The sequence below is a fragment of the Humulus lupulus genome, chromosome X (assembly GCF_963169125.1).
Source record: "Humulus lupulus chromosome X, drHumLupu1.1, whole genome shotgun sequence".
NCBI lineage: Eukaryota > Viridiplantae > Streptophyta > Magnoliopsida > Rosales > Cannabaceae > Humulus > Humulus lupulus.
Genome location: NC_084802.1, coordinates 187,897,502 through 187,969,590, shown reverse-complemented (window position 1 = coordinate 187,969,590; position 72,089 = coordinate 187,897,502). Strand labels below are relative to the sequence as shown.

The following is a 72,089-nucleotide window of genomic DNA, read 5'->3' as shown; positions in this document are numbered from 1 at the left end:
ACTTCCAAGTTTTGGGGGAAGTTACAGAAGGTGATGAGTATACTATTGAAGTTTAGTAAACTTATTATCCTCAGATTGATGATAAATCAGAGGGAGTTGTTCAGTTATTAAAATAGCACCTTTTGAGATGTTGTATGGTAGGAAATGTATATCTCTCATTCACTGGGATGAGATGAGTGAGATGTTATATTTGGATCCTGTGGTAGTTCAAGGGATCATTGAGGCTATTGAAAATATTAAAGCTCGGATGCTCGCTTCTCAGAGTAAATAGGAAAGTTATGTTGATCTGAAATGCAGGAACATGGAGTTCCAAGTGGAAGGTTATATCTTCCTTAGAGTATCACCATGGAAAGGGGTGAGGAGATAAGGGCAGGTTGTGCCCTAGATTAGTAGAACCGTTGGAAATCCTAGATAGAATCGGCCAGGTTGCCGATGGATTGGCCTTATCTTCAGCACTGTCAGCCGTATACAACGTATTTCATATTTTCATGACGAGGAAACATGTGTTGGATGAGACCCATGTGTTGAGTTATGAGGATCTGGAATTGGAGGTTGAATTATCCTGTGAGGAACAGCCAGTCCAAATATGAGACATAAAGAATAGAGTTATGAGGAACAACAACTATACCTATGGTTAAGATATTATACAGAAATAGTAAGGTCGAGGGAGCGACCTGAGAACTGGAATCAGATATGCGGGATTGATGTACCGGGCTATTCAGATAAAATTTTGAGGACGAAATTTCTGTAAGGAGGGGATAGTTGTAACGTCACAAATTTCCTAATAAGGTGTAACGACCCAACCATTCTAGACCTTAGACCATTAATAACTACTATACTAATCATACGAAAACGTACATATGAAAAACAACATACTTTATTTAAAACTATAAAGCCAATGTTGAATACATAAAAATGTAGTTAGAATATGGGATCCCATTGTTTCAAAAATAAAAACATAACATAACTTTAAATAAATGGGTTATAAAATTAAGTGCGGAAAAAAAATACATAGAAAATATGATTTAAAGACTTAAAGACTTCATCCTCAAATTGAACACTCAGTCCATCGATTCCATCCTGCCTCAATACACATCCCTAAGCTGCCAAGAACCTTTCCCCCACCATAGCTAATTTCCTGCACATATAAACATAAAGGAATGAACCTAATGCCCAGCAAGGAAAAATCTACAACATAAATCATACACATAAAATTATATCATAATATATGCTATATCATAAACATACACTATATCATAAACATATGTCATACTACTACAATGACCATTATACTACTTGGGGCTTGTTAACTAATCAAGTCATATGCCCATTAGATTTGTGGGGCTTGCTAGCTAAGCAAGTCATATGCCCATAAATTTATTGGGGCTTGTTAGCTATACAAGTCATATGCCCAAGTCTATCAACATACATAATATAACATTTCATAACACAACATAACATAAGATAACATATAACACATCATATAACATATAAAATCCTATCCTATTTTCCTTACCAATATACCGAGATATAAGAATAGTATCGAGACTTTGGAACACTCCTAAAAACCATAATAGAAAGGTGAGTATACTAAAGAAAAAGGGATGAAAAGAATGAACAAACTATACCATCGAAAGGATACTTACCAATAATCTTACGTTCAAGATCTTAGATTCCTAACCAAGAATAGAGAATACGAGTTAGGATTTTGAGTAAAAAAAACTATAAGAATAACACAGAAAGGAACTAGAAGAAGGAATACCTTGAATGCTTCTATAACCGAACTACACCTTTAACCGAAATATACTATGAACCTTACTTCCTGAGTGTTTATTAAGCTTATAAGGATAAAGCTTATAACCCCAACCCAAGTGTTTATCACTCTAAAATAACCTAGCAACTTCCAGACTCTGAACTTAGCTTGATGAATGAATAAATGGTTGGGTACTAGGTCCCATTTATAGAGTTCAAGAATGAAAAGATCTTCATTTAACTTTAATAAAATAATGGCTTTTTAATTGAAAAATCTTTGAATAATCGTTCAGCAGAGGCTAAAGACTCGGTCAGAAAAATGCTGGACTTATCAAGAGGTTAAAGATTAAAATGAGCTCGGTTTCAAAAACGTTCAAAAATCTTGCACTACAGCCGATATATCGCCCCTAGTAGGCGATATATCGCCTGGGTTAATATGGTTGAGGCTCGTCGAGGTGGCCGTGCGAAGTTACGTGTTTTTCGTATCCCCGTATGGCGATATATCGCCTCCTAATGCTGCGATATATCGGCATACGCTGAAATATTATACACGTAATTGCACATTGTCAGCCCAATTTGAATTGAGTAAACAGCCTTGACTATGTCCTCTCACGATTTCAAAGCTGCTGGCAGACCCTAGGATATTCAAATATTACTCTTATTAAATTTATTCCTCAAAATAATTAATTATTCATTAAAAATACACATGACAAGTGTCATTCCTTTATTGGGTTTATCTAAACCTTGTATTATAATAAGTATTACCTTCATAATCAGTCATATTAATTAATATTCTTAAACTATAGGTTAAACTTATAAAATCTACAAGTGTTACTACGAGTGTCCAACTAAATGCCGGTTTGAACCAAAATCCACAGTCATAAAAATACTGCAACTATTACTATTGCTACTACTATCTAACTACCTAAGTAAAGTTCTTGTACTCTACAGCAGAGTTCAAGACGGTGCCGTTGGGGACCCTGCTGAGGAAGTTAACGAGCTGCTGAAGAAATCCTTGGAAATCCACTAGGGGCATGTGAAAAGGGTGTCCTCTTCCCAAGGCAACTTCATGGCTACCCTGGGCACCATATCTTTGGAGTACATCACTAGCACTGGGCTTTAGGATGTCGTCGGGGTAAGTACTTGATCTGTCTGGTGTTTTGTTAAAACATGTTTCTAAAATTGAATCTAAGAGAAACAAAGAATAGAATACTTACAGTATACGCAGTGGAATGAAAGAGTCATTCCTTCAGTTTCTCTAACTCTTGTACCCTCTATGTCGCAGAGTATTATCAAGAAACTGAACCGATCTTCTATTTTCTTCACAATCTTCCAATGTATCCTTAGAACCACCTAGACTAGTGTGGAAAATTCTCAACACATGAGATAGATATAGAGAGAAGAAGAGAAAATAACAAAGAGACTTAGACAAGGACTTGTGTTTAGAGAGAATCTAAAACTATCAGAAAACCAGTGATTAAACTTATGTTTTGACTTCTCTCTAAGCACTCCTTTTATAGACTCAATTAGGCCATTTAATTTAATTAAAAAATCAATAAAATAATAGCCATTTTGAAGCCCTAGGTCGAAATTATCATGGGCTTTAGGCCCATGAAATTTCCCATTTGATTATAAGCCCATTGGACTTAAAATCAAGGCATGTATTATTTTCTATTGATTTAATTAATTAAATAATTATTTAAATCTTTTATCAAATTAATTATTTATAATTTGAACCTTGATTTAAACTTATTTATTAATTTAGATACCAATTTATCTTAATTAATAAATCTGTCATAATTTCTCTTTTCTTCTCAAAATTGCATAACTCTGTGAAACTATCCAAAATTGACCTGGTCAACTTTGACAATTCTAATTGATAATTAAATCAATTAATTGAGACTATCTAGATGATTTTATCCAAGGTACAATGGGGACCATGGGCCTATGGAATCAAGCTCCAATAAGTTATCATAAATCTAACAAATAAATTTACTAACTTATTAATTTCTCGTGACTCCACTATAGACTCGGAATTGCACTCTTGAATTCATAGAACGCTCTATAACAAATATAGATACGCTATTAATTATCTATTGTTACAACTATAATTGTCACTCAATCCTCTATAGACGGTCTACAATGAGATAAGACTAAAATACCATTTTACCCCTCATTGTATTTTATCCTTAAAACATTTAGTTCCTTGTAAATGATATTTCAGTAAACTAATTTAATTATTGAAATGAGATCTCTATCATTTAACACCTTGAACCAAACTAAAAGGAAACCATCATTTCACTTCTTCATCAGAAACTATAGATGTTCATATCTATGATTAACACTCCCACTCAATTATACTACTGAGTTCCCAAGATGTAAGTATGGGCTAGTCCGTAGGGTAAGTTGGTAACGAACAAGTCAAATAACTCAAATAATACTATCAGTTAGAATACTAACTACTCAAAATTGAGATTGAATTGACCTATGGTCAACTATATGATATGACTAGAATAGATAATAATGGTATGTTTACTTACCTTATCAACTGTCAATATCGATCATGTCCGATGTAACAAATACATCCGATCTTATCTACTTTGCTAATGTTCTGGAAAGAACATAACACTATAATGTGTAAGTAGATCATATCGTAGATTGGCAAGTCAGTGTAAATCATGTGCATTGACTAATCTTAGGACTAACTTATTTTGAACATATAATCATATTTATATTCCACTATGATTACATCACTATAAATAAGATTAGCTATATGCTCGGGATTTAATATAAGTTTATATTAAACAAATAATCATGAAAATAAAACATGTGAGCAAAGTGATTAACCAAGTCAAAAAATGATTTCTATTGTTTTATTGATAATAAAATGAGATTACAAAGAATTTGGGTTTTAATTAGGGCATAAAATCCTAACAAACTCCCACTTGCACTAATTGAAACTAATGCCTTAACTCTACTAATCCCATATCCTTGATATGCTTATGAAATGTAGATTCTGGTAGTGTCTGTGTAAACGGATCCGCAAGATTGTCTTCAGTTGCAATCTTCATAACCTTCACATCTCCCCTGGCCACATTTTCTCGAATAATGTGATACTTCCTTTCTATATGCTTACTTCTCATGTGACTTCGAGGTTCTTTCGAGTTGGCTATCGCTCCTGTATTGTCACATAACAACACAAGCGGTTTATCCATTTCTGGAATAACACCAAGATCTGAATAGAACTTCTTTAGCTAGACTATTTCCTTAGCTGCTTCTGACGCGGCTATGTACTCAGCCTCCATGGTGGAATCTGAGATTGCAGACTACTTTACGCTTCTCCAAATCACAACTCCACCCCCAAGAGTAAACACCATTCCAGAAGTAGACTTCCTGTCATCGACATCAGTCTGAAAATCTGAATCGGTGTAGCCTACAGGGTTCAGAACACCACCCTTGTAGACTAACATAGTCCGTCTCAAATACTTCAGGATATGCTTAACTGCTATCCAATGTTCCAGTCTTGGGTTTGACTAATACCTGCTCACTACTCCCACTGCATAGCAGATATCTGGTCTAGTACACAACATGGCATACATCAGACTTCCAACTGCAGATGCGTAAGGAAATTTTCTCATTGCATCTTCCTCTTAAGGAGTCTGGGGAGATTGCTTCTTTGAAAGATGAATTCCATGGCGGGACGGTAGACGCCCTTTCTTGGAATTTGTCATTGAGAAATGTTTAAGCACTTTATTTATGTAAGCTGCTTGAGATAGAGCTAAGAATCTGTTCTTTCTATCCCTGATGATCTGGATACCTAGAACATAACTTGCTTCACTCAAATCCTTCATCTGGAATTGAGTGCTCAGCCAATTCTTCACATCTGATAATTTCTTAGCATTCTTTCCAATGAGTAAGATATCATCTACATAAAGAACCAAGAATACCACTATTTGATTTGCCTTTAGTTGGTAAACACAGGGATCATCAATATTTTGTTCAAAGATATAGGTTTTGATTATTTCATCAAACCTAAGATTCCAGGAACGAGAAGCTTGCTTAAGTCCATAGATGGACCTATTCAACTTGCAAATTTTTCCTTCTTGTTCAGATACTTTAAATCCTTCTAGTTGATCCATATAAATGACGTCGTCAAGCTTTCCATTAACAAAAGCTATCTTGACGTCCATTTTCCAGATCTCATAGTCGAGAGCCGCTGCTATGGATAAGAGGATGCGAAAGGATTTGAGCATGGCTACCGGACTAAAAGTTTCCTCATAGTCCACGCCTTCTCTTTGGGTATAACCCTTTTCCACTAATCGAGCTTTATAAGTCTCGATATCTCCATCAACACCTCGTTTCTTCTTATAGATCCACTTGCACCCAATGGCCCTAAAGTCACTAGGTGCTTCCACAAGATCCCAAACGGAATTTGAGTACATGGACTCCATTTCCTATTTCATGGCTTCGAGCCATAGTTCCTTTTCAGGGCTAGCCATTTCCTGTTTGAAAGGCAAGGGATCATCATCACTAGTGTAACCAACAACCACATGGGTTTCACCATCCAAACCATAGCGAACTGGGCTCCTAGAAACCCTCCCACTACGACAAGGCTCCGTGGCTGCTTGCTCAGGAACAATGGTACTTTCTTCATTTAAATCGACTTGTGCCAGTTGGACGTGAAGAGTGGGAATTTCATCATCAACTCGCGTTGATGACGATGGAACATTGGTTGGATTCAATTCTTTAACCATCTCCTCTAAAACTACTTTGCTCCGAGGTTTAAAGTTCTGGACATGGTCATTTTCCAGAAAAGTAGCATTTGTAGAAGTACACACTTTCTTTTCTGAATGACTATAGAAAAGTCCACCCCGAGTACCTTTAGGATAGCTAACAAACATGCAAACTTCAGTTCGCAGTTCTAGCTTTCCTTCCTTTTTCCTCAAGACGTGAGCGGGACACCCCCAGATTCTATTATGGCGTAAACTAGGTTCACGACCATTCCAGCTTTCTAAAGGTATTTTGGGGATTGATTTAGACAGCACGACATTGAGAATGTCGTTCGCGGTTTCAATTGCATGTCCCCAGAACGAAGTTGTTAGAGTTGAGTAACTAAGCATGCATCTAACCATTTCCAATAAAGTTCTGTTTCGGCGTTCCGCTACACCATTTTGTTGCGGAGTACCTGGGGCAGTAAGTTGTGATAAAATCCCAAGTTCAGTTAAATGATCTTGGAACTGCATATCCAAATATTCTCCACCCCTATCAAATCGCAAGATCTTTAACGTTTTATCTAATTGGTTCTGAGCCATTGCTAGGAATTCCTGAAACATTGAAAATGTTTCTGATTTCCTATGCATTAGGTAAAGACATGAGTATCTAGAGTAATCGTCAATGAAAGTGACGAAATACTCAAAACCACCCCTGGCTTGTACATTCAAAGGTCTACAAACATCTGAATGAACAAGTCTAAGTGGTTCTTTGGCCCTATCACCCTTTGCAGATAATGGAGGCTTGGTCAGTTTGCCTTCTAGACAAGATTCACATACAGGTAATTCACCTAAGGCGAGTTCCCTCAAAGGTCTGTCCTTTGTAAGTCTTTGAATCCTATCATAGCCAATGTGACCTAGTCTCAAGTGCCATAAATACGTCATATTATCGTTATTGGTATTTTGACGTTTATTGGTCCTAGGTTTAGCTACTTTGAATAAATCATTATTCAGAGCGAGGAGTTCGTTAGGTCGCAGAATATAAAGCTTGTTTTCCAAACATGCAATACACAATTGTGATCCATTGAAGGAAATAGATATATTAAAACTTGTGAAAGTCATAACAAATCATTCTAATTGCAACATGGAAACTGAAATTAAATTTCTACTAAAATCCGGAATAAAAAATACATCTTTTAAAATTAAAACTTTATTTCCGAACTTCAGACGAGCTTTTCCTCTAGCTTGGACAGCAACGAACGCTCCATTCCCAACTCTAAGCTTTAAGCCGCCTTCGTTCACTTCCTCCCACGATTCAAGAAGCTGTAAAGAGTTACAAACATGGTTAGTAGATCTAGAATCAATAATCCAAACATAGTTATCATTCTCTAAAACACATGTTTCCAAGATAAATGAACTATAATCATTACCTTTGTTTTTATCTGCTAGAAACTTGGGGCAATCTCGTTTCCAATGCCCCTTCTCTTTGCAGTGAAAGCACTTATCTTTACTTTTCTTGTTTTTCTTGTTCTTCCAATTAGGCGTCTGTGCGCTTGGTTGTGCACTCGTCATTGCAGCCTTTACAGGCTTGGGGTTGTTTATTTGTCCACCTTTCCTCTTGTTTCCAGCTTTCGAATACGATGTTGGATGAGCTTCAACCTTAGCTAGATCAGCACCAACATCAGTAGTCTTATTTTCACCTACTTTACTAGGTCCACCCATGATAGGTTCAATAATTCGAAGCTCGTTCATGAGATGCGTCAGACCATAGATGAGTTGATCACGAACGTCCAAACACAATGCCATTCAAGCATTTATGGTGTCTTCACGTATGTGCGGAGATGGTGCTATCCAAACATTTACGGTATCATCACGAGCATTGACGGTGCCATCACAAACGTGCGGACACAAAGCTCGTTCAGGTGATTCCTCAATCATGACGAACTCAGAGTTGTCACCAATCAACTCTATGTTTATATTCTGCTTCCAATTAAGGAAGTTTTCTCCAGTGAGTTTCTCCATCGAAAGTTGAGAAAGGATGGGAGCAGACATTACTTAACTTAAAACTACAAATTACCAATAAAATAGAAATCAATCACATTTGCTCAATAAAACTTCTATTCACACAAATTTCAAGAAATAACACACATATACCAAAAATATGTAAGATATGAGAAAAAATACCAAAAACAAGCATATCTCTATTCCTTTAGGTTTTTAACTAATCTATGGTATCCTTGTCCCAGTTGGCGAGAGTCAAAAATATCACTAGTTAAATAGAGTTGTAAACCCATTTAATAATGGACACCACTATTAACAACCTACTATTCGATCAAAATAAGAAAACAAAATCTCTTATTTTATGAGCTAGACCCACGGTTTCAATAATTATACATTTCGTCCTAGTAGTCACCGTAGGGGTGAGTCTAGTAGAACTTGACCTATAATTATCTATCTTTCGAAATCTAACCTTGTCAAGATAACTAATGAACACCTTTCATAGGGGGACGAATCAAAGCGCCTCGAGGCCCCATTAAGCTATTGACTATGTTAAACCAATGGTGGAGATCGAATAAAATTCTTAAAATAAGCTCATTATAAAATTTAAAATAGTATTTTTATTATTTATTTTTAGAAAATTAATGACTATGGTTTTCCAAAAAAAATAAACAGATTAAATTTTTTAAAACCAAAGTCCTATAATTTCTTATTAATTCTAAAGTGTTACATTGCAACGAATTCAATTAATTTAGAATTAATTTGTTGCTAATCAATATTTAGGTTTAACTAATATAATGAACCTATACAATTAAGTCCAACTTAGGTAAATGGGTCTTAACAACTAGGCTTGTATGGAAGAGGGCTGAGTCTAGTATGTCGTTCTCACTACAAAGGCCCCCAATCTTCCATACAAGGTCCAAAAGATAGGAATTTAAACATTCATTTTATAAATTGTTATTAATTGATTAGGCCCACTGTAGTCATGCAAAGCAAATGAGCCTTCACAAGTGGAATCACTCACAAGAGAGGAATTTAAACTTTACATTTTCTAATGGACCCAAATAAAACCTATCATTTTATGAATATTTTATTTGGCAAAATACCATATATTTAACAAACATATGGGCCACTATGTGTATCTAAGCCCAATTGTAAAAATACCACTTATAGTGCAAACAGACATGTTATAATTTGTTATACCCAGATTTCGAGCCATGAAAATTGTGACCTCGAAATCTGGATTCATAATGGATGAACTCGTAAAGTCTGGAATATGATTCGAAATATAAACATCGAGCTGGCGAAGCAGAGACGACTTCGAAGATGGTAGCCTCGAAGTCCTCATGAGCTCGATAGGTAGGCCCCGAGGTGCATCTGTTCTCAGGGATTTCCTCGGATCAGGGCTCCGAGCCTGATGCGCGTACAAGCTCGAAGTCATGTGGCCTCGGGAGATGTTATGGCTCGAAAGTCAATAGGAAACCTGGAGAGAATAGGACCTTGGTGATATAGGATGATAACTTTGGATATCCTAATGAATCACCAACAACAAGACGCGGTCTACATTTATAAATGTAAATCCCCTACAATTAAGGGATATTATTTGATCAGTTATACGCCCCCTGGTCTTCAGGGGACGTTTCCTTTTATACCGGATTACAGGCATTTAATGTCATTTAATTTATTTGCATATAAAGAGTAACTACCCGAAATATGTGGGATAGTACTCTAAAATCTTCTTTATAAATAGAGAGGTCTTGCACCATTGTAAAGGACCGAACTTTTGTGAGCTTGAGGAAAACTCTGGAGAATTCATCCTTGAAGGATTTTCAGAGATATTCTTAAGTCTTAATAAGAAAGACTCGTGGACTAGGCAGATTTAACTGCTGAACCATGTAAAAAATCGTGTGCATTATCATATGTTTATTGGCCATTACTGATTATTGTTTACGTGCTCTTCTTTCGCTGTTGACGAAAAACGGCGTCAACATAATTGAATGGGTCTAATCATGTTACTATAAAGAGCAATTCTATGAATTTATGCAAAAATACCACAATTTATTTCATTTGCAAAAATACCACAATTAATTATCTAGAATTTATCACAAAATTCAAATTAATTAAATTTTTACAAAAAATAAGTCAATTTAAATGAAATTTATCAACAATTAACAATAGTTAAATTAAATTTCATTTATCAACGATCAACTTTGTTTTAGGTTAATTTGTAAAAAAATATTAATTTGATTTAAATAGTATTTATCAACAATTAACCAAAGTTAATTTAAATCTCATTTATTAAAAAAATATTTTATTAATTGGCTGAAAAAAATGATATTTTTCAAAATTTAACCAATTATAAAATTTAAAATCAATATCTTAACTATGTTAAAAAATATATTGTGTTGTTACAACTATTAACTAATATTTTAACCATTTAAAAAAAATAAAATATAAATAGTTATAACAACCCTAAAATATCTCAAAATAGTTAAACAAATTCAAATATCTATAAAAATATCTAACTAACAATATTCAAATTTTAAATATTAAAAACTATGGAATAAAAAGATATTTATATTTTCAAATAAAAATTTAATTAACAAAAATAAAAAATTTAAATGAAAATATCTTAAATATCTGATATCATAATTCTAATATTAAAATATTTAAAATTAATTTGTTAGTCTATTTTTAAATTTGAATTTAAATCTTTGTAGAAAATATCTAATTATTTATATCTCAACTAACAAAAATATCTTATTTAAAAAAAAAAAATTTAAATGATAAAACAAAAAATATATTTTTGGTTTTGATAATAAATAATAAACTTCAAAAATTTTAATTTTCTTTAATTTAAAAAAAAAATGGATGAATAGTACATGCGTACTGTTCACAAGTTACTGTTCATCGCGTGGCATGCGCGCGGGTGCACGCGGGCGTGCGCGTGGTGGCGCGGGTGACGCAGGTGCGCGCGCGAGTGTGGCGCAGGTGCATGTGCAGGATTGGCGCGGGTGCGCGCGGAGGTGTGAGGGTGCACGCGCAGGTGGTGAGGGTGCGCGGGCGGGTGTGCGAGCACGCGCATTGCAGCCAGGCAAAAATGTTCAATTTTGTTTTTTGTTTTGTGCAATTTTTCAAACCAAAACAATTGTCTAATTAATTTTTAACATGTTTTACACAAAATAAAGCATATATAAAATTAATATCATAAAAAAACACAAAAAATTGCTAAAAATCACATAAAATCAATATGCTTCATAAAAACATGAAAACCATACAATTAGTCAAACATATCAAATAATCCAATTTTAAACATGTCCATGCATAAAAATAAAGATTACCAAAGGCTCTGAGGCAAGTTGTTAGGAAAACTTATACATGATCTTTATTTATTTTTATGTATATCTAATATTAAAAAAATTAAAACAAGATAGCCTAAAACATGTTTCTAAAATTGAATCAAAGAGAAACAAATAATAGAATACTTACAGTATACGCAGTGGAATGAAAGAGTCATTCCTTCAATTTCTCTAACTCTTATATCCTCTTTGCCGCAAAGTATTATAAAAAAACTGAACTGATCTTCTATTTTCTTCACAATCTTCCAATGTATCCTTAGAACCACCTAAACTAGTGTGGGCAATTCTCAACACATGAGATAAATATAAAGAGAAGAAGAGAAAATAACAAAGAGGCTTAGAAAATGACTTGTGTTTAGAGATAATCTAAAACTATCAGAAAACCAGTGATTAAACTTATGTTTTGACTTCTCTCTAAGCACTCCTTTTATAGACTCAATTAGGCCATTTAATTTAATTAAAAAATCAATAAAATAATAGCTATTTTGAAGCCCTAGGTCGAAATTATTATGGGCTTTAGGCCCGTAAAATTTCCCATTTGATTATAAGCCCATTGGACTTAAAATCAAGGCATGTATTATTTTCTATTGATTTAATTAATTAAATAATTATTTAAATCTTTTATCAAATTAATTATTTATAATTTGAACCTTGATTTAAACTTATTTATTAATTTAGATACCAATTTATCTTAATTAATAAATCTGCCATAATTTCTTTTTTCTTCTCAAAATTACACAACTCTGTGAAACTATCCAAAATTGACCTGGTCAACTTTGATAATTCTATTTGATAATTAAATCAATTAATTGAGACTATCTAGATGATTTTATACAAGGTACAATGGGGACCATGGGCCTATGGAATCAAGCTCCAATAAGTTATCATAAATCTAACAAATAAATTTACTAACTTATTAATTCCTCGTGACTCCACTATAAACTCGAAATTGCACTCTTGAATTCATAGAACGCTCTATAACAAATATAGATACGCTATTAATTATCCATTGTTACAACTATAATTGTCACTCAATCCTCTATAGACGGTCTACAATGAGATAAGACTAAAATACCGTTTTACCACTCATTGTATTTTATCCTTAAAACACTTAGTTCCTTGTAAATGATATTTCAGTAAACTAATTTAATTACAGAAATGTGAACTCTATCATTTAACACCTTGAACCAAACTAAAAGGAAACCATCATTTCACTTCTTCATCAGAAGCTATAGATGTTCATATCTATGATTAACACTCCCACTCAATTATACTACCGAGTTCCCAAGATGTAAGTATGGGCTAGTCCGTAGGGTAAGCTAGTAATGAACAAGTCAAATAACTCAAATAATACAATCAGTTAGAATACTAACCACTCAGAATTGAGATTGAATTGACCTATGGTCAACTATATGATATGACTAGAATAGATAATAACGGTATGTTTACTTATCTTATCAATTGTCAATATCGGTCTTGTCCGATGTAACAAATACATCTGTTCTTATCTACTTTGCTAATGTTCTGGAAAGAACATAACACTGTAATGTGTTAGTATATCATATCGTAGATTGGAAAGTCAGTGTAAATCCTGTGCACTGACTAATCTTCGGACTAACTTATTTTGAACATATAATCATATTTATATTCTACTGTGATTACGTCACTATAAATAAGATTTGCTATATGCTCGGGATTTAATAGAAGTTTATATTAAACAAATAATCATGAAAATAAAACATGTGAGCAAAGTGATTAACCAAGTCAAAAAATGATTTATATTCTATTATTGATAATAAAATGAGATTACAAAGAATTTGGGTTTTAATTAGGACATAAAACCCCAACAGTAACTTCCATACACATTATGAGAGTTAAAATCACATCTCTATCAGCCATTTCACATATGACTTTATGAAATTCAATCTCAAATCTGTATCATATAATATACACATTATTGGGTAATATTTGGGAGTTACAAAATTGTAACTTGTTGACCCAAGATTTGGCCAACTGACACGGAGTCAAAACGTGATTGATATGAATAAATGTATAGAGAAGAATGTAATGACAAAAGTAAAGAAAACACAGTAATTTATAGTGGTTCGGCCCCAGGATCTGGTAATGACCTACGTCCACTTAGACTGATATTGATATAAGAATCAGAAGAGTGATCAAAGAACCAGGGTTCAATGAGTTTCACTAACCTCTGAAGAACAATACAATATTCCTAGGAAAATAATTATAGTTTTCAATGATTCAAAAGCCAAAAAGTCCCCTCCCCTGAGCTATCTCTTGCTATTTATAGGCTCAAGGGAGATTACAAAAGATTGTTACAGATATTCTCTCCTGAATAATCGGATACCCAGAAGACTGTATGAGATAAATTCGGGGTTCATAAAGATCTTCCCATAAATGTCGCCTTGTACACGGAATCATCGACCAGTCTGGTCGCGGGTAAGATAAGCTTACACTGCTTCTAATGTGCCCTCTAGTCGATACTCTAGCAGACGCTTCCAGGTGTCAGCCACGTGTCCAGGGATTACTTGCCACGTCATTAATGCTAATTTATTGGATAACATAACTGATTTTGTAACTCCAAAATATGTCACATTTGGGCACACACATGTGTCTAATTTTTGTGACTCTCAATAATATATTACAAGGTGTGACAAATCACATTTTGTCACATTATTTAATCTAACATTATATTATATGAAATAATATAACATTCCCCCACTAGATTAAATAATCACTTTTTGTAACACTTATTTAATCAATCAAACATTATATTAAAATATAATATTCCCCCACTTGATTAAATAATCACTCTCTATAGAAACCTTTGCATTGGTACATAAAGTAAAATGTCTTTCAGCTTGAATTTTACCTTAGTGTAATTATCACAAAGTTTGTTGAAATTTTGGTTGTTGAAGCATTGAACCACTATCCCTTGATAACAAACTGGTGATAACACACACACCTTTGCTATGTTCACTTGAGACCTCAATATCTCACTTTTTCACCGTTAATGGCCATGTGCACATTCCATTCATAGACTTTTCTTGAGAATGACTCCCAATTCTCATGAGGGGTGGCACCACCCTTAGGTCTATATAGGTAGAACTCTTATATTATTTTGTTACCCTAAAATACTTGTATTTTCAAGACTGAGTTCTATTAAAAAACCTTTCGGTTTTAACCCTCATTTTGGTAACACTCTAATACTCATATCTTAGATGGGACAAAATTTGAGTACTACTACTATTCACTTGATTGACTTGTTATTACCTATTGAACCTAATACTATTTTGGTTACTAGTATTAAGATAGGTTATCATCAACCGTGAATATCTTTACGGAGTCTAAGTCCCATCCCAGATGTAGAAATGATTCCATTTGAATCATTTTCTCATGTATGCATACTTAGACACTCTCATTATTTTCTTCAAACTTTGTTGCTAGCTATAATTTGATTAAAATAGTTACCTCTTTAAAATAGTGATTTTGACCACAGTCAACACCCCTACTATTTTATACTTCAATATCCAAGATAAACATTTTCCTTGAATATTAATTCTAGGAACCTCTTTGTTTCTAAAATTGTCCTTTATGTTTTAAATTGATCTATTCTTGAATCAAAATATTACAAAACAATAACTTTAGGCACCAAACATGTCTAGATTTGTTCATTTTATACACATATAGCCAATGTGATTTGATAGGATGACCAAATTAATCAATTATTATCAACAAAATTGATTAGCTTTTAGAGAATCACCCCCACATTTCTCACATAGTGATAATCACTTTAAAATAGAAATCTCTTCATTTCTATTAAGTCATTTATCCTCTAAGATAAATCTAGACATATAATTCTCAAAGTTCATCATGAGTCCTCTAAGCCACATTATAAACTCTCAAGATAAAACCTCAATGTTTATCTTGATTTATTTACTTGCTAAAGCAAGGCACACTTTTTTCAAAGCCACTTTTACTTAGTTTCTTTCTTTTATGTATTTCACAAAATAAAAATGTGAACACAAATGTAATGTGAGAATTTCTCAAACAAATAATTGCATTATGAAATAATAGGTCTACACTTTTACCTATTATTTTAACAAGTTCATTTTAAACTTTGTTAATATCTCACACAAATGTCTCATAGCAAAATAAAGAATTATCATAGAATAATACTTTAATTTTATTGATAGCTTTCAAGAGTACAAGCTTTATTACAAAATAACAATTTTCCAACAAGGCACATAAACATGATAATCATGCTAGGATCTCTTCTTCCTTTTCTATAGCATTTTCCTCATTCTCATGTGGGTCCTTTCGGTACCTACATACTCTAGTTTCTAGGCCTATTTTGGAAGGGAAAGAAAGAAGAAATCAGAAGGAACTCTCCTTCTCTCCCACGTGTAACTCTCTCTCTCTCACTCTTTTGAGGCTTGGAAGGTGTTTGGGATTTTTGGAGGAGAAATCTCTGAATTTAAGCTGAGAGTTTGGGAAATCAAAGCTTGGAGCAGAGTATAACCAGTTAAGGGTCGAAACCAATCTTGAGGTAAGGATTTAAGCTTGAATTCTATTTAATTTATTCTCTGTTTTGCTGAAGTTTGAGGGGTTAAAGTTTAGATAATTGAACTTGAGTTATAGTAGGATTTTGGTTGGTTTTTCTGGGCTTATGTGCTGCTTAAAGTATATTAGGATGATTATGGGACTCATTTCCATTGTTGGGGTGCATTTGGGATGATTTTCAGAGGAGTTTTCTTGTGAAAATTGCATGGGAATTCTGGGATTCGGGCTCGCGCCGCGGCCCTGTTCTTCAGCGCCGCGGCCTGCTTGCGTTTTTAGGCTAGTGGCCTTCAAGGGAATTTCCCAGGTGCTGCGGCGCAAGGTTTAGGCGCCGCGGCCCTAGGCTGGCAGATGTGAGGCAATTTTGTCTCTGCCCAGGGGCGCGCTGCGGCGCTTAAGGGAGGCTAAGTTGCGGCCCAAATGTGGATTTTTGGCAAAATGAGGGTTTTTAGCTCGGGAACTTGAACATTAGGGCTAGGGAAGGTTCCTACTACCCGGTTTGGTAGAAACCAAGGTCCCAGAGGTTAGAATTATGACTCGGAACTATCTAATGGATTAGAACATGATGGTTCATTATGGTTCATGTGTTGTGACTAGGATTTCTTCAAGGCTCGGGTTAGAGTACTGTGCTTGTGATCGTGGTGCTTGGGAAGCTCGGGACACAGGTAAGAAAACTGTTGTTCCCACAGAGCTTGTATGCAGGGCAGGGCCTTATATGATTGTGTTGCAGGGCGTAGTCCATTGGTTGAGTTCATTCATGTTTGGTATTTGCTTTATTATGCTATGTATGCATATGTGTGAATGTTCGGCAAGAGTCGGGAATGGTGCAGGCCGGGAACGGCAAGGGGTCAAGAACGGCGTTGAGCACGTGGAGTGCAAGGCCGAGTGCGGCAAGGGGCCGGGAGCAGCGTTTAGCACGGGGAGTGCGAGTTGCCAGGGTGAGACCCTAAAGGATACCTGGGATATCCTTACGGTGTGGACCACGAACCCAGGGCCTGGTAAAGCGCCTGGGACAGCATGGTCGTATGTGTATAACCTATTGATGGCTTGTTTATATGCTAAGTGTTTGTTTTGCATATGTTATCTGCTTGTGAGGGTTTTCTTGCTGGGCTTCGGCTCACGGGTGCTCTGTGGTGCAGGTAAGGGCAAGGGGAAGGTCGTCCAACCATGAGTACGGAGAGCGTGAAGTGACGCGTACATGTTTGGCTTACCTGGCTGCCACGGTCAGGGGTATTTTGGGAGATGATTGTACTAACCTAGATTTTGTCTTTTAGCCGACTTTTATTATATTTTTGAGTTGTAAATATTTCCAAACAATATTTTGGGATCCCAAATCTTAAATGATTTACGTTTTTCAATGAATAGAATTATTTTCAAAGTATAAGACTCTGTTTATGGTTTAATCATACTTTTTCCTTAAAACCTCGATTAGCAAGTTAATTGCACGTCTTAAACTCACTTAGTAACGGCTCTAAGGTAGTAGGGCATTACAAGTGGGCAAGTTTCCAAGGTACTCAAGTACTTTGAGTGATCAATACCCAGCTGATGCGTGTCCACACTCGAGTATGTTTGATGGTACGGTTCCCAATGGAAGTAGTTCAAAAGTTTCCTACTCATAGGATTCGAACTAATACTTTTGAGGGGGCAAACTGTTACACCTAGATTTCAAGATAAGAAATTATGACCTCGAAGGCTGGACTTGTCGAGTGTGAGCTCGAGATATATAAAAACGCATGTTCATGGTCTAGCTGTAAAACCCTCGAAGCAAGACGGCAATCTCGAAGATGTAACCTTGAGATTCTTTCTAAGCTCGAAAGAGCATAGTATCGGGATACATCCGTTAGCGATTGCCTTCAGACCGAGTAGTCCGAGCTTAAAGAGCACAAGCTCGAAATGTTACAGCCTCGATGGTATCTATCTGCTCCGAGTAGGTCTTGGAATAAGACAGCAAGCTTGTAACCTGTCCGTAAACCTTGACTGACGCGATGCTGGTTGCTGACCTCGGAGATTTGATGAGTCATCTGATGTAATGCGTTCTGTACGTTTAAAGATATTTATTGTTGTAACATCCCAACATTAAAGGGATATTAACAAGTCTGTTATCCGTTTCCTAGTCTTCATGAGACGTTTCCTTGTATATAGGAGTTACATCATTTAATTTAATTATTTCAATTAATATGCAGAAGTATCATCCCGAAATATGTGGGAATGAACTCTGAAAACTCTCTATAAATAGAGAGTTCATGAACACTTGTAGAGGGCAGATCTTTTGATATCTTGAGAAAGAACTCTGGGGAATTCATCTCTGAAGGATTTCCAGAAAACTCCAAGTTCTAATAAAATAGACTCGTGGACTAGGCATATTTAACTGCTAAACCACGTAAAACCATTGTTGTTCCACCATACTATTCATCTGCACCATAGCTCATATTGTTTAATTGCTCTACATTTTAAGTTGACGAAAAACGACGTCAACATTTAATTAAATAATTTAATTTAATTTTTTATTAAATAACATTATCTAATTGAATAATTTAATAAACGAGTTAAAAATTAATAATGATTAATTAAATAAATAATAAGTTATTTAAAGAAATTATTTTAATTTGTTTATTAAATATTATTATCTAATATTAACTAGTATTAAATTATTTGAATATAGAAATTAAAATTTTTATTTAATAAAAGTTTTTACAATTAATAATGATTAATTAAAAATTACTACAATCTTATAATAATTTATTTTTTAATTTTTTAATTAATTAAATAATAAAATTTTGATTCAACAATATTTAATTAAATAATTTAATTTAATAAAAGTGTTAAAAATTAATAATGATTAATTAAATAAATAATAAATTATTTTAAGAAATTATTTTAATTTGTTTATTAAATATTATTATCTAATATTAACTAGTATTAAATTATTTGAAAATAGAAATTAAAATTTTTATTTAATAAAAGTTTTTACGATTAATAATGATTAATTAAAAATTACTACATATCTTAAAATAGTTTATTTTTTCTGTTTCGGTATGCTTGTGGTTGATGGTTGTTGACTACAACCATCAATTACAGGGATATCGACACAGAAATGATAAGTTTAAAATATTAATAATAAAATAATGAATGAATTTTTTTTTTAATTTGAATAACATTATCTAATAAAACATCATAAAATAACATAAGATATTATAATATTGCATAAGATTTCAAAAATGATAACAAATTTTTTTTGTTATCCATTCCTATTCACATTACTAAAACTCAGAGACTTTTTTAACACTTTAGATGGCGATTGACAAGACTTGGATAACATTGGGAAATCGTGCTTGTCAAGAATATTGGAATGGTCTACAATATTTTTTGACGAAGGCCTCGGAACATAAGGATTCTGATGGAAGAATTAGGTATCCGTGTGTTAAATGCATAAATAATAGGCTTGAAATTTTACCTGTTGTCGAAGCACATGTATTCGATAGGTGGATTTATCATGGGGAAGCAGAACTAGATGTGGCTGATGAGGTAGTTGATGATGATGAAGTTGACGAGATGATTCTCATAGTGGAGGACTTCCTCTTACCAACAACTAAGCAAGTAGACAATAATTACGGCGCAAGTCTGTATTACGACGAGTTATTTGAGGAGATTGAAGCTGAGTTGTATCCTGGATGTGATTGGATTTCTTCTCTTAACTTCTTAGCTAAGCTATTACATTTGAAAGTTAGAGGGAAGATTCCTAACAACATATTCGATGAATTATTGAAGTTGTTAAAGCTTTCCTTTCCGAAGGAAAATAAAATTCCATCAAAGTACTACGAGGCTAAAAAAAGATTGAAGAAATTAGGGTTGGGATACGTGTCGATTCATGTGTGCTAATATGATTGCTGTTTATTTTACAAAGAGCATGCAAACAAAGAGGAATGTCCAGTTTGCAGAACTAGTCGATGGGTTACTTTTGAAAAAACTAAAGGAAAAAAGGTGCCGCATAAGATGATGCTTTACTTTCTATTGACACCTCGGTTGAAAAGACTATACAGCTCAAGGCTTACAGTGAAGGACACGCTATGGCACCACACTAGGAAATCGAAAGATGATGGGGTGATGCGACACCCGGTGGATGGGACGGCATCGAAGAACTTTGACGTCAATCATCTTGCTTTTGCAAGTGATCCTAGGAATGTTCGTTTAGGCTTAGCTGCTGATGGATTTAATCCATTTGACTACATGAACCTAGCATACAGCATGTGGCCTGTGGTGTTGGCGAACTATAATCTTCCCCCTTGGTTATGTATGAAAGACAATAATTTGATGTTGAACATCCTTATTCCTGGTCCAAAATCACCGAGTAAGGACATAGATGTATTTCTAAGACCATTGGAGGATAAGTTGAAAGAGTTGTGGGCTAACGGAGTTGTTACGAGAGATAGTACGACCAAAACTATGTTGAAGCTGCGCGCAGCCCTTTTATGGACAGTCAATGATTTTCCAGCTCGAAGTAGTTTGTCTGGATGGAGTGGTCAGGGATACAAAGCTTGTCCCACATGTAATGAAGACACGTCTTCCATTCGAGTGATCGGTAAGACATCTTATGTTGGTCACAGAAGATTCTTGCCCAATACACATCGAATGAAAAGGGACACTAAGTTCGACGGCCAAATTGAGAGAAGACGTCCTCCAAGACGATTTACTTGTGAGGAAATATTTGAACAAGTGAACAACCTTCCACCCCAAGTTCCTGGAAAACACTTGTAGTTTGGAGGTGTGAAACGTAGAAAAGTTGCGGAAGACAGAAATTGGAGGAAAAAAAGCATCTTCTACGAGCTTGATTATTGGTGTACAAACATTTTAAAACATAACATTGATGTCATGCATGTCGAAAAAAATGTGTGTGATAGTCTCCTCGGCACAATCTTGGACAATGACAAGTCTAAGGATACCACTAATGCAAGATATGATTTGAAGAAGATGGGAGTAAGGGAATCATTGTGGATTTATGAAGATGAGAATGTAAAGTTGATGTAGTCGCATGCTTCTTACGTGTTAACTCCTGCTCAGAGACAACAATTTTGTCAATTTATTAAAGAAGTGAAATTTCCAGATGGCTTTTGTTCAAATTTGAAGAAAAAAGTAATCGAGAATGAAACAAATATCATTGGGTTGAAATCCCACGACTGGATACATCCACCTCGTCTTGAAGGGTCGATAGTTGAAGGCTATGTTGGTACACAAAATAGTGGAGTGTCTGTTGCGGGAACTGAAGGTTTTAACTATTATGGCACGCTTCAAGAAGTACTGGTGTTATCTTTCACTGGTACATATTCAGTTGCATTGTTTAGGTGCAAATGGTTTAACATTGATCCAAGCAAGAAGAAAACAATCACTGAAAATAATATCACCAGTATAAACGTCAGTAGCGAATGGTACAAATGTAATGCCCCAAATTTCCTAATAAGGTTTAAGACCTTGATTAGGAGGCCGGGAGGGCCATAATTGATTTATTACGGTATTTAATGGTTATATGCATGTTTACGTTAATTATATTATTATATGATGGTGAGTGCATGCATATGGGAGAATTTATTGTTGTGAGGGTATTTTGGTAATTTGGCCACTGTGGGCATAATTGTGTATTTTGGGTGCATGATTGTGATTAATTAATATAGCCACATTATAAGGTGGATTGGTTCGAGCTTTTCGACATGAGACGATCATGAGATGTAAGTGTTCGGTCTAGTCATAACGGGTTTAAGTTCGGGGCTCGGGGTGAGTCTCGGGGTGAAGTTAATGATTAGAGCATTACCGGGAATTAAAGGGTAATGGGTTATGATTTATTGGTATTTGAGAATGTTGAGATTAGCAGGAATCGGAGAGCGTTAATTATAATTAACGGTATAGGTTGGAAATGACGAATTTACCCTTGGGAGGGTTTAGAAGCTTTTAAATTGGCCTAGGGGCATTATGGTCTTTTGACCTTAAGGATTTATATCAGCTCATTTAGTTTGGAAGGCTGTGGAAAAGTGTAAAACAGAGCATCAACCTCATCATTTTCTTCTCTCCCGTACATGTTCCTCCCTTCACTTCCCTTTGAATTTTGAGAGGCCAAATTGAGGAGTTAAGCTAGGAGATCAAAGGTGGGAGCTTAGGAACTTGATTCAGCCATGAAAGGGGATTCAAAAACGTGTTTGAGGTGAGTTTTAGTCATTGAATTTAGGTGGTACTCTGTTTTCTTCTTTAGTTTTTCAGTTTTGATTTCTTGTTGGAAGTTTGGATTTAAAGGGGTTTTGATTGATGGTTAGATTGGGTTTTGATGAGGGGAGGTTATGGGTGATGTTTAAAGGTTTAATTGTGTGTTTGGAGAAGGTTTGGAACTGGTTTGAAGGCTTGGTTCTAGGGGAATATGCAGGGGAGGTCGAGCTGGTGCGTTGCTGATTTTTTTGGCTGATCTGGGTAATGAGCCGCGGCCTGGCTTTTGTGTGCTGCGGCCTAAGGTGGCTTCAGAGGCAGAAATGCCTCTGTCAGGGAGATGAGCCGCGCCATGGCTATGGTGAGCCGCGGCCCATCAGGGCAGATTTGGCCAGAATAGGGTTTTTGACTTGGGGATGCTTGCCATAGGCCTCGGGGTTGATCCTACTACTCGGTTAAGTGTGGATTGATGTCCCGGAGGCTAGATATTGGTTTGGGAACTTATGTTGGTCATTTTTATTAATGGTATCCTATATGTTTGGTTATGACTAGGTGACCGCTAAAGGACTAAAAGCTTATCGTTCTCAAAGGTCGTTTCTTTTATTAATTCTCGTTCGAACCCAAGGTAAGAAAACTACACCCCATGTGTGGCATGCATGGTTATGTTTGATGCATGTTGGATGTTTAAATGTAAACATTGATAGCATAATGAATGCTTGGCAATCTTGCCCATTTGCATATGATTATCATTGAGGCATGCTGGGTGATTAAATGTGATGCATGTGATGCACGAGAAACATGTGATTAGGGCATGCCATGAATGATGAATATGAGATTGGTCAGAGCTTGAGTCTCTGGGTTTGTGCATGATCATGATTATGCTAGCAACTGTTTTGTAAGCATGCTGAATGCCCTATTCTTGGATAACTGGCATATGATACATATTGATAGCATTGCTTACTTGTGCATGGTACTGACTAATTAGTCAGATTTGGCAAAGGTGCTAGTATCAACTGTGAAGTTGTGACTCATTAGTCAGGTTCGGCAGTGGTACTGGGCACTGGTCACGTTGCACTGACTCGTCAGTCAGAATTGGCAAAGGTGTTAGTATCAGCTGTGAAGCTGTGACTTATTAGTCAGGTTCAGCAGTGATACTGGACACTGGTCACATAGCGCTGACTTATTAGTCAGAACGGCCTTAGCGTGGATCACGCAAGCCAACAGAGATTAGATCTAATCGACCATCAGCATTGAATGACTCAAGGAGCATTAATGCCAGACCGACCTCGAGGGTCGATGAATGAAATAAGTGCTTGAAGGCTAGTGGCTTACCTAGCAGCCACTCTCCCACTTGAATCATGTGATGTTCACTCATTTGTTTGAAAACTTTATGCTCAGTGTGATTATAATGATAATCATTTGATAATGTTTATGTATAGTGTTATGTTTTCTTGCTGGGATTCAGCTCACGAGTGCTATGTGGTGCAGGTAAAGGCAAGAGGAAGCTGGACCATCCTTGAGTTGAAGAGCTTAGGTGATGATGTGTACATATGCGGTTGCTCGTCCACCACGGCCGAGGTTTAAAGTGGAACTAGGATTGAACCCTGTTTTGCCGCGTAGAACGGCCTGTTGTAAATATTTTCTGTAATAAACTCTTAAATTATATTTTCGGGATCCCAATGTATATATTAAACGTTCTAGTGAAACGTTACACCCTAACCAATATGTTTAATCCCTAAACCGCTAATCATACTTAGTTACACGTTTTTGGCCAAATGACTCGATTAGCGAGTTCAGCACTATTTACAAGGCACACCGTAACGGTCCCTGGAGTTGGGGCGTTACAACAAAGATGAGACTTTTATACTTGCTAGCCAAGCTAAGCAAGTATTCTATCTCGATGATCTACTTAGAGGCCGACACTGGAAAATTGTTGAGGATGTCAATCATCGTCAAATTTGGGACATCGAGGACGATGAACCTGATGTAGATGTTGATGTTGTACATGATAGAAGCTCATCAAATTTTGTGTTGACCGTGGATCTCGGTCAGTTGGTTATGGAATCTCATGAACCTGCAACATATATTGGCACTATACAAAATTTACCTGCTGATCAATTGGATGATAATTTCATAAATGACGACTTAGGCGAAGAAGAAGTCGATGAAGAAGATGAATTGCTAGTTGATATTTGTGAAGATGATGTTAATCATGTGTCTCCGATTGATGTTAATTTAATTAATGATGAAAGTGATAGTGATTATTCTACATAGTTTTTATATTTTTGTAATAAAGACAATCGTTTAAAATATAATATATGGGACTTGTAATCATTTTGTTCATTTCCATTGGTGATATTTGATACTAACTAATAATTTTTGCTCCTAAGTACAATGTCAGCGGATATAGCCACCTCTCACGGCGGAGGTGGTGGTGGTCTAGATCCGCCAGATCCTAGTAGAGTACCCTCTTCTTGCGAGTCAGGTTAATAATAATTTTCAAATTTTGTTCATAGCTTGAAAGTCAAGTTCAACGAATGTTTAATATATATTAATATTTCAAATTTTGGTTATTGTTGAAAATGTGGATAGTTGAAGTGCCGAGAAGAAAGGGTCGTGGCCTCGCTAATAACATACCACTTGAAATTTGAAGGCGGAATGCCGGGAAACCACTAGATCTTCAGCTTGATCCTAGGACGGACAAAGTGGTTGGCTTGGAGGACCAAGCTTTTGTCCGCGAGATAGGCCCCCAAGTCACCTTGTTGTTGCTAGGACATTACTTGGATTTTGCTGATGTACCTCAACAATTTAAGGAACAAGTCGTACAAAAGATGAAGGTAAAAATTTAGAACAAGTCTTGTGGTATAAATTTTTTATTAAAATCATTTACAAAGTAAACTAACGTGTTATTTTTTAATGTAGCATTTTTATAATGTTGATGGTTGATCGACCCAAAACGGGTATGTTTTAAATATTTATACTCGCAAGCGACGAATCGTATTTATAGAATAGTTTTCGTGTAAGCACGAGATCGAACCCAAAGGAGTTGTCTAAAATAAAAAAGAAAACAATTTTAAATCAAAAGTAACAAATTCTAACCTAGCTCCAAAGATTGATGAATTTAAATATTATGAACATAAAATAAAAGATTGAAAAATAAAGCTATTTAAGAGAATAAAAATAAAGCAATAATGAGTTGACAATAAGTGTTAAAAGAAAAGATTATTAAGATACTAGAATCCACAAAGTGTAAGTTTAATAATATTTATTAGTATATTGATTCCCAAGTTTTAGTGATAGTTAAAATAATTCAAACTATCATTTTCCAAAAATATTTATAATTTTAAGCACAAATTTCTTATAAAAAGATATGATTTTTCTTCACTTTTCAAAATTATAATTTCAAAGCATTTAGTGTAAATCAATCTAATGAAATAACAAATAAATCAATGAATATTATTTATGAGGCAAAACATAATATTTTTGTTCTAAGCATGGATGTGTACAATTTAATGACACATCTTACACAAAGAATATTATGTTTATGCACTAATGAAGAACAAAGTGTAAATATGTTCTAACAATCTAAAATACAAGATATTTAAGATGAAAGAAATATATGTAGAAGAAAAATCCATAAACTTTGTTGTATTACAAGGGAAATCAACATACAACATAAATATTACCTAGTTACAAGTTGCTTCATCATGATCTTAATAATCTTATGAAAAAGATTAGAAGCACATAACTAGAATAGAAATTACAAAATAAATGACATACATACTTTCAAAATGCTCTTGAAAAACCCAAATGGAGGAGAGAATGGTAGAGAGAAAATGGGAGAAAAAAGATGGTAACCCAAAAATTAAGCACCCTAAAATGGTCTTGAAAACCCTTATTTATAGCCAAAATGACATTATTAAAATAATCAATTTAAATTAAGTAAATTGATTAAATTAATAATAAAATGATAAATAGGGGTAAATTGTAGGAGTGATGATGATTTTGGGGTAAAAGTGTGTAGACAAAAGGGTAAAAAGGTGGCATTTTGAGCATAGGGGACAAATGGTACACTTAGGCAAATATAGGCTCAAAAAGTGGCATGCATAGCTGTGTTGGAGCTGGGCTGCTTTGGGTGCTAGGCGGTTAGGAAGCTGTTGGGCCGTACGGATGGGCTAGGCAGGAGGACAGGCCCACGGTGGCTGCTGGCTTGCTGAAGGAATGAAGCTGCTTGCTTCTTGAAGAGGCTGGGTGATGAAGGCTTCAGTGTGGAGGCTGGGCAAGTCTGGTGACAGCTGGCGTGGGAGTGTGTTGGTTGAAGTGATGATGGCTGAATGGTGAAGAGCTTGAGGGAGAGAAGCTGATGGAGGTGGCAGTGGGCCTGGCGGGCCTGGACTGGGCCGAAGGTGGCAGAGGCTCATTTGGGCTTATAAAAAATGCCAACTTCTTTGACATTTGCCACTTTTCTTCTTTATTTTTCTTTCTCCTCAAGAGCAAATAAACTACAACCACTTCCCAATAAAACAAACATAAATTAAATTAAAATCAAATATTTTCAACAATAAATTATACAATAAAAGTTTCATGAAAATATTAATTAAAACTTAATTCACCTAACATTTAAGCTTAACATTACATCTTTTTACTCCTAACTTAACAATATTAATTTTAAATAATTAAACTGCAACATTTTACAATAATATAATTATAAAAACACACAAAAGTATATAAAATCATGATAAGACAAATAAATTCAAAATTACTTAAAAACTTAATAAATTATTTAAAAACTCAAGAATTAAGCAACAATTAGCATATAAAATATGGTAAAATAACTCTAATTTGTAGAGTTATCAGTGGTCATCCAGAACCCGAGAGAGTTATGAAAACTATCTACACAGAGATGCGCAAAAGATATTCTGAGAGAAATAACATCAGACATACTCACTTCAAAAAATATTACTCTAAGCCGGAAGATTTGGAGAGTGTTCTCATTGCTCCACTTGACCATTGCACCAAGGAGAGTTGGAAAGAAGTTGTTCAGTTGTTTTTTAGCCCAAAATTTATTGCGCAATCCAACCAAAACAAGAAAAACAGAAAAGAAATGAAGTATACATCGACGCAAGGCACAAAATCAATGGCAGCTAAGCGTAACCAATTTGTAAGTAAAAATATTAATTTAATTTAACAAAATTTTACATTCTAACTTCCTATCTCTACATTTGTATAGGCGAACCTTGATGAAAATGTTATTGATACTTGGAAAGATAGCCATTTGAGAAAATCGACAAAAGCTTTTGTCAACGACGCAGCTCCATAAACTTTTGTAAGTTTAAACTTTTGTGTTATTATTTTCATTAAACTATGTTACTGTTGTGTTTCTAACACTTTTTATGAACAGGAAAAATGACGGAAGAGCTTGAGAGGGCACGACTTCAAAGCCAATCTCAAGGACCGATGGAGGGATCTGAAACTGGATCAGTACGAGATTATGAGTAAAGTACTTAGGGAGAGGTCTGACTTTCAAAAAGGAGTAGGTTACAGCAAAGGCAAAGGGAAAAAATTAGCTTCCAGCTCCACAAGTCAAAGTCAGTCACATGCCCAACCTGCTCATACGCCTCAGGAAGACATGGCTACTATGGCGGAAATGATAAAGTCAATGCGTGAAGAGATCCGGATGTTGAAATCTCAACAAGGTCCATCTGGTAATCCTCAGCATACCAGTACAGAAACTGAGTCGCAGTTTGAAAGCCTTCTGCAACGATATTTACCATCACAACCTGAAGGTCATATATCTTCTCAAAGTCCACCTCCTTGGTTGATGCCACAACAACAACAACATTTTCATCCACCTCAACAGAATTATCCAAACATGTATGGACGCTCCTCCCAGTCCCCTCCTTTTTATTACCACAACGTCCCTGCAGGATCTCAGACGTCACATCCTAGGCGTCGTGACTTTGGGGATTCATCGCAGCAGCAGCATCCACAGCAGATGTATGGTCAATTTGTGAGTTCGTCGCAGCAGCAGAGGTATGGTCAGTTTGAGAGTTTATTGCATCAGTCTCCCTCGGCGCGACTACATACTCGACAATTTGGATCATCTTCACAGCAACACTCTCCACAAGCACCACAGTTTGCTTGACCACCATTGTCGCGCCGTAATATTGGTAATCAAGATATTGACCTTAATGAATATTTTACACCAGGTTGGCCCGATCAAAACAATAATAATTAGATTACGTTTTTTTTAATTATATTAAGACAATTGAAATTTTATTATGTTTATTTTATAATTAGTTCATATGTAATTAAAACAAGACAATTGATATTTTTATTATGTTAATTTTATGATTAATTATAATGCTATTTTTGTTTGATGAATATTAATTGTGTTATTAATTTTAATTATTGTTAAATATTATTATGTTTAAATAAGTATTATATGTATATTTATTATGAAATAAAATAAAATCAATTATTATATTTTAATATTGGTAATTTATTATCGGTGGATTAATAGAGGCGAAACTCACTGGTATTAAATGAGTCAAACGAGGTTGACTGTGTTATTTTATACCGACGGAGTCCCGCCTCTATTAATCCGTCAGTATTATTATAATTTCGGTGGGTGTGTCAGTCGGCCGGTAATTCCGCTAATACCAACCGATTAATACTGGCGGCGGATTACCAGCGGACTATCGCCGGTAATATACATTACTGGCGGATACACCTATTATTACTGGCGGAATCCTCCACCGGTAATACTACATTTTTTTGTAGTGTGATGGTAACCTCTTAGAGAATGCCACTGAATACAGAAGCATTGTCGGCACCTTGCAATATTGCACATTAACCAGACCAGACGTATCTTTCCTTGTCAATAAGTTGTGTCAATTTCTCCATGCCCCCCCACCAATGTTCACATGCAAGCTGTAAAAAGGGTCCTGCGTTATCTCAAACGCACATGTCATTTAGGACTGATTATTCAGCCTAACAGGGATCATACTCTCCACTGCTATATCGATGTCGATTAGGCGTCTTGCTTGGATGATCGTCGAAGTACTAGTGCCTACTGCATGTTCCTCAGCCATAATATCTTGGTGCTCTTGCAAACAAATAGTGGTTTCCCGCTCTAGTACCGAATCTAGATATCGCACTCTTGTGAATGGTACAGCTGAAGTTTCTTGGCTGGTCTCTTTGTTACACGAGTTGTCTGTTCCCTTGTCTTCTCCTCCGATTTTATACTGTGACAATATCTGCATTCATATCTATACTTTGTTAATTCATTATTTTTTTTCTCTTTTATAGTTTTGATTTTTCAATTAATACTCTAACTTTGTTTTAATGTTTATACCTAATTTGTTGATAGGGTGTATGATAAGAATTAGAGTTTATAATTATAATTATTTAAGAATATTTATATCAATTTACATAAGGTTATATTTGTAAATAACTGATTAATTACCCATTAATTATCAAAAGGGTTAGGAGAGAAAAAAGTGTACGCCTATAGTCATATCCATATTTTAATTATCTAACCTATTTTGATGACAATATTGCTGCAATAGATTCATGTCATATTTTTTTATTAACGATAATAATAACAAAATTTATAAATACAATTAGAATTTATATTAATATATAATTATGTCAAATACATTATATTTAATATAAAAGAAAAATTTAGATGTCTTTCTAATTAATTTAAATCGAATATTTACGTGATGTCACTCATCTAATTAGTCGTTGTGGCGTCGAAATATTAGCAGTCAACATTCAAAGCATATGATCTATATATCGATAATCTATTTGAATGTTGGCGAGGACAACATTGGGTACCGAACACAATGGTCGATAAAGTGCATCTTTGAGCATATTTATTTTTCACTTCATTTTTTCTATTTATTATAATATTGGGGTAAAATTATTGTAATAAGTATATTTATAATATTTACACACTATTAATTAATAAATTATTTGTAACAATTTTTCAATAATAAATTTTAAAAATATTCTAAAAAACCAGCATAACAACTATACATTAAACAAACGCTAAATGTGAAACTAGCAAAAAATCATTTTTAACTACTACAGAATAATAACAATACATAATATTTACACATTAAATAACCAATAACATTATTTTTTTTCTTGTAAATATTTCAACATGAACATCAAAAAATTTATAACCTAATATAATAATATATTTTAACATAACCTATTGAAATTATACTAACATAGTCTTAATATTCACAAATAACAAAATTTTGATTCACATTAGCTAGTACTATTCAACCATGGCCATAACTTGAATATTGTGGCCCTTGTATTGGCTAAACATATCTTGAGGAAAGATTATTAGCTTTTCCGAAAAAGATCATTCATCTTATTTATAACTATACTCATTTGCAATCTTAATTAGTATTTTCTGATAAAAAAAACAAATAACAATTTTTTAAAAAGAATACGAACACACCACTCACACATAGGAGCTCGACAAGGGAGCATAGAGAAACAAACCCTATTACAACAACATACATCATCCAAATAGGATGTTAATGTCATTGCAATTTACACAACGACGCAGCTTAGTTTATTTTTCTTAAAGACTAATATAGATATTGCTATGACAATGTCATCCTAGTAAATTATTTTTTTCAATTTATTATTCATTGAAAATTCATGCACGGAACTTTGACCACCCACTATTTTACACACTATTACAAAATCAAATAAAAAGAAACTTAATTATTAAATTGTTCTTAAAGCGTGGGGAGAAAAAAATTAGAAACTCTATATTGCAACGATATGTCACGGCAAAAATCTTGACTTTTAGTCACAATCTTTTAGTAACATAAAACAAAAATTGCAACTAAATCTATATTTTAGTCACCCCAAATTATTTGTGACGATATATAAATTTTTAAAGTTCATAATTTTTAGAAAGCCACAATTGAATGTTTGGTCATCACAGCTAAATTATATTTTATGACTATAAGTTGTAACTAATTCATATATAGTGACTACTTTGGTGTGTTGTCACTGATAATATCATTTTTAGTCACAATTATAGAAAAATATTTCTAAAAAAAAGTAATACAAATCTTCGTTTTTATTGTAACCAAAAGTCAAGATTTTTATAGTGTGTCGTCGCACTAGAACTAGATTTATTTAGGGAATTCAAAAAGTATTATGTGTCTTCCCAATATTTTTCCTATGGCCTATTGCGATGACTTTTAAATTCATGAAAAAAATAATAATTTTTTTTTGTCTTTATTTTATCTGGGTGTTTTATATATTACAACGATAAAATTGTTATCGCAATAAATTTCACCACAATAAACAACTTTTTTGGGATAGTTTGTCTTTAAAAAACACTATATATATATATAGAGAGAGAGAGAGAGAGAGAGAGAGAGAGTAATACATATACTTAATATATACAAACATAAGCTAGGGTGTATTAAATATGTAATGTACTGATCTCATCAACCATTCATAGTTAAATTGAAAATTATGGGACCAGTCTGATCAGTAAATAAAATTGTGGCCCCCTCTTATGCTTTCGCCATTGGGGAAAGTGGATAGAATAGACGACCATGGTGCATGGTTGGACTGGTGGACCAGTATTGAAATATTACCATATAATTAATTCTATATGGACACATGACCCATAGCCGAATAAGTTGACTGTAGAATTACTTGGAGTTATGGCCTTTCTATTGAATGCATTAGATTAGATGACCAAATAGATGCATATATTTTTAATGGAGACAAAATTAAAAGTAGTAGAAACTATACGTTAACGAAGAAAAGACAATTTTAAGTAAAAATAAATAAATAAATAATTTTGAATTATTCAAGTGTGGATATGATGCCAAATGAAGACTAAAGGATATCTTGACTCTTCACTAATAATTGGTCTTCTTTCTTTCTATTTAATAACAAACCAAGAAAAGCACTACACGTGATGGAGTCATTAATGGCGATTTCAAGTTTCAAAACACAGGCAATTGTATTTTCATGACTACTACTCTACTGCAGTTCTTTCTACGCAATTGTCGATAATCAATCATCCTTTCTCTCTATTTATTTATCGACCATTCGATTATAAATATTTATTAATGTGGTATAGCAAGTAATTAATTAATAAATAAATTTTTTTATATTAATTTTGAATTTTTATATATAATACTTAAATAATATTTTTTTAATTTTTTAATTTAATAAATATGTGACCGTCATGAAATCAGACAATTATTTTAAAAAATAAAAATTTATTTTTAAAAATATTAATTAATAACTATAAATATGGACAATTAACCTGAATCTAATAATTAATATTAAAGTAATTATCCATAAATAATAACAATTAAGAGAGTGTCCCTTTATATATATATAAATTTACCTTATAAAAAGTAAACAAAATGAAATTTATTCCAAATTTGAATTAAACGTACGTAGTATATATAGTATTAGAAATATTATTATTCCTAGCAATTTTTTTAATCTAACCATTACTTAGATCTTCATTCTTAAAAAAAAAATTAGTATTCTTAATTCCTATCCATTCAAATAATTTTTTCATTAAACTAGTGTTTTGTATTTGCGGCGAGAATTCTTTATCTATACTTTTTTGTTTACAATTAAGCTTCTAACACTTAAATTTTAGCTTTAGATTTTCTTTTTCCCTCAAAATAAAATATATCTTTCATTTAAAAAAATATATAATTTTTAATTATTTTTAATTTATAAACATATGAGATTTTATTAAATTTCTTCTCTTAAAATGGAATTTTGGCATAATTCTAATAAAGAGTCGTTCTAATTTATCACAATTTCAATAATTATATTACAATTTTTTTTAAAATTTAAAATGATAGAACCATTAATAAATCTTTTGAATTTACATTAATAAATTACAAAAATTATGTTATATCAATTTGAAAATTTTATGTATTTTTTAAAATCAATATATTTTGTTAATTTATTAGAATTTTATAAATTTGTCTACTTCTTTGAATAGTTATAAATTATATTTTTTTTCAATAAATTTTGAAATTATTTTTATTTTTAAGAAAAATGAATAATATTAAATTTTGAAGTTGGAAACAACACTAAATACAAAATGCAGATTAAGTTAGAAATTTTTGCTACAAATAAACCTTATAAATATATAAACATAAGGATTATTAGCGGTAAAAGTCATTGATATTTTAATATAGTAGCATTTAAGTTCCTAATTTTTTTAAAGCAAAAATCTCTCATCTTTTGATATAATAGGATTTAAGTCCCTAATATTTTTTTAAAGCAAAAATATCTTATGTTAATATATTGGTGTACATATTCCCTAAAGACTCATTCGTTATTTAAAAAAATATATTATAATTGATTTTAAAATTGTAAAAGTCAAATAAAATTGTATTTAATTAATGAAAAATGTAAATTAATTTAAATGATGAATTAAAAAATACATATTACTTTTTTAAGGGAAAAAATATATATTACCTAAAATTACTAAAGTAAAATTTTATTCATTAACATATATTTACATATTTACTAAAATATTTTTTTGCTTATTAATTAAATTAAAATTGTGTTATTGTATTAGTTCTTACTACACCAATCAAAATGATTTTAATTTAAGAACATAAGAACTAATATAATAACACAATTTTGATTTAATTAATAAGTAAAAAAATATTTTAGTAAATATGTGTTAATGAATAAAATTTTATTTTAGTAATTTTAAGTAATATTTTTTTTTCTTTAAAAAATGTAATATATTTTTTTTTAATTCATTATTTAAATTAATTTACATTTTTTATTAATTAAATTAAATTTTATTTTACTTTTATAATTTTAAAATCAATTAAAATAATTTTAAAAAATAATTAATGACTTTTTAGGGAACATATGCACCAATATGTTAACGTAATAGACTTTTGTCTTTAAAAAAATTAAGAACTTAAAATGCTACTATATCAAAAGATTAGAGATTTAAATGCTATTATTATTATATTAAAATATTAGGGTTTTTTGCAGCTAAGAGCAGTCACAATGGCTCCAACAAATCTTCAAATTTTTAAAAAAATGGTAAAAGAAAAAGTGCTATAATGGTTGCTGTATTATATATAAATTGTTTACCTTTGCTATAGACCAAGCTATATTTATAATTTACTGTTCTTACTTTAAACTATTTTTTATTAATTTCTCATCCTTTCTCTCTCTTCAAGCTACATTTCTAGTTTTTTTTTATTTAAATGTCTTTCTTTCTTTAATTATTTTATATTAAGTGAAACTAGCCACAAGTTAAAAGTTACTTATGCTTAATTTATTTAAATTGTAATTATTAATTTCTCTTTTCACAATATCTTTAATTATGGACTGATAGTTAGATAAATATTTGAAATGAATAAAAAAGTTTAATATTTAAATATTGTTAGGAAAATATATTTTATTTATAAATTTAGATTAGTTAAAAACATAGTATAATTATATTTGATATTATATATATAAATATTGTAATTATTAAAAGATATAAAAATATTATTGTAAGATATTGAAGTATTATTGAAAGTGAGAGAAAATATTTAAAATGAATAAAAATATAATATTTAAATGATATAGAGAAAAAAATAGAGAACTGATATATTATATAATATAAAAATTAAATGTAAAATAAAAATAAATAATATTTTTGTGATGTATTTTAAAAAAATAGAGTAAATAACCGATTAAGAGTGCTCTAATATCCTCAACATAATAAATATTAGGGTTGTGTAGAAATTTTTACAACCCGCCCAAATCAACCCGAAAAAACTGCCAAAAAACGCAATCCGAATAAACCGACCAAAATTTAAATCGTCCAATTGTTACATTGGGCGGGTTGAAAATAATTATCAACCCGCCCAATATAACCCAACTCGCCCAATTAAGAATTTATTATTTTTAATATATGCAAATAAATATATAAATTAATTAAGTTTTGTTTTAATTTTTTTACTATAAATTTAAAATATTGTTTTAAGCTTAAAAAGATAAACTTCACATTATTAGTACTAGTATTTAAAAGAAAAAATGTAAAAAAAAAAAAATATCACTTTTGTTTGGGCGGGTTGACCCGACCAACCCGACAAAAAAAAATACAATTTCGGTTTGGGCGGGTTAACCCGACCAACCCGCCCAAATTATTGGACGGGTTAAAAAAAAATTTCTTAATTGGGCGAGTTACGGATCACTTTTGCTAACCTGATAATAACATTGGATAGGTAAAAATGTCTTGTAACCCGACCATCCCGCCCAATGTTCAACCCTAATAAATATTTACACTTTTTCTCACTCAGTATTGAAGGGTAAGTTGGAGATTCTAGGCGGCGTGCAATATGCATGCATGCGTTTCGCAAGTTGGAAGAGATCCAGTTCATTAAGGCCACAAGTTATAGTACCTACAGATGTGGCATATATTATAAATACTGACATAATTAATGAATTATATATGAATATGGATGTTTTTTTTTGACCAAATTACACGAGTATAGTAAAAGAGTCGAATATTCAGTCAAATTAGTTAAGGAGCATGATGAGAATGAGTACAACTTTGAATTATATTCATGGATAAGAGTAAATTCATTGCCACTCATACTGCTATCTCCAGAGGTGGCTTAGATGGAAAGTGCGCATATATAATATTGCGCGCTCACAACCTCCGCCGTACGTCCCCACCAGGAGCCTACCATTAGAGACACTAAAGTGATTTCTTCTATTTAATCAAAAGAAGAAATTGCATTTTGGGTTTCAAAATTTTCATTATTTTGATTTATATATATTTTCTTATAAAAGATTATCTTTTTCTTGAATTGGAAATTATTAGTATTTATTTTATCTGATTTGGTTGCCCAGAAATCGTGTACAGTTTGCAATCATAAATGATATATTGTTTCCTTATTTATTTAAGGAAACTGGGTTGAAAAACTGTCCAGGTTCAATGAATCTGTTTGAACGGATTGCCAGTCTGTTTGAACAGATTCTGACTTTCCTGTTTTGGAAGATTTTCCATTTATTGGCTGTTTGATTTCTGATTTGTTTTCCACGACCTAAAGGGATTCTAAAATGTATATAATCATCCTTAGGACGTTGGATTTTGATCATCTCTCTTGGGTATTATTTTCCAAATATTTTTCAAGTTTTAGAGAGACTTTTTATTATGTGAAGAACTTGAGTCCAGCAAGTTCTTAGTGGTTTATTATAGTGTACTTCTGTATTGTTTTCCTTTGTGTTAATTGTGCAGGTTGAACACACTTGGACATTGGTCATCAAGCTTCGGGAGAAGTCTTGTTCGTGAGTCACTTTTCGGGAGGAAAAGTGCAAGTGTTATGATTTGAAGGGAGTTCAAGATCTTAGCACTTCAGAAATTTGATTAGAAGTTTAGATTACAACAGTTGCGACAAATTCAAGAGGGAGTCTTTATTTGTATAAGTCAATTTGGTTTTGTAATCATTTAGATATTCTTCTAATAAATTTCATTCTTTGGGCGTGGCCTCGTGGACTAGTAGCAATCTGCAAAGATTGCTGATACCACGTAAAAATTCGTGTGTTCTTTACTTTATGTTCGTTTTTATCTTCTGATCACAAACTGTTTAAACATATCTGGTTTCTGTTCAAACAGTCTTGGTATCTGTTTAAACATTTCTGTAACAGTTTAACAATTAATTATTTAATTTAAATAATTAAGTTGGTAATCATAAAAAATGGAATTTCAATTGGTATCAGAGCGGTTCACTAAACTCTTAGTGAGATCTTGTGGTTATTTTCCGTTTGATTTGTTTTGTGTGAAATGTCTTTCTTTGCAGAAGGTAGTTCGATGTCTCGACCTCCATTGCTAAATGACTCAAACTATCCATACTGGAAAGTTAGGATGAGAGCTTTCATAAAAGCTCAAGATGAGAAAGCATGGAGAGCAATTTTGTCTGGATGGTCACCTCCTACTGAAAAAGGTGAAGATGGAAGCACAATTGTAAAATCTGAACTTGTTTGGGACACAGAAGAAGAAAAATTATCCAGCTATAATAATAAAGCTCTTCACGCCATATTTAATGGTGTTGGAGAAAGTTTTATAAAACTTGTTTCCACATGTGTCTCGGCTAAAGATGCTTGGACAATTCTTCAAACTCAGTTTGAAGGAACTGTAGATGTTAAAAGGTCTAGATTTATCATGTTACAAACCAGGTTTGATGACCTTAGAATGTCTGATTCTGAAACATTATCTGAATTTTATGAGAGATTATCTGATATTTCTAATGAGTATTTTCCACTTGGTGAAAAACTTGATGATTCTGTTCTTGTTAGAAAAATCGTTCGAGTTCTTCCTGACAGGTTCAATGTTAAGCTCACTGCTATGGAAGAGGCAAAAAATTTCAGTACTATGAAGGTAGGAGAACTGATGGGGTCACTTCGTACCTTTGAGTTAAATCAAAAAATTCGTCAAAAAGACAAGCCAAGCTCTTCCAAAGAAAAGGAGAAAACCATAGCTTTCAAGAGCACTGAAAAGGAAGTCTCAGATGATGAAGATGGTGATAATGAAATGGCAATGCTTGCAAAGAATTTTCGAAAATATATGAATAAAATAGGAAACAAAAAATTCAATGGAAAGATGTCAAAAGGTAACCCTTCTTCTCTTAAACCTTTTCAAACTAATAAAAAGGGTATTCAGTGCAGGGAATGTGAGGGATTTGGTCACATCCAGTCTGAATGTGCAAATACTTTGAAAAAGAACAAAAAAGGTATGATTGCTACTTGGAGTGATAATGACTCTGAAAGTAGTGAAGATGAGGAAGGTAATGTCGCTCTCACTTCTATTTTACCTGGTTCTAAATCTGAAAATGAAAAAATTGTTTGCTTGAATAATGTTTCAAAAGATGAAGAAAATTCTGATAGTGATGAATCTGAATTGAATGATGAGTCTTTGGGTGAATCTTACAAAAAAAATGTATGGTTCATGGGTGAAAGTGTGTTATGAAAATCGGTCATTGGTAAGCAAAAATAAAGATTTATCCCTTGAAATTAAACAACTTACTGATTTGAATGAAAATTTGGAAAAAGAAATAATTTCAAAAAAATGTTGAAATTAATAAGTTGTCTAAAGATTTGGATACTCTTGAGAAAAATGTTAGAATGCTTAACCCCGGTTCAACTATTTTTGAGAATATACAGAATTCAGGTCAAAGAAGTCATGTGGGACTGGGTGCTTCAAGTTCTCAAAAATCAAAGAAAACTGTCTTTATCTCGGCTGGGATGTTATCGTGTGATGTTCCTGTTGCATCCTCAGTGAAGTCTGTTGTATCCGGTACTCGGTTTGTTCCAACAGAAAGGACACAGTCAGCAGGTAAATCCAATGGTAAATTCGAAAAATTCATTCCAATCTGTCATTTTTGTGGTAGGAAGGGTCATATTCGTCCTAAATGTTTTACTCTTATGAATTTTGCTAAAAATGAATATTTTGAAAAATTCAATTATTTTGATGATTTCAAAAGAGTAAAAAAGGAAAATGTTCAATCAAAGAAAATATGGATCAAAAAGAATAACTGTTTTGCTGGTTTTACTAGTGAATATGATAGATCTGCTTCTTCATATTTTTTGTATTTTGACAGTGGTTGTTCAAGACATATGACAGGTGACAAGTCTATTCTTACAGACATAAAACCTATGCATTGTGGGTCTGTTACTTTTGGCAATGGAATTGAAGGTAATGTTCTTGGTATGGGTACTCTTAACTTTGAAGGGTTGCCTAGAATCAAAAGAGTGTTACTTGTGGAAGGTCTTAAAGCTAATCTTCTAAGCATAAGTCAAATTTGTGATCAAGGTTATACTGTTAACTTTGATAAAGAGAATTGTTTTGTGTTAAACAAGAATGGTGAGAATGTTCTTGAAGGTTATAGATCTAATGACAATTGCTACACTCTTCTGCCATCTATTATGTGTCAATCTATTGTGAGTAATAACACTGATATGTGGCATGCTAAACTTGGTCACATAAATTTCAAAACCTTGAAAAAATTGTCACATGCAGGGAGTGTTCGTGGTTTACCTAAGCTGGGTAAAGAATCTGATGGTAAGTGTAAGAGTTGTCAACTTGGTAAACAATTGAAAATTACACATAAAAGTGTTTCTGACATAAACACTTCGAAAGTTTTAGAATTGCTTCACATGGATCTTATGGGTCCAATTCAAATTGAGAGTTTAAATGGAAAAAGATATATTTTTGTTTGTGTGGATGATTTTTCTAGATATACTTGGGTGGATTTCTTGAAAGAAAAATCTGACACTTTTGATGCCTTTAAAACTCTTTGCTTGAAATTAAAAGTTGAAAAAGATTGCAACATTGGAAAAATTGTTCGTATAAGAAGTGATCATGGTAAAGAATTTGAGAATTCTGTCTATGATGATTTTTGTAAGTCTGCAGCCCCCAAAACTCCTCAACAAAATGGAGTTGTAGAGAGGAAAAACCGCACTCTTCAAGAAATGGCTAGAGTGATGCTAAACAGCAAAAAATTGACTAAACGGTTATGGGCAGAAGCAATTAACACTGCTTGCTATATCATAAATCGTGTTTTTCTTCGTCCAGGTACATCTAAAACATCTTATGAAATTTGGAAAGGTAAGAAACCAAGTGTGGCTTACTTTCATGTTTTTGGATGTGTTTGTTACATTTTGAGAGATAGAGAAAATCTTGGTAAATTTGATGCTAAAAGTGATGAAGGTGTTTTTATTGGATACTCCACTAACAGTAGGGCCTATCGTGTGTATAACATGAGAACCCAAACTGTAATGGAGTCAGCTAACGTTGTTATTGATGATTCCAGGGATTTTTCTGAGTTTTCTACTGAGGAAGAAATTGAAAGGTTTATTGATGAACCTACTGAAAAACACGAAGAAGCTTGTGTCAGTGATACTACTGTTGAAACGTCTGGTCCATCTGTTCCAACAAATCTCGAATCCGATGAAACAGATTCTGGACAGACAGAAAAGAAATTTCCAGATATTATTTTGGATGAATTCCAAAAGGATCCATCAACCAGAGTTAAGTTAAATCATCCAGCAGATTTAATTCTTGGAAATCCAAAAGACAGTATGGTAACACGAAGAAGGTTTAGTAATGTTGTTCAATTTGTTTGTTTCTTATCTTTAATTGAGCCTAAAAATGTGAAAGAAGCTTTAACTGATGAAAATTGGATTAAAGCTATGCAGGAGGAATTGGAACAATTTTTTAGAAACAAAGTGTGGATCCTTGTGCCAAGACCGTTGCATACCAATATTATTGGCACAAAATGGATTTTCAAAAATAAATCTGATGAATTTGGTACAATCGTGCGAAATAAAGCAAGATTAGTGGCACAAGGGTACACACAAGTGGAAGGAATAGACTTTGATGAAACATTTGCACCTTTTGCAAGACTTGAGTCAATTAGATTATTATTGTCTATTGCTTGTTTGATTGGTTTCAGGTTGTTCCAAATGGATGTCAAATCCGCATTTCTCAATGGGATCTTGAATGAAGAGGTATATGTTGAACAACCCAAAGGATTTGAAGATCCTCATGCACCTGATCATGTTTACAAATTGGAGAAAGCTCTTTATGGTTTGAAGCAAGCCCCTCGGGCTTGGTATGAGAGACTTACTCAATTTCTTGTTTCTCATGGATACAAAAGGGGTGGAGTAGATAAAACTTTATTTATCAAAAATATTAAATCTAACATAATTATTGCTCAGATTTATGTTGATGATATTGTGTTTGGTTCAACTTCTGACAATGAGGTGCAGGTATTTGTGAAACAAATGAAAGAGGAATTTGAAATGAGCATGGTGGGAGAATTGACTTATTTCTTAAGGTTACAAGTCAAGCAGTTAGATGAAGGCACATTTGTTTCTCAAAGCAAATATGCTAAGAACCTGGTCAAAAAGTTTGGACTTGAAAGTTCAAAGATTGCCAAAACACCAATGGGAACAACTGTAAAGCTATCCAAAGATGAAAATGGTGTCAAAGTGGATCCTACACTGTATAGGAGCATGATTGGTAGTCTTCTTTATCTCATTGCTAGTCGACCTGATTTGAGTTATAGTGTTGGTGTGTGTGCCAGGTACCAAGGAAATCCCATGGAGTCTCATGTTGCAGCTGTCAAAAGAATCATTCGATATGTTCATGAGACTGCTGATTATGGTATTTGGTATTCAAAAGAAACTAACCCTAATCTAGTGTGTTTTAGTGATGCTGATTAGGCAGGTAACACTGATGACATAAAAAGCACTAGTGAAGGATGTTTCTTCTTGGGAAATAATCTTGATTCTTGGCACAGCAAGAAACAGAATTCTATTTCTCTCTCAACAGCTGAGGCTGAATACATTGCAGCAGGAAGTTGTTGTGCACAACTTTTGTGGATGAAGCAAATGATGATGGATTATGGGTTTGATCTTGACATTTTAACTATTTTTTGTGATAATACAAGTGCAATCAATATTTCAAAAAATCCTGTGCAACATTCTCGTACTAAACATATTGATATTCGTCATCATTTCATAAGAGAATTAGTTGAAAATAAAGTTCTTGTCTTGGAATATATTGAAACACATAAACAAATTGCAGATATTTTCACTAAAGCTCTTGATTCGGTTCGCTTTGATTTCCTCCGAAAATCTGTAGGGGTTTGTTCTCTTTAAATTCTCTCGTTATGTTGTCCGCTTGATCTAATGTGTGTTATTTTTGGTTAAGAAAATTGTCAATCAATTTGAAAATTTTGTTATGTGTCAAGCTGGATAATCTGTCTTGTGTATATGAATCTTTGGTTGTATATTCTTGAGAGAAAATTAATCAATTCCTCCTAGGCATATTCGAGTAAATTAATCAATGTTTAATGTTTGAGCTTCCTTTTGTGTAGCATTGTTTCAAGCTCCTGTGCAAGAATAGAGCTACCTGCATCAGTGTGTGAAAGCCGTCTTTTGAGTAAGTTGGAACTTTGTAATTCGAAGTTATGAAGAGGATACGCTACCATAGAAAAGGGCTACCACTGGTGTAGTGTGACAGCGTCTTCATGGGTTACAATTATTTTAATTTTGAAAAAGACTTATTTGTCATTGGGCAATGTTCCCTTGCATACACTGTCACACACTTATGCTTGAAACAATGTAATAAAAATTGTACACAGTTTATAAAAAAAAAAAAATGTGTGTAAGACTCATACATGTTGATTGATTCACTTAAGAATATGTGCTTGTGACTGAATTGTGCTTTATTTCTCTCGAATATTCTTTCTAATTTTTCATTTTCACAAGTGTTCTTATCTTTGGTTTACACTAACACTTATTTTCATTTGCTTGATTTTATTCTTATCAGGTTGACTCTCTTTGATCAAAGCATTTTTTTTTTGGGTTGAGTTTTTTTATTTTTGTGCATATATATATAAAATTAAAAAAAAATGATAATCAAGGAAATTCATGGTGGACCGAATCATTGTGGTGATTATGAGAAATTATGCATTTAATTGTGTGATTTAATATATTCTTTGTCTCCAAGGAATTTATTTTTGTCTTCTTTCTCATTTTTGGAATATCATGATTTGTATCTTTATTGTCTTGTACTTTATTTAGGATATTTTTTTGTTAAAAAAAAGAGAAAAAGTCAATAAGGAGATCGTGTGGGTTTTTTTTTTGTTACCTTTTTTGGTTTGGGATTTTATGAATAAACTGAAATTTAAAAAAAAAAAAAAAAAGGGTAAGTTGTATGAAGATCGTGTGTCTTCAAGTTTGTTTCCTTTTCTTGTTTAAATTAGAACATTTTTTTAATAAAAAAGGGAAACCTCTTTTTGCCGTGGGTATTCATTTTGGGTAAGTAATATATTTAAAAAGGCATGCCATTACCCTATTTCCTCTCACCCACGATTTCATTCAGTTATTTCTTCTCCTTCTCATTTTTTTTCTCTCATTCTCTTGTAAGTGCTTTCTGTTTTTCAGAGAAAAAATGGTGAGAACTCGTGGTGCCTCCTCCAAGAAGATCCCTGTTTCTCAATCCCGAAAGGTGCCATCTCCTTCGCCTCCTCCGTCTGTATCAACGGCGCCTCTTTCTGTTCCAACAGCTCCCACATCTGTTGGAAAGTCCTGCAAATCCAAGGCTCGCAAGAAGGTGTTTTCGCTCTCTCATGAACATCCTATGGTGTTTCCAGATATCTCTGCTGACATTGTTGCACCACCATCTGAAGTGGTGGTGCCCTCTTGAGCCAAGGACCATTCTCCTCTTCCGTTTGATTCGTGTTTGGAGGCTAGGGCAAAATCAAAATCTGTTTCCTCCTCTTCCAAAGCTGCTGCTGCTGGGTTGCTCAAATTGCCCTTGAAGCCGAGTCAGTCCAAGAAAAATTCTGTGACTCCCAAAAGGAAATTGGGGTTGGACGTGTCTCTTTCTCCTTTGTCTGCTGCCAAGAAAAAATTGAAGGCTCATCCCCCTTCATTGTCCTCCTCCGAATCTGATCCTAAGGAAGATAAGTCTGAATCTGAAGCAACTCATGATACCACATTGTCTGATGAAACGGTTCCTGACATTGTCGAATCAGAGGCTGAGTCTGATGAGCCAGAAAAAGAAGACACTATCCCCTCTGAACAGGAAGCCGAATCTGACTCAGACCACATTGCATCTCCTTTGCCATCCAAAGCTAAAGGGAAGAAACCTATTTCTGGTTCTACTCCTTCACCAAAACATTCAGGTGTAAATTTCAAACCTTATTCTTCCATTTTTTGCTATAATGATAATGCACGTGATATGGTTCTATATGCTCAACGAAAATTTATCATTGAAAGAAATTATGTCTTGAGTGATCATCGTCCTTTTGGTGTGCTAACAATGCTTCAAGATCGACAATGGACAGGTTCTTTGGTTAAATTTTCTGGTTTTGTGGATAGAATAGTCAAGGAATTCTATGCCAATCTTACTAATGAAATTATTGAACCTTCATCTCCTCTGTATAACAAAGTGTTTGTTAGGGGCCATTGGTTCTCTTTTTCTCCTCAAGACATTGCTCTTGCTTTGCATCTTCCCCTTGATGTCGAAGATGATGTTGATGGTGCCGCTCTTGACAAGGACATGGTTATCACTGAATTGGTTGGTCAAAAAATGGTATGGCCATCCAATACAGTCATCTCGGTCTCCAATCTCACCTACACTTATGATGTTCTCCATGAGTTTGCCACAACAAATTGGAAGCCCACTTCTCACACCGCCACTATCTCTTTTGATATGGCCTCATTTTTGTACAAGGTGGGGACCGGTCTTGGTATAAATTTGGCTTCGGTTATTCATGATCAAATCATTGGGTTTCGAAAAGGTAACAGGAAAAACTTGAATCTTCCTTTTCCTCAAGTTATTTATAAAGTGTTGAGTATGCAGAAAAAAGATCTCCAACGTGATCAAGAAGACTTGGTGGCCCCAACTACTGCTGCTTCCTACAAAGCCTCCGCCCCTCCTACTGAAGCCACTGCTGCACCGTCCTCCAAGAAAGTCAAGCCCCAAGCCCTGAAGATTTCTTCGGCTGACATTCCTCATGCCTCCTCCTCTGTTGCCACAGATTCAGGACTTGTTGCAACCGAAATAGCTGTTGTTCGAGCCTCTGTTGATTCTATGACTGCTCGAGTGATGTCAATTGAAGGACTGCAACGTTCTGTGTTGGAGGCTGTTCAATCTCTGTCTAAAGATCCAGTTGTTTAGTTTTATTTTAGTTTTTGTCATTTAAACATTGATACTCTTTTTTGTTCTTTTGTTTTATGGTTCTTTGGCTTCTTTGAAAGACACAAAGGGGGAGAGTAGATTTCCAAAAAACCTGATTTGTTGTTTTGTTTAACTCTGGACCTTCTTATTTTGAGGGGGAGTTAAGTCTAGTTTATTTTTATGTTTGTTATAAGTTCATGCATGTTTGCAGGGGGAGTTCCTTCTCTTTACTTATCACTAACATTTGTGTTGCAGGTATTGTAAAATCTTTTATTGGCATTTTTGATAATAAAGACAAAATTAATTAAAAGGGTATTTTCGAAATTAATAGTTTCCTCTTTTGTTATATTTTGTGGTGAATTTCGAAAATGGGTAGTTTCTTATTTTGGTGAAATATGTCTTTCTATATTCAGATTTTTATTTATGTGTTAATAAAATAAATATATATATATATTTTCCTATAAAAGATTATCTTTTTCTTGAATTGGAAATTATTAGTATTTATTTTATCTGATTTGGTTGCCCAGAAATCGTGTATAGCTTGCAATCATAAATGATATATTGTTTCCTTATTTATTTAAGGAAACTGGGTTGAAAAACTGTCCAGGTTCAATGAATCTGTTTGAACGGATTGCCAGTCTGTTTGAACAGATTCTGACTTTCCTGTTTTGGAAGATTTTCCATTTATTGGCTGTTTGATTTCTGATTTGTTTTCCACGACCTAAAGAGATTCTAAAATGTATATAATCATCCTTAGGACGTTGGATTTTGATCATCTCTCTTGGGTATTATTTTCCAAATATTTTTCAAGTTTTAGAGAGACTTTTTATTATGTGAAGAACTTGAGTCCAGCAAGTTCTTAGTGGTTTATTATAGTGTACTTCTGTATTGTTTTCCTTTGTGTTAATTGTGCAGGTTGAACACACTTGGACATTGGTCATCAAGCTTCGGGAGAAGTCTTGTTCGTGAGTCACTTTTCGGGAGGAAAAGTGCAAGTGTTATGATTTGAAGGGAGTTCAAGATCTTAGCACTTCAGAAATTTGATTAGAAGTTTAGATTACAACAGTTGCGACAAATTCAAGAGGGAGTCTTTATTTGTATAAGTCAATTTGGTTTTGTAATCATTTAGATATTATTCTAATAAATTTCATTCTTTGGGCGTGGCCTCGTGGACTAGTAGCAATCTGCAAAGATTGCTGATACCACGTAAAAATTCGTGTGTTCTTTACTTTATGTTCGTTTTTATTTTCTCGTCACAAACTGTTTAAACATATCTGGTTTCTGTTCAAACAGTCTTGGTACCTGTTTAAACATTTCTGTAACAGTTTAACAATTAATTATTTAATTTAAATAATTAAGTTGGTAATCATAAAAAACGGAATTTCAAAGTGAAAAGATAAAAAGAAATAGGTGTGTACTAATAGAATTACTTTTTTTTTTTTATCCTTATTGTCATTAATGATTTTACACAAGTTGGCATGGTGAGGGCAAATCACTCTTACTGGGATGTTTGGGGCCTTAGGTTTGGTAATCCAAGGTTAGGGGCCCTCACCACCAATTATAAATAAATTTATATATGTAGGTAATATTGTGTATGGTTATAAAATAAAGATAATATTTACATAAAAGACGTAAAACTAGAAAAATGAGAGAATTAAGATACAAGAAAATAGAGAAAATTTCATTCATTCTTCTTCTGATGTTGTACATAATACAAGCTCTCAAATATCATATATATATATATATATATATAGGCTACGTAATATAAAGTGTATAATACAAAAGATTGCATGGTACAACAAATATGTAATGCCACTTAAGGGCATACTAATTAATCTATAACTCATAATATTTATTCTAAATGAATCTCATAATATAAATGGGGTTATAGAGGTTATGGAATATGATCAGCCACACAAAATAAATTCATAGTTTTATAACACTCACTCTTGGTTTTTCATTATTCAAAATCAAGCATCGTTAAAATCTTACTAGGTAGATACCCTACTAGGTAATACACATTTAAAGTTGCATAATTAAAAACTTTGTTAGGTAAACCCAGCAAAGAAAAAAGTGCAACACGTATTTGTCTCCCTCTCATGCAAAAATACCTACAGTTACTTTAGTGATTAGATTTCTCGTATAATTTTCGACTTGATTCATTGTAACATTATAAATCACGATTTTTAAAGATCACCATATATATAAATAATTATCCATGATCACATATACTCTAGAAGAATTATAATAAATATGTGAATATATAGGAACGGAGGCAGTAAGGCTAATGTGAGGGCTCAAGCCCCACCTTAATTATTTTATTTGAAATTTTAATTAAATATTTTAACATAACTAAAGAAAATAATATAAAAATCCTCACTAAAACTCTAAATTTATTGAAAGCCCAATTTTTTTGCCAAAGTCTGGCTCCGTCACTAATAACAACAATATTTATCCAATATTTTAGATCATTGATCATGTGAATATATAACATTGTTTCATTGTCATGTCATAGAAATACTGTTATAAATATGCATACTATTTGTATGTATTTTCCTTATTAATTTAATACTTTATTAGTCAATCCAAATTTTACAAATTTAATTATGATCAACACAACACAACACATGAATGAATATCTTTGATGATATCAATTCTCATTGAAATAAAAAGATGGTATTTCAGGACTATATATCTGTTGTATTCTTGTTGTTATCCTTGTTTTCTCATCGGGACACGTGGCATAACGCAATGGGTCCATGGGCTCCCTTGAAGGGAACCAGGCCCATCCCGAGTTTGATGAACAGAGAAGAAGAAAATCCTAATGGCCCAATCATCAATGAGCGAAAGTGTTCGATGGGCACGTCCATAACAAGAGAACCGGGACTAAGATACAAATCCAACTCATCTTCTTGGTCCCAATCTATCCGTATCCTCCGGGATGCCAATAAAGGTGGCTAGCTCACTAGTCTAGGAATAGACCATGCCACGGGTGAACCCGTCCTAGTGAGCAAACCAGGACTCTGGAAAATGAACTGGGGCATTACTAAAGGAACCCGGACCAGACGTCCAGATAGGGAAAGATTGATCTTCCCTGACGCTGACATGTCCCATGAAACACGGAAGTTGGTCTCCTCAACGAACATGCAAAAGAGGTTACACACAGAATGTACGCTGCTACTAGGAAACAGTACTGCCACTACTCTGACAGATCCTGTCCCAAGGATCCCCTTAGAAGCCCACACGGACCAGTCTGAGGTTGTGTACTATTGGCAGCTATAAGGCTTGGTCATGCCCAAGCCGGCCCAGTGGGCCCTGATTAATACGTTTTATTTTGCAACATCATTTGTATTACGCCTCCATTAATAAGCAAACCATGATTACATCCCTATTGGGCCCGGGTTAGTTAGGTCCAAGCCTGTTGCATCTGATTTCCTATAAATAGGACCAATTGTGCACTGTAGCGGGGATCCAAGATTTTCTCTTGTAAGCAATTACTCTGCTCAAACTTGCAGAAAACTCCATTGTCAAAAGCTCTCTAAAGCTTAATACAATAGACTCGTGGACTAAGGCTCATTAACGCCCCAACCACGTAAAAACTCTGTTTGTTTTTCTTTGAACCTTTCTTTCTAGCTATTATTTCTCATTATATTTCTAGTTTCCGAAAAACTCGGTAAACACCTGCACTACAAGAAAGTAGGCCTTTTGTACTGGCAAAAATGACCTTTACTGACGCAATTCGCAAAAGTCGCTGGCAAAAACTCAATCTTTTGCCGGCGTTAATTTGCGCCAGCATAGATCATTTTTGCCAGCGCAATTCTGAATTGCGCCGGTAAAAGAAACCTGTACTGGCGCAATTCTGAATTGCCCCGACAAAGATTTATGGACTTTAAATGGGGCCTTTGCTAAGGTTGGTGGTTAAACTTTTGCTGACACATTTTGTTGCGCCAGCAAAAGTCTACATTGCGCTGGGAAAAACCTCAGTTATTTAAACGGTGTTGTTTTGGATTAGGGTTTCTGGCTTGACTTTTGTCGGCGCAGTGTAGACCTTTTCCGGTGCAACGAAACACGCCGACAAAAGTCATTGCGATATTACACAACCGCCGAGCCTTCTTCCCCATTCTTCTAACTCTAACTCTCTTTCTCTCCCTTTCTTCACCCTCCACCACCGTCCTCGAGCCTCCATCGCCACCCACCCCGAAACCCACCACCCATCGGCACCCCACCACCCCGAGCCCTTGCTGCCTCCTCCTCCTCCAATCTGTCGGGCTAAGGTAAGTTTATTTTACTTTATTATTTTATTTTTTTTAGTTTTTCCTATGTATTGAATTTCTTTTAATTATTTTTTTGTCTTTGTGGAGTCTCTGAGCCTTGCCGACCCCGAGCCACTGCCCGAGCGGAGCCACAGCCGACCTAGAGCTACTACCGACCCACTGTAATATATATTTTTATTTACTGTTTTTAAGTTATTTTTTATAATATATGTTTTTGTAGTGGACAAAATCAGTCTGCTTGATAAAAAAGAATCCAACAAGCAATCACTCAGCCCAATAAGCTAGCCTAATTAGCCAATAAGGCCCAAACCCATGTAAATGGGCTCGCATATGCAATGTACCATCCAAACGCCCAAAACCATACCCGAACATGAACCCGGATACGCTCAGTCAGCCAGGGACCTTGAAACAGTCAAGGCTCCCACCACATTCGCCGAGAATATTTCGGAAAGAAACCACTTGGAGTGAGTCAAGCGAATCAGAAAGATGGAGGAGAACGGAACGAAAAGAAGGTCAATAAATAAGACCATCACGGCTGAGAAAAAAGGGAATCAGATAATCACTGGACTTTCTTTACTCTCTAATTGAAAAAATGCTACTCTATTTCTGAGCGATTCAGTCAAGCAAGACTGGTGAGTCAGTCTAATTGGACCTGACCTAGTCGCTCGGCCCCTCCATCATCGCCACCGTCACTCTAACCATTTTACGACTCTTCCATCCATCATTATTTCGATTATTTATATCGTAATTTTATTACTTTCTATTAGCTCTCATTACAACCTGACTGACTTGAGCATCGGAGTCCCTTTGGCTGACACCCCACCGGTGCTCCCAATTGAACTCTCGTGTAATGACCCACTACTCTAGACTGTTGGACCATTAACGAAACTATACATACAAAACCTTAATAGAACTTACATTTGCGAAAATACCATAATTTTATTAGAAAACTTATAGAAATAAGAGTTACTTACATAAATACCAAAAAGGATATGGGATCCCATTGTTTTTAAAACAAAACATAACATGATTTATAAAATAAAAGGATTACATAGTAAGTGCGGAAAATACATATTAAGACCATAAACAAATGACTACATCCTCGAAATCGAACTCCCGACTCCTTGACTCCATTCATCATCGATACACAATCTCCATGCACCCACGAATCTTACCACCACTACATCTATTTTCCTGCACATATAAACAAAAGGAATGAGCTTAATGCCCAACAAGGAAAATCTAACATATAGTTCATAAACATAAATTTCATAATAAACATAAAGACATATCATAATACTTAATACATACACATACTATAATGACCATTATTACTTGGGGTCCCATAGACTAAACAAGTCATATGCCCATGAGATTAGTGGGGTCCTACTAGCTAAGTAGGTCATATGCCCATAATCTATTTGGGGTCTTGTTAGTCATATGGGTTATATGCCCAAGCCTACAAACATACATATCATAACACTTATCATAACATAAGAAACATAAGATAACACATAGAAAATATAACATATGCATTTCTATCCTATTTTCCTTACCAAAGTTACCGGGATATGTGGACAGCGTTGGGACTTTGGAACACTCCTAATAACCATTATGAAAAAGAGTGAGTCTAATGAAGAAAAAGAGATGAAAAGGAATGGGAAGACTAAACCATTGAGAAACATACTTACCGAAACTTATGTGCTCAAGAACTTAGATTTCCTAACCAAAATAAGAATGAGGTTAGAAGACTGAGTAGAAGGCTATGAGAAAGAAAATAACATAAAACTAATGAACTAGAGTTTTGGGTTACCTTAAAGACTTGTAAGACCAATCTATACCACAAAACGAAATACTATAGAACCTTACTTCCCAAAGTGTTTGATAAGCTTATGAGGATCAAGCTTATGATTTCCCCAAACCAGGTGTTTACACTCTCACACTCACTTAGCACTTGCAGCCTCTGAACTTAGAGCAAAAGATGAATAATGGCTGGGTACTAGGTCCTATTTATAGAGTTTAGGAATGAAAGGATCTTAATTTCACTTGAATAAAAATAATGGCTTTTTAGGTGAAAATAATTTGAATAATCGTTCAGCAGAGGCTGAAGACTCGTTCAAAAAGATGCTGGACTTATCAAGAGGTTGAATGGCTGAATGGAAAAAGAATTCAAAAACTTTCAAAACATACTGAAGGAGGCGATATATCGCCCCCTGTAGGCGATATATCGCCTGGGCCAGTATGCCCGAGGCAGTCGTGCATCGTCTCATGTTTTCCGTATCTACGTGCTGCGATATATCGGCACACGCTGATTAATTAAACACGAAATTACACATTTTTAGCTAAGTTTAAATGGAGTAAACAGCCTTGACTAAGCCCTCAACGTATTCAAAGCTGCTGACTGACCTTATAGCATTCAAACTTTACTCCTTATTTAATTAAATCCTCAAAATACTTAATCCTTAATCACTCATTCATAACATGTGCTTAAAATCCTATTGGTCCTTATATAAACCTTATAGTATAATAAATATTATCCTTAATATCAATCATATAATCAAACCTTAGGTTAACATTAATATTCTTAAACTATAGGTTAAACTTAGAAAATCTGTAAGTACTACTATGAGTGTCCAAATAATTCCCGGTCCGAACCAAAAATCCACAGTTACAAAGATAATACTATACATACTATAATACTACTAAATAATTAGCTAAGTAAAGTTCTTGGACTCTACATCTCGTCTCTCTCTTTGTTCTTGACAGGTTGCTGGTGCCCATCTAATAAATTGTAGGAAATCACCTCTACAATTTTTAGTATTTATTAAAAAAAAATTGTAAAATTAAAAAAAAATTGAATATTTTTTTTATTTTAATGCTTTATATGTATATTAAAAAACATAGATTATATTATTATATTGTATTGTATTTTTGTATTATACTTTGTTTTTTTTATATTAAATATTATTTGTTTACAAGTATTTACTAAATAAATTATTTTGATGTTATTGAAAAAAAAGATTTGATATAAGTTATTAATCTTGGTTTATGTTGTGCATGTTCTGGGAATATTCTGTATATTTTTGTGTGTAGTTTGTAGGTTTTATAAAATTTTGGGATAGTTTAAAATATAATTATTATGCTGCCCAAATTTTGTTAGACTTAGGAGAATTAACATTAATTATAAAAAATAATAATTAAATTTTGAGCAACTTTAATGTTTATTTTAAGTAATGTTGAAAAAATGATTAATTTAATATATTAATTAAATGAAATACAATTAAGTAAAATACAAATATAATAAAACTGTTATTAAATAATAATTAAATAAATTTGAGGAATAATTAAAAAACATTACAAAACGAAATTAATGTATGATTAAATAAATTTAAAATTTTATTTTAATTAATTAATATTTAAATAAATAAAAGCAACAAATAATTAAATGATTTACAAAAAATTGTAATAATTAATAATTAATTAAAAATTTAATTATAATATAATTTCTTACTAATAAGGCAAAAAATGAAAAGTGCATAAGACATAATTTTACGATTTTTCCATAATACATCATATGCGTGACACTGTACCCCCAAATACACTAGGTTTGGAACAAGTGACGCCAGCTGATATCCAAGTTATTCGACAGAGGTTGCTTGTAAGTATTTCATAAATCTCTAATAACTCACTGTTAATTATTTTTTCTATCTTCTTAATATCTTAACAAATTCCAAATTTAATTATGATTTTAGGAAAAATTCATTTATCCACAAGGCAATCCAGTAATCAACGATGTCATGGTAAGACAAATGCAAAAACATCTGAGTGATTGGTGCCACACGATGAAGAAACACTGGGTAGAGGTTGGGGGAGAAGTGGACAACGAGAGAGCGAAGGCAAACCCTTATCATGGTGTTAGTTCTTCTGATTGGACAATTCTATGCGATTATTGGGCTTCTGATTCTCAACAGGTATACCTTAGTTTTTATATTAATGTTTAATTATAAATTTACAATCTAGATAAATGAGTATTATTTTCTATTTGAAGCGTCTATCGAAGAGAAATAAAGAAGCTCGAGCAAAAATGACCATACTAGGAGGACACGATTCCAAATCCATCGTTGCCCATGTTTATGATGGTTGACGCCGTTTTTCGTCAACTTAAATCTGAAGAGCACTAAACAAAGATTCAGAAAATAAGAAAAGAATAGTAGGATTTTTACGTGGTTCAGCAGTTAAAATCTGCCTAGTACACGAGTCAATATTATTGATTCGTACTCTCTCAAAGCTTTCTCAGAGCAATTCAACAGAGTATTCCCAGTACCTTATTGTGCGTGAATACAAATGAAATTCCCCAGGCTATTTATAGACCTGGTATCCTGAATATCTTCCCCTTATTTCGGGAAGTTACAATCAATTCTTCAAATTTGAAATCAATGTAAATAAATACATTAAATGCATAATTTCCCATGATAATTGGGATTTAATACCAGATAGCAAAAATTCCTAAAGGAATAGGGATCTCCTAACAATTGTCATGTGCAAAACGTGTTGCTGACCTCGAACACAAGGTTAACGTGCTTTCGAGATCGACCAACACTTCGAGCTCGTTATTCTAGTTAGCCTCCTCCTTATGCAATCTTCGGAGACCAACATCTTCGAGCTTGCAACTAAGGCTCGAATAACTCCCATGTGCATCAGAGAAGATTCATTCTTTCTAGATTGATGCTTAAGCTCGAGTCTTTAAACCTGTGCTCGATCGCCAACAAGAACAAGTCAGGAATTATGCATATTTTTACAAGTGTTCATCCATTGCTTGTTATCTTCGAGCTTACGTGTAACGCCCTACTTCCCTAGAGTCGTTACCATGTGATTCTAAAATGTGCCACTAGCTCGCTAGTTGAGGTATTAGACCAAAAAGTGTGCTTAATTAAAATGTAAACTCGTTTAAATAAGATTTTGGTGTAAAAGGTCGATCATTCCTTTAAATCACGACAGGGTTACATTGGGATCCCAAAAATATTATTTAGAAACATATTTACAACTCAAAAAGTTACTTTACAGTCGGCCTAAGCGACAAAATCAACATTTATAACCCACTCTTCAAAATTCCCCAGTCATGGCGGCCAGGTAGGCCAAACATGTACGCATCGCTCCATGCCCTCTAACGGATGGTTGATCAATCTTCTCCTTGCCCTTACCTGCACCACAGAGCACCCGTGAGCTAAGGCCCAACAAGAGAACCTCAAAGCATAGCAAACTATAATTTATCTCAACACATAAAATATTAATCAAAGGCAACAAACAATCTACAAATTGGTATTGGAATATGCAATGGCACAACAACACAACATCATCACATCATAGCAGTATAACAACACATAAGTACAACAAGATAGCATCATAGCAGTATATCAACAAATAAGCACAATAGCATAACATCTTAGTAGTACAGCATCACAGCAGTGGTCTCCTTCGCTCATGGTGCGCTTTCAGGCACTAGGTTCGCGGTCTTAACCGAACCGGGTGTGTACAGCACCCTTAGAGGGTCTCGCCCTAGCATCTTGCATTCAACATGCTTAACGCCGATCTCGGCCCACTTTCCGCTTCTGGCTATTGCCGCTCTCGGCTCTTGCTGCTCCCGACACTTGTCGCTCCTATCTCATGCCTCTCCCAGCTCTTGCTGCTCCCGACTCTTGCCGATTAGTCACAACCACATGTTTGACATAAGAACTATAAGCAACACATACAACACAACACACCACATAGCTCTACGGGTACAAACAGTTCTTTTACCTGTGTCCCGAGCTATCTGAGTCAATACGATCCCAAGCATAGTCCTCTAATCCCAGCCTCGTTGAAAACCTAGTCACAACACGTTCACAATAACCATCCATCAAGTCCTAAATCAATAAATAACTTTGAAATATTAATCAAGCCTTTGGGACGTTGGATTCTACTAAACCGGGTAGTCGAATTATTCCCGAGCATTGACATTTAGGTTCCTGAGCTTAAAACCCTCAATGTCAATGCCTCTTTGCTAAGGTACATGGGCCGCGACGCGCTACACCTTGTACCGCGGCGTCTAGACAAATTTCTAAGTCCCCAATCCTCTTCGTTCAGTGGGCTGCGGCGCCTGATGAACAGGGCCGCGACTTGAGCCTCTAAACCCAGAATTCCCATGCATTTTTACGAGCTAACCTCCTTGAAATTCATTCTAAACATACCCCAAAGTTAGTGTTGAGCCCCACAATCACTCTACTACACCTTAAGTAGTGCCAGTGCTCCAGAAAGCTAGCTAACCCACCCCAATTAAGACCAAATTCAATCTTAAGTCTATAACTTAACTAAGTTTCATTCTCAACAGAATTGACCATCAAAACATGCAAGTAACAATACCTCAATGAAGATTTCGAGCTTAGACTAGCTTTCCAACACCCTTAGTTTATCTCCCCAAGTTCCCAGCTTTAGATTCAGAGTTTCATCACCAAAATTTCAAAGATTGGCTAAGTCCCCAAGAGAAGGAGATGAAGCCGAGAGAGAGCGAGAGAGAGAGACATAGAAATAGAGTGTTGAGAGTTTATTTCTTATGTCTTTCTTTAGTTCTAGAGTCCATAGCAGCTATCCAAGTTCAAGTCTCTCCCCTAGCCTGCAAAATGTCTAAAATACCCTAAAGTCTATCTTAGGTCCTCTAGTGCCAACAAGGGCAACCTCGTCATTTGCCACATCCTGCTACATCCTTGAGTGTTCCTATGAATTCCCATTTAATCCCTGACACACTTATACAAACATTAAATCACTACCTGTTACCTGGTAATATTCGAACACGTACTACATTCCCAAAATACCCCTAGGCTCCTCCCGAGCCGGGTATTTGATCCCATTGTGACTTTTTCGCTATTCCGCTCCCTAGGACTGTCTCGGATCGCACATCACAAATAAATCACCACACTCTTGTGGTATCAATCACAATATATGTAATGACCCAAACTACTCTAGACTTTGGAATATTAACAAAAACTATACATAGACACTAATTCTTAATAACACTTACAAGTGAAAAGATCATAACTTTATTAAAATACTTGTAAAAATAGATGTTGAACTTACATAAAATTTAAGTTAGGATATGGGATCCCATTGTTAAAAAAAAAAAACATAACTTAATTGTAATGAAAAGCGATTACATAAATAGGTGTGGAAAAATACACATAAACCATAAATAAAGACTTCATCCTCGAAATCGCAACTCTCGACTCCTTGAATCCATTCCGCCTCAATACACATTCCCCAAGCATCCAAAAACCTTTCCCGCCACTATAGCTATTTTCCTGCACATATAAACATAAAAGGAATGAGCCTAATGCCCAGCAAGGAAAATCTAACATATAACCATACACATAAAAAATCATAATGCAACATAAAAACATACTATAACACTTATGTCACATACATACTATAATGGCCATTATTACTTGGGGCCCCATAAACTAAACAAGTCATATGCCCATTAGATTAGTGGGGGTCTTGCTAGCTAAGCAAGTCATATGCCCATAATCTATTTGGGGCTTGTTAGTTGTATAGGTCATATGCCCAAGTCTACAAGCATACTTAACATAGCATTTTACATACACATATTCATAAGATAACATAACAAATCATATAACACATAAATCCTATCCTATTTTCCTTACCAAAATAACCGGGATATGAGAACTGATTTGGGACCTTGGAACACTCCTAAAAACCATTAAGAAAAGGGATGAAAGTGATGAAGGAACTATACTATCAAAATATACTTACTAAAAACCTTGTGCTCAAGAACTTAGATTTCCTAACCAAGAATAAGATTAAGGTTAGAAAGAGTAGAAGACTATGAGAACTTTTAAAGAAAATAATACAGAAATGGACTAGAGTTTGGGATACCTTGAGTACTTCTATAATCAATCTAAACCTTGAACCGAAATGTGAATAGAACCTTACTTCCCAAGTGTTTGGTAAGCTTATAGTGATCAAGCTTATAATTCCCAACCCAAGTGTTTACACTCTCACACTAACCTAGCAACTTGTAGCCTCTGAACTTAGAGTAATAGATGAATAAATGGCTGGGTACTAGGTCCTATTTATAGAGTTTAGGAATGAAAAACTCTTCATTTAACTTGAATAAAAATAATGGCTTTTTAAGTGAAAATAATTTGAATTATCGTTCAGCAGAGGCTGAAGACTCGTTCAGAAAGGTGCTAGACTTATCAAGAGGTTAAGGATTTGAATGAGAACGTTTTTGAAAACTTTCAAAAACACACTGAAGGAGGCAATATATCGCCCCTATAGGCGATATATCGCCTGGGCCATTATGCCCGAGGCAATCGTGCAACGTTTCGTGTTTTCCGTATCTTCGTACTGCGATATATCGCCCCCTATAGCTGCGATATATCGGCATACGCTGAATATTTAAACACGAAATTACACATTTTTAGCTTAATTTGAATTGAGTAAACAACCTTGACTAAGCCCTCTAACGTTTTCAAAGCTTCTGACTGACCTTAGGGTATTCAAATTTTAACCTTAATAAATTTAATCCTCAAAATACTTAATCATCATTAAACCTATACATGACATGTGCTATTATCTTATTGGTCCTTATCTAAACCTTATAGTATACTAAATATTATCCTCAATATCAGTCATATTAATCAAACCTTAGGTTAAAATTAATATTCCTAAACTATAGGTTAAACTTAGAAAATCTATAAGTACTACTATGAGTGTCCAAATAAATCCCGGTCTGAACCAAAAATCCACAGTCATAAAGATAATACTATTATTACTATTATACTACTATCTAACTTAGCTAAGTAAAGTTCTTGGACTCTACAATATACACATATATCACATTTATGCCATCAACGGGCTAAAACTACAAATATGCCCCTAATAACCAGATGGGGCCCACATGCATATTTAATTCACCTAATCATGCATTTCTAATCACATAATCATTAAATTCACATATTAGCATAATTAAATCAATTATTGCCCTCCCGACACGCTAATTAAGGCCCTAAGTCTTATTAGCAAATTTGAGACACTACATTACGCTTTACGAGCCTACATTTCGAGACTCATTTATTCATTCTCGAAATTTGGGTGTAACAATGATCACGTAAGTTATAAAAACTGATATCTTTACGGTTATAAAGGTAACAGTGTTTTAATAAAAAAAAATTTAGATCGACCCGTCTACTGGCCAGTTTTCGAGCATGACCGGCACATTCGTGCAGCCCCATAGGAAGAAGGATAAGTGGATTAGCGATCAAGCGGCGACAAAATATGTAAGGTTCCTAACCTTAACTAATTTATGATCATTTAACTTTAAAAAATTTTAGTAAATAATTAATAAGTATTAATTATTAAAATGTTGGTGTCAATTTGTAATTAATTATTAATTAAATTTATAACAATTAAATCTTTATGATCTATGTGCCAGTATCTTTATGAATAATGATTGTGGACTAACATAAAAAAAAAAAACATAACTAATGTTGTCCCCGTATCAGGGAGCTTATGAGCTAAGTTAATTTGTTCATGAAAATCCATATCTAAATCACAAACATGCAAATATTGTTGATGTATATGTTTACAAACGTAGATTCCCCATTAATGGAATTAACTGCTCTTACTGTACATATCAACAATATCTTAATTATTGCGATTTAGATATGGATTTTCATGACCAAATTAACTTTAGCCCATTTGCTCCCTGATACAGGAACAAAATTAATTACATTATTTTCCAATCACTGCTAATGTTAGGATGTTTGCACATAGATAATAAAGTTATACTTTATATGTAGTTATATTAAAAATTTATTAAGTTAGGTTTTCAAATAATGTTATATTGGAATGTGATATATGTGTTTTTTATTGTGCAGACTCAGATGGCCGAGCTCCGAGCATTGTAGAGTGTCTAGATTATTGTTTATATTGAATGTCTAGATTATTGTTTGAATAATTAATATTGAAATTTCTATTTTTAAGGCTTACCAAGTTATTAAGCGTATAACTTTTTCTTAAAAGCAGAAACATAAAAAATTGATTAATCAGATCACAATCTGATCAGTTAGAAACAATATGCTTGTTCAGATTGTTCACAAAGTGCAAAATGCTAAAACGTAAAGTACATAAAATTTAAATCACACACAATTTTTTTACATAGTTATGTTTCTCTAGTCTATGGGGCCACTGTTGTAGGAAAAAACATACCGGTCTTATTTATTATCATGTGATTTCTCATTTAATCAAAACATAAATAGAAATCCTAGAACATGCTTCTATTGAAATAAATAATAAAAAAGATTCAAAGTAAATTACTTACTTATATGCAGTGGAATTAACGACACTCCCCCTTTCAGTTCTCTATCCTTTTGTAATTTTTTGATTGCTAGGAATTGCTAAGAACTGAAACGCTATACAGAATGCAACCACAACCTTCCTCGCCAATCTTTGATCAAGCCTAACTAGTGTGGGAAATTATCTAACCACATGAGATAGAAATCAAGATGAGTAGAAAAGAGAGTGGCTAGAAGTAGAGATGTAAATATGGGTCAGCCTTTCTAGCACAACATGAAACCGGCAAGAGCACGGGAGGCACGAGCACGACACGACATGAAAAAATATGGGCTTGGGCCAGGCATGATACGAATTGAAAATTGGCACGACACGACACATCACGACATGGGCCTGAGCACAGCACGCATGACAAGCCCGAAGGCACGACATGAAAGTACGAACAAACTAGCCCAAAAGCACGATACAATGAAAAGCCTGATATTTTGACATTAATAATGATAATAAACTTTTATTTGTCAATTATCTATAAATTAAAATGATAATAAAAGTCTATTATTTTTCACAATGTTTATAATTTTATAATTATATTAATTTATTTTAAGATTTGTGAGTTAAAATGTTTAACAGTTATTAGTAGGTATTCAAATTCTAATAATTATCTTTGATATAATTTTGTGTAAAATATTGTTGAAAGGTATATAAAATTATCTCAAACTATAATTTATACAAAGAAATGTATTTGGATTGGTGTGAGTTCATTGATTGTTAAATATGGGGTGGGGGGGTTCAATTCCTCATCCTTACATTTTTTGGCAATAGTAAAATGAGCCTAAAAGTGGGCTCGAATTTGGGCCCAAACAAGGAAAGTGGGCCAGCCTGATTTGGGCCCGACACGGCACGACATAGGCTGTGCTGGGCTTACTCTTTCAAATATGGGTCAGCCCAGCCTGGCACGAATACGACTTAGTCCGGCCCGAATTATTCGGAGGCACGAAAATTTACAACTCTAGCTAGAAGAGTGTAATTTCTAGGGTTTTCTATAACTGAGCATTTACCAAAAGCTGCACTGAAAACTCTAGCTATAATATTCTATTTATAGACACAACCTTGGGCTTAGTTTATTAATTAAATTAATTGAAAAATAAATTGTAAATAAAGCACTATCATGGACGGCCACACAATGTGAGTTAGGTTCATGATGTGTGTCTTAAATTCTACACCATTTTATTTATACATTTTATAATTATATAAATAAAAACCAAATCATTATTCAAATTAACTATTTATAATTTGAACCTTGATTTAATATTATTTATTAATATTAACACCACTTTGTCATTATTAATAAATATGTCCAATATTTTAAAAAAACTTTGTTCTTTTCTCTAATTCATAATTCATGTAAATATCACAAAATTGACCTAGTAAATTGGATAATCTAAATTGATAATTAAATGAATTGTTTGAGACATTTAGATTTGATTTAATCAAAGATGACCTGGGGACCATAGATCTATGAATACAAGCTATAATAAGTTCTCATGAGTTTATTTATAGAATAAATTATCTCACAACTTATTAATTCCTCATGACTCCACTATAGACTTCGAATTGGACTCCCGAAAATGGGTCTCTTACCCATTTCCCTTTACCCAGTTTACCTTATATTAGCCAACCCCTAGCTGTTAAGCTAGACGACCACAACTTTCTGGTTTGGCAAAATCAGCTCATCAATATTATTATTGCAAAAGGATTGGAAGATTTTATTGATGGTACTCGTTCTTGCCCTTCCAAGTTCTTGGATGGTACTCCTCAGTTGAACCCAGAATATGCAACATGGCAGAGATATAATTGCTTCATTATGTGCTGGATATATGCTTCAATCAATGAATCTATGCTGGGCCAAATTTTGGGTTACTCTTCTGCTTTTGAAATCTGGCATGCCCTGGAGAATTTTTTTCTGCTTCCTCTGTTGCCTGATTATCTGAGTTGCGCACCCAACTACAAAACACAAAGAAGGATGGTTTCTCCACCTTAGCCTACATTCAGAAGTTCAAACTCTCTGCAACACTTTAGCTGCGGCTGGTGACCCCATGAGTTACAAGGACAAACTGATATACCTCTTCAATGGTCTGGGCAGAGAGTATAATGCATTTTTTGCTCCCATTCAGGCTAGTTCTGACCAGCCTTCCATCGAAGAGGTTCATAATCTTATTCTCTCTTACATTGCTCGCCTTAACTGTCAATCAGCTACTCATTCCCTGAGCTTCCTTCAAGCCAACATGGCCAACATGTTCCGCAACATCTCTTCTCAACCAAAGTACAAGCCCAAATTTCCCATGCATACTCTTCCCTCTTTACCTCCTCCCTCTAAACCTCACCCTTGTCCCTTCTCTCCACCTCCATTTTCCCCATCTCCTCGCCTTTCTGTTTCATCCTCGTTGTCAGATTTGCAACAAACCGGGCCACACCGCTTCTGTTTGTTATCACCATGCCAACCTCCAGTATAAACCACCCGCCTCCCCCAGTATTCAGGCTTATTACTCTCAACAACCATCTCTCCCACCACCATCTCCAGGAGTTGCCACTGCCTGTATAGTTGTGGACCTGAACTGGTCTCTTGACTCTGGTGCCTCACACCATTTCACCCCAGACTTGAACATCTTAGAGGTTACCCAACCTTCTAGTGGCCCTAATCAAATCACTGTTGACAATGGTAAGCTTGCCTCTATTTCACACGTTGGTTCTGCCTTACTACCCTCTTCTCCTTATCCTTTTAAATTGACACATGCCTTTCATTATCCTAGCATTTCTAAATATTTATTAAGTGTCTCTCATCTTTGCAATGATAACTCTGCCTTTGTAGAATTTTATCCAAACCATTCTTTTGGTAAAGCACCAGGTGGACAAATAAGTGCTACTCCGCGACCTGCTTGATCAAGGGATCTATCGGGTTTGCTCCTCCCCTTCCTCCAGTTCTTCATCTTCGTTCCAGCTCTACCTCACCTCCGCTCAAGACCCATCTATGTGGCACTCACGTCTTGGTCATCCTTCTTCCTAAGTTGTCTGTTCTGTTATGTCTAGTTGTAATTTTCCTTTTTCAAAGTAGAACCTTGTGCCTGTTTATAGTTCTTGTCAAATTGTGAAATCTCATGAACTTCATTTTCAATCTTCTGTACCTCGATCCTCACGACCCTTTAAATTAATACATACAGACATTTGGGATTCTTCCCCCTCTTTAGCTATCAGTGGTGATCATTATTTTTTGCTTTTTTTTTTTATGATTATTCTCGTTTTACATGGCTTTATTTACTCAAATCTAAGGATGAAGTTTTTAACAAATTCATTTTGTTCAATCAAATGGTTCTTACTAAATTCAATTCCCATATTTAGCGTGTTCGCTCTGATTGGGGCGGTGAGTATCGTTCCCTGTCTTCCTTTTTCTCAAAACATGGTATTCTTCATGAGTTGTCTTGTTCGTACACATCTCAACAAAATGGTCGAGTTGAGCGCAAACATCGGAACTGGCTTAGCTCTCATTGCCCATGCAGCAATGCCTTTGGTGTATTGTCCCTATGCCTTCGCCATGGCCACCTATCTCATCAACCGGCTGCCTACTTGTGTGTTACACCGCTCTTCTCCCTACTCCATTCGTTACAACAAACAACCCACTTTATAGTCATTTTCGAGTCTTTGGATGTGAGTTTTTCCCCTTTCTTCGGCCTTATAATCACCATAAATTGGATTTCTGCTTTCATCCTTATGTCTTCTTGGGTTATAGCAGCCACCATAAGTGTAACGCCCCAAAATCCCTAATGCGGTTTAATAGCTAGATTAGAAAGTTGGGAGGGTCATAATTGTTTTATTATGCCATTAAATGATTATATGCAATTTTATGTGAATTATATTATAATATGATGTTAAATGCATGCATGTAGGTCCACATTTGATAATAAGGGCATTTTGGTAATTTGGCCCGTTGGGGGCATATTTGTGTATTTTGGTGCATGTTGTGATTTATGGATGAGATCCCATTATTATGTGGATATATTCGAGCTATTCGGTATCAGATGGTCTTGTGTTACAAATTAGCGATTTTGTCATAACAGGGTCAATTATTGTGATATTGGATATATTGGGAGTTATTGAGATCAGGGGGAAATTCTGGGAGTTTTGACTATTTTTTCCCCGAGGGTGTTTTTGGGATCCCGAGCATTAGGATTTATTTGATGTTACTTAAGCCTGAAGTAGTATGTCAGAAAGAACCTTACGTTAAAACACCTTTCTCTCTTCCCTGTTAGTTCTTTTTACCGTTCGTTGCAATTTCGAAGAAAACTTGAGTTCTAGGAGTCAAAATCAAGCGAGGATCAAGGCATAGCGATCCTAGGAGAGATTAGAAGCTTCTTGACCGAAGGATTTAGCGAGAAACAACCCAATCAAAGGTAATTCAAGCTTTAAGTTTTGAGTTTTAGAGTTTTTAAGCTTTGATTTGGATTTTGTGTGTCGATGAGATTTTGATTTGTTTGAGCCTCGGGATTTGATGATTTTGGATCATTGTGATGTTTGGGAACTTTGATTTTTAGATTTTGAGATGTTTAGGTAGGTTTTTGGAAGGATTAAAATGTGAGAAATCGAAGTTATGGCAGGTTTCCAGGTGGGGGTCACGGCCCTGTTCTTGGGTGCCGCAACCCGAGCTTGGAGCTGAGGGCGGTAAAGTTATGTGTGTGCTCGGGGCCACGACACTGGGTAAGGTGCGCCACGGCGCTTTCCTGTAATGACCCACTAATCTAGACTATTTGGACCATTAACGAAACTATGCATAAAACTTACAATTTTGCGGAAATACCATAATTTATTATAATCTTGTAGAAACAAAGGTTACTTTCATAAAAATAAGTAGGATATGGGTACCCATTGTCTTTAAAACAAAAAAATAACTTAAAGTAAAAAGGGTTACATAGAAAATGCGGAAAAATACATTTAAAAACCATAAAAACATAAACAAGACTACATCCTCGAATCGAATAACGCTCGGCCCCTTGACTCCATTCACCATCGATACACATCCTCTAAGCGTCACGAATCTTTCCACCTCTAAAGCTTATTTCCTGCACATAAACAGAAAGGAATGAGCCTAATGCCCAGCAAGGAAAATCTAACACATAGTCATACACATAAATTTCATAATAAACGTAAAGACATATCATAACACATAATACACTTATTATAATGGCCATTATTACTTGGGGTCCCATAGACTAAACAAGCATATGCCCATGGAATTAGTGGGGTCCTACTAGCTAAGTAGGTCATATGCCCATAACCCATTTGGGGTCTTGTTAGCCATATGGGTCATATGCCCAAGCCTACAAACATACATACATATCATAACACTTTTAATAACATAAAACATATAGATAACATAAGCACATCACATATTGATTCTAGCCTATTTTCCTTACCAAAGTTACCGGGATTATGGACTGAGTTGGGACTTTTGGAACACTCCTAAAACCATAAGAAAGAGTGAGTCTAAAGAAAGGAGATGAAATGAAAGAGATGGAAAGACTAAACCATAAAAACATACTTACCGACTTATATGCTTAAGAGCTTGGATTCCCTAACCAAAATAAGAATAAGGTTAGGGGACTGAGTAGAAGGTTTTTGAAAAAGGAAATAACATAAAATACAGAAAGGAACTAGAGTTTTGGGTTTACCTCAAAGATTGCAAGATCAATCTAACCTCCACCGAAATACTATAGAACTCACTTCCCAAAGTGTTTGATAAGCTTATGATGTTTAAGCTTATAGTTTTTCCCCAAACCAAGTGTTTACACTCTCACACTCACTTAACACTAGCAGCTTCTGAACTTAGAGCAAATGGTGAATAATGGATGGGTACTAGGTCCTATTTATAGAGTTTGGGAATGAAAATATCTTGATTTTACTTGAATAAAAATAATGGCGTTTTAGGTGAAAATCATTTGAATAATCGTTCAGCAGAGGCTGAAGACTCGTTCAGAAGATGCTGGACTGTTGAAGGAGTTTGAATGGCTGAAGGGAAAAGAATTCAAATGTATTTGAAACACATGCTGGTGGAGGCGATATATCGCCCCCTATAGGCGATATATCGCCTGGACCTTTGTTCCCGAGGCGACCGTGCATCGATTCGTGTTTTCCGTATCTACGTGCTGCGATATATCGCCCCCTATAGCTGCGATATATCGGCATACGCTGAATATTTAAACACGAATTTACACATTTTTAGCTAAGTTTGAATGGAGTAAACAGCCTTGACTAAGCCTTCAACGTACTCAAAGCTGCTGACTGACCCTATAACATTCAAATTTTACCCTTATTTAATTTAATCCTCAAAAATACTTAATCCTTAATTACCATTCAAAACATGTGCTTAAAATCCTATTGGTTGATGTCTAAACCTTATAATATAGTAAATATAAACCTTAATATCAGTCACATTAATCAAACCTTAGGTTATGCTTAATATTCTTAAACTATAGGTTAAACTTAGAAAATCTATAAGTACTACTATGAGTGTCCAAATAATTCCCGGTCTGAACCAAAAATCCATAGTAACAAAGATAACACTAAACATACTATAATACTACTAAACAATTAGCTAAGTAAAGTTCTTAGACTCTACATTTCCCCTAGTGCTCTTGGCTTGGCTGGGGGCCGCGACTCTTGAGGGTTTTTGAGGCCAAATGGGTGTTTTGATCATGGGAACTCAAACCTTAGGCCTCGGGATCATTCCTACTACCCAGTTTGGTGGGATTCGATATCTCGGAGGTTAGGTCTTGGTTCGGGAACCTTTGTTATTCATTTTATTGATGGAATCCCATATTTGGTTATGACTAGGTAACTGCTAAGGAACTAAAAGTCAAATCGTTCTGAAGGGTCGTTCTTTTACTCATTCTCGCTCGAACCAAAGGTAAGAAAACTGCACCCTGTGTATATGACATGCGTGGTTGTTATAGAGGCATGTGGACATTGATTGTGTTGACGCGGTTCTTCACCAACAGGTAATTAAGAAAATAAGAGGAAGGGATTAGTGCTTATGTTGAACCGAAATAGATGAAAGATCTTTTTAGGAATGGGCTGGTGACACAATCACGTTTTTAGGTGGTTCAAAGGTTAAAATCCTTCTACTCCACCAGTCAATATTATTGCTATATGCTTGGTATTATTTACAAGGTATTTCTTACACAATCGAATCCAACCCTTTGTAACTCCCAGGGTCCCCATATTTATAGGAGAGGGCACCTGGGAGTTGGTAAGAAGGTCATCCCGTGACCTTCTTACCTATCATGTCAACTCTGTGACATTCATGATTAATTCCTAAAACCTGACACATGAAGTGTGGTCTAATCAATAGGTAAGGGGGATAATGGGTCGAACGGCCCAACCTAGTTGTGGGTGCCAGAATGCGCACGTTCATGCTACGTGTCCGAGAAGTCAGGGATATATCAGACACGTGATGTCTGATATATGCACGTTTACCTTGCGTGGTTGACTTTATAAAAGGTCACAACCTCCAACTCTAGCTCGTATCACGAGCTGGATGCCTCCCTCGACCTGTGGCCTTCAGAGTCCAAACTCAGTCTAATCTTGGCGAATCCTTAGGTTACCTCGAGCTAAGGAGGTAGGATCATTCGATGGCAGCTCCGGTCTTGGGGATGTCCACGTGGTAGACATGATTAGGCCGTATCTCAGCTTGGTAATAACCCGTGGGAAAACCAGGGCGTACATTTGCCCCCCAAGTCCCTGCTCGTGGTACACGACGTCGTATAGGGCCACAGTAGGGGCTTTTAGGCTTCCCCATGAACTCTTCATATTCCACATTTTACGCAAGCATCGAATACGTGGAACATCGTGGTTGGTGACGGTACGTCTTCCGAGAACCGCATTTAATGTCCTAGCCTATACTCAGCCGTCGTTTCATCTTTCGAGTGTAGAGCCTTGGATCCCACATCAGGACAATCTAACGGCCCTCCTCACATGGCCCTTCACGTATATAAAAGGGGTGTCCACCTTACGCATGGGCCACCTTTTCATTTGAAGTTTTCCAGAAATTTTCTTCTTCTTCTCTCTTTATTTTCAAAAGAAAAAGCCCTCTTCTTTCCGGCTGCCATTCCCAGCACTCAAGAAGTTCAGGTGTAAGGGCCCCTTCGAAGCTTTGGAATCAACTACTCCGACGAAGCCCCAACCCAGGCGATCCCTTCATCCTCTTCTCAACCAGAACATTCTGTAAGTCTCCTGATTGTGCATGTTTTGAAATCACTTTTCGCTGTAGCTTAGGTAAATATTTACTGTAGCCGCATGCAAGGTTTTGTTGGTTTTTTGTAGGCATGAAGGGTGAAAGCCTTTTAGGTTAGGGTATCGTTTACAGTAGAAAACCATTTAGGAGCATTGTCTATAGGGTGCATTTTCTGGGGAAACTTTCTGGGTAGGATTTTAGGTATGCTGGTTTAAAGTACCCAGTATTTTGGGTGCAAAACCGGGTAGCTTAGGGGACACGCTTCACAGGCGGTTTTGCCTCTCTTGCCTACCGAAACTTTCCTTCCCAGGAAAATTCTATCCTGACCCTCCTGACACATGAATTCCGAGTAATCGGGGATCTTTTGGGAGCACAGGCGCGTGTTCATATAACCGCGTGGTCTCACTCTCCACGGGCTGGGCTTACCTCAGCTCGTGTCAAGGAAACACATTCAGATTTTTCTCCATTTTTTGGTCGCCTTCTTCTAAAATTTCTTCTTTTTGTTCGCTAGGTGACCAGATGGGACCCAAGAAGAACGCTCCCAAGAAGCCCGCAGGCAGCTCGTCCTCCTAACAAAACAAGGGAAATGAGGTGATGGCTGAATCCCCGATTCCCAACTTCGGGCCAGCAGTGGAACGGGAGCTCGAGGTGGCCCTCGACGCATTCTTTGAGGCGGAGTGGATCATCTCGAAGATCATTGACCAGGCGAGGGTAAACAAAATATTCCTCTCCCATAACATTGAGCTGGGGAGAGGAACCGTGGTTGCCCGACCTCCCTTAGAAGGCGAGCGGAGCTGTGCCCCGCTTGATGAGGTGTTCTCGGCCTGGAGCGACAAACATTTTAAGGCGGGGGCCTTCCTCCCGTTGGACCAGTACTTCACTGATTTCCTCAACTACGTGAGGTTGGCCCCATTCCTGCTCCCCCTAACTCTTACCGTTTGTTGGCGGGGTTAAGATACTTGTTCTTGAAACAGGAGTGGGAGGTCCCCACTCCTGCAGACATTCTATATTTTTTCTGCCTCAAGGCCAGCCCGGAGCAGCGAGGGCAAGGTGACGGGTTTTATTACTTAACCCGGTTCCTCAACACGGCTACGGTCATTGAGCTGTCCAGCCACCCCAACAACTTCAAAGATCAATTTTGTAATGCCCCGAATTCTCCGTTGTGTGGTTCAATGGCTGGACTAGTAGGCCGAGAGGGCCATAACTGCTTAATTATGCCATTAAATATGTTTATGCATGTTTATGAGAATTATATTATAATATAATGTTAATTTTATGCATGTCGATGATATGTGTTGAGACCACATTATGATGTGGGTTTGTTCGAGCTAGTCGACATGGGACGATCGTAGAATATTGATTAGCGGTTTAGTCACAACAAGTTTAAGTGCCGGAACTTGGGTTGAGTCTCGGGGTGATTTTGATGGTTATAGCGTTACCGGGAGATAAAGGGTAACGGGTTGGGAATTATTGGTGTTTGAGGTTATTGAGGACAGCGGGAATTGGAGAGCGTTAATTACGATTAACGAGATAGGAGGAAAGTACCAAATATGCCCTTGGGAGCCTTTAGAATGTATTAATTGACCTAGGGGTAAAATGGACATTTCACCCCTAGGATAGATATAACCTTTGACAGCTGAAGGAAGAAGTGGAAAAACAGAGTATGCAAAAGAGTTCTTCCGTACCTTCTTCTCTTCACCTTTATTTGTGGTTTTCGAACCAATTTTGAAGATTCAAGCTTGGGAAGCAAGCCTTGAGAGTTTGGGAGTGTGTTCCACCATTGAAGACCAGCATAAGCCGAGCTTTGGGTAAGTTTCAAACCAAAGTTTTCTCTGGTTTGCCCTGTTCTGGTTTTTATTTGCAACTGAGATTTCTAGGGTGAATTCATGGTTTTGTTGGGAGTTTTGGCTAGGGTTCCCATGCTTGTGATGTTTGGGGTGTGTTGGAATGGTTTTTGGGTTCATTTGGCATCAAGAATAGGATTTGGAAGCTTGGAAATCGAGTTAGAATCGAAGGAGTTGAAGGAGGTCGGTTCAGGGGAGATTGGGGCTGGAGGTAGCGCTACAGCGCCCACCTTAGGGGTTGAGCGCTGTAGCGCTACCCTGTTCCTTCTAAGTCCCGTTTTGAGTGTTTTTAAGGGTTTTTGACTTGGGGTTTCAATCCTTAAGGCCCGGGATCGAATCTACTCACCGTGTGGGCATGTTTTGAGGTCCCGAGGGTGGTGCTTAGGTTAAGACCCTATTATTATGGATTCTCAATAATGGAGGTTATAATTTTTTGTGATTAGGTAACCGCTAAGGAACTAAAAGATCGCTCGTTCTCAGGGGTTGTCTCTATTATATTTCTCGCTCGAACTTGAGGTAAGAAAACTGCACCCCAAGTGTGATATGCGTGGATATTCATGAGGCATGATGGTTGTGTTAATATGTACTTGGATTGAATAAGGAATGTTTAGCATATGTTGCTCACTTGTGCACGGTACTGTTTCACTAATCAGATTTAGCAAAGGTGCTAGTATCAACTGTGAAGTTGTGACTTATCAGTCAGGTTCGGCAGTGGTACTGGACACTGGTCACATTGAGCTGACTCATTAGTCAGAGCGACTTTAGCGTGTTAACACAAGCCAACAAGATTAAGTCTAATCGACTATCAGCATTGAATGGCTCAAAGAGCATTTATGCCAGACCGACCCCGAGGGTCGATGAATGAAATAAGCGCTTGGAGGCTAGTGGCTTACCTAGCAGCCACTCTCCCACTTGAAACAGTGACATGCTTGGCAGTCACTCAGTATGGTTTACCAGAACCTATTAAAGGCTGGTGGCTTACCTAGCAGCCACTCTTCCACCTGAATTAGTGACTTGCCTGTCAGTCACTCAGTATGGTTTATCAGGACCTCATGTGTTGTGTTCTCACTTGTTTGAAAGCTTTACGCTCAGTGTGATTATAATGATAATCATTTGATAATGTTTATGAAAAGTATTATGTTTTCTTGCTGGGCATTGGCTCATGGGTGCTATGTAGTGCAGGTAAAGGGAAAGAAAATCTCACCTAGCCTTGAGTGGAGAGCTGATGTGGTGATGTGTACATATGCGGCCGCTTGACCACCACGGCCAAGGAGTTCTCAGAAGAACTAGGGGGTTTACCCTATTTTTGCCGCTTAGGACGGCGGGATTGTAAATTTAAAACTGTAATGACCATTTTGAACTGAGAGCCACTTGTAAATGTTTTGCTTAGCTCTGCAGAGCAGTTTGTAATGAAAATCTCCATTTCCTTTTTATTGGTTTTATACCTTAACCTGTTAATTACACTTAAAGCACGTTTTTGACCAAAGGACTCGGGTAGCGAGCCAAATTTTTGTTCCACCGTTCACCGTAACTGTTCTGGGGCAGCCAGGGCATTACAAATTCTTTATGTCAGCGGGGTTTCGAAATTGTGAGCTGCACTACTTCAACCGTCCTCGTAAGTGCCTTTCAACCTTAGCTCGTAAGTTAAGTACCAGTTAGCTCCTCTTGTATCCATTTCTGACTTAGATTAATTCTGCAGCTATCTTCGCGAGGACAGAGAAGTCTGTGATCCTCGGGAGCCAGTACGAGACACTGGCGGGCTTGCCCCCAGTGAAAAGGACTACCATCAGCTCGTGACAGACGAGACGATGCTGACCTGTAAGCTAATCTCCCCAGGCCATACTCTGAACCTGAGGAGGCCCCGGGTGCTTCCCCAAGCTCGCGATATGAGGCCTATCATCGTGGAGGAGGTCGCGGGGGATGAGGATGAGGAGGACGAGGTGCCCCTCTTGGGGACGAAGAAGCGGGCGTTGGAGGTCGCCCAAAGAACGGACGAGGAGAGGGTCCGGTCTGG

At 35.1% G+C, this 72,089-nt stretch overlaps 1 protein-coding gene across 1 annotated transcript; it reads left to right on the top strand.

The window, feature by feature from the left end:
- The first annotated feature begins 28,220 nt into the window (after positions 1–28,220).
- On the top strand, positions 28,221–45,329 carry LOC133806519 (uncharacterized). The gene is made up of 4 exons (XM_062244610.1): positions 28,221–28,368; positions 28,510–28,579; positions 43,589–43,835; positions 43,893–45,329. Exons 1-4 carry the CDS (start codon positions 28,221–28,223, stop codon positions 45,327–45,329), a joined length of 1,902 nt encoding a protein of 633 aa, XP_062100594.1.
- Positions 45,330–72,089: the final 26,760 nt, after the last annotated feature.

Bases quoted from the DNA above. Each gene is read 5' to 3' on its own strand.
- LOC133806519 (XM_062244610.1), top strand. From the start codon at position 28,221: ATGGCGGAAATGATAAAGTCAATGCGTGAAGAGATCCGGATGTTGAAA. The intron at 28,369-28,509 runs GTCATATATCTT...ACGTCCCTGCAG, and splicing joins TTTACCATCACAACCTGAAG to GATCTCAGACGTCACATCCT. The intron at 28,580-43,588 runs GTATGGTCAATT...TCTGTTTTTCAG, and splicing joins CAGCAGCATCCACAGCAGAT to AGAAAAAATGGTGAGAACTC.